The sequence below is a fragment of the Varroa destructor genome, unplaced genomic scaffold (genome assembly GCF_002443255.2).
Source record: "Varroa destructor unplaced genomic scaffold, Vdes_3.0 BEIS01000003.1, whole genome shotgun sequence".
Lineage (NCBI taxonomy): Eukaryota > Metazoa > Arthropoda > Arachnida > Mesostigmata > Varroidae > Varroa > Varroa destructor.
In genome coordinates this window covers 5092769-5162114 of record NW_019211456.1, presented here as the reverse complement: position 1 = coordinate 5162114, position 69346 = coordinate 5092769, and the positions used below count along the sequence as shown (strand labels likewise).

The following is a 69346-nucleotide window of genomic DNA, read 5'->3' as shown; positions in this document are numbered from 1 at the left end:
TATATATGAGTTACCGGATGCCCTTCACATTGAAGACCATTGAGCGATAATCTTCCGCATGACAAGCTGTCATTTCATTGTCAGATGATGTTGGCACGACAAAAGGGTAGAAAAAGGAGAAACTCATAATAGTTTGAATGTTTCAACACAACTATTCACCGGGCATCATTTAGATGACGTGCACGACATAATACAATGACGTGCTTTTTAACAAATACAAAATGTAGTTAGACCATAATACGTAAGGTGGATAGACCATCTTATGCGTCCACAATGCCGAGCAAGTAAGAACATTCTGATCAATCACATGATACAACTAATCTTTATCAGTCTAATAAATTACTCTAGAGCGTCAACACAAAGACAAGTACAATCGTCGGTCGTTTTTCGATGACACTTACAATAAGTGGAGGCTCTGACAAAAGTGTTGAGAACTTCTAAGCCTGAAATGAACGAAGAATCTAGTCGAGAAAGTGATAGAATAGAGATACATGAAATAGTACAGCGTATATGATATTAAATAAATTACATGCAGAAAAACAGCCCACATTACGCACAGAGAAACACAGAAAGCTGACTGTACCGTAAAGAACAGACATGCAGATAGATCCCGTAATGAATGGGAATAGGATCCCTTAAAGTTTTGTTATCATCATTATTTCCTAGAACAGAGTCTAATAGAAAAATAAAAATCTACCGTATGGAAGGTTGAAATTGTATAAGATTGTGTCTTTATTGAATCTCGAATCTTGCTATCGGGTTTCGGATCGGAATAATTAGCAATATATGTTAGTAATTCTAAACGACTACGGACCAAATTTACCCAAACATCTCCCAATATGACTAATCGATTTGCCGAATGTGTTGTTCCATTGCTTTGTGACTCGTTCATTGGGCTAGCAATAAAAAAGCCTATCACCCTCCTGTCGTTTATTGAAGTCCTAAATAACAACTTCCTTTCAGTTGCTATGCCGCACATTTGTTCATAAGTAATATCCTTGAGCGCCTTTATTAACACTCCACTAATCATTGAGAATTCGGTGGTCGGTGCCATTTTCGGTGTCGTAGTGCAGTAGACCATTAAAGTTGCATTTCGAATTACCAAAGATGTTCTTATAGTAGTACATGAGTGCCTGCACTAGACAGTCGATGGCAACGTTGACAACTATACCAACAACGTTTTGTCAAGACCCGAGGCATACAACATAAAGTATCATTTCATCCCACTCTATTATAATGTTTACTTTAAAAAGAGAAACATTTGTCTTTTTTATTACATGGTTCAAAGAAGCCGTATTACTTGTTGTATAATGGACAGGAAAGATGCTTAATTCCCTATCCTCATATCAGCTCCATTTCGTAAGTGTACTTAAGATACCCTGTGTTCTCTCCGCTCGATCATAGCTCTTTACGTTTTCGCGGACACCAAACCCTCGTTGGCCTCAGCGGAGAACTGTTAACGCACGAGGGTCTTTATAGCCTGTAAAATCAGTGATGACCTTTACTTTTTTTTTATTACTAGTGGTTTATAAGGGAAAAAGTAAATATTTAGCTAATATTTTGTTCTGTTATTACCCAACAACGTATTTCGCTTATACATACACATACATAGTTACTGAAGATCAGATTTTTTCGGTGCGTAATTTCTTCAGGGCTATCGTAGTTTTGTTATAGGCATTTAGAAATAGCTCAAATGTCTTGTTATATACCACGACCGCGCAATCTTTCAATTTGTTTGCGAAGGTTGTCTGAAATCGGTGTGTTATTCTGCGCAGAGGCCTAAGATTTGACCGCTGCTAATCCTGATATAACTAACAAAATCGCTAATGTGGCGTTAACTGAAATAACATTTGGCAGTGGCGTTTCATGATTAAACATAAACGTGCAGACAAGTGTTAAGAAATACATGATACCGTGAAGTGTATGAGGACTCATTCAAAGCAAGACTTGAATCTAAGTATACTAGTAGTTCAAGTTCCAAAAGTTCTTTTCGTGTACAAGTGAAGGTGATAGTAGTTGCGTTTCTCGATGCTTGCTACCACATTAGAGGGCGCGAAAATTTGAACGACTGGTTGCAGCCGAAGGCATCTCATATTAACGGGAGATTTGTCTATGAACTTTCAAATTGAACTCAGTGGTCTTAGTAAAAGAGAATTACCATTTCGAGTGGGGCGTAATTTACATAAAATAAATCTATTTTCTAGAAAATAGACAAAATGATTTCTAGATTTTCTCAAACATTCACATACATTACTAATTGTATATAGTATTAATAGTAGAAACATGATAACGAATTGGGCCGATATATATTGACTTGAGGCACTCAGATATAAGCTATTGCTATCATAGTTGTTACCGAACGCCAAACATGCGCTGGCTTTTTGTCGTTTTCCGTTGCGCTTGCCTGTATAGGATGCGTGTTATTTTACTGAATGTTTTGCCGAGTTTATACACAGAACACGTGCTCAGTAGACACGAAAGAAAATTCCCTAATTATCCAACAACACGGGCTCTCACTTGTTTTGGGCAGCATTCTTAGAAATACTGCAGTTGATCATGCTCATGTGACTGTGGAATATCTGTTTTTTCATATAACAACCCAAGTGTATCTAATAATATATTGTTTGAGTTGAGAACCTGCTTTCTGTATATTATTTTTTCGATTTACATCACTTGTTAACAATGCCACCATGCGTTATAAAATATTGTTTGGAATTTTTTTGATGCTCAAATTTAACAGAGGTATCGCGCATGTTCAGATGCCGATGTCGAACGTGTGTCTTAATTTTCGTGTGTTTTAATGTGCAGTAATTTGGTTCCGAGCATTTCCTTCAAAATTTTCAGTGTATGACATGGTCACAGTGTTTCGTACAAAAAAAACATCGAGCTATACGAATCACTGCTGATAGCATCCATTGCAAGAACGAGTTATTCACGGCAGCGCAAACTGAACGACGATAAGACTCGTGTAATGCACGCTCAAAATAAACTAATTCTAGACAATTCTCTTTTCTCTTGTTATACTTAAGGTTAAATTTTATGACATGGGTTTTGAGGAATCTCATGATCTCGAACTTACAAAAAGCGTACTATCTGTGCTCTGTTTCGTTCAGAACATTACGTGGCTACAGCAACGCGTTTTTCTTTTTCCCACATCTTTTATGCTTTGGGATTCTTAATGCCCATCCTTAAAACGATTACAACTACTGCTTTTTTGCTGAAGGCCTCCCTGCCCATTGTTTTTATCACCCTTCGATGAATTCTATCAGTGGCCTCACTTTTGAGAAGAGACAGAACTTGACCACTGAGTGTTGATGTTCAGCACTAGATGACTATGAAACTCAATCAATTTGTAGTCGTAAATATACAACAACTTGATGACTTTTAGTGCCAATTTTACCTTAGAAATTATTCGAATTTTTACGATCTTTTCTGATCAGAAGCATACGCTAAATATTTTACTGTTCTACACAGAATGTAATTTAATTAAGAAGAAAAGAAATTATAATAACTGTAAGTTATGATTCTGACTAGAGTGCGACCCTACGGGGCGCAGGATATCGCCACAGAAACGATAATCAACATTTTTAGTTCTGAATAATCAGAGTCCATTTTACGTACAGATTAGGCTGTTGAGATCAGATTGGTAAACGCTCTAGCGCACGTAGAAGGACTGGTACGTTTGCTGCCAAAGTGAAAGTTTTCTTGCTATTTATTCAGAGTAGCGGCTGCTGTGGCTCGAACAATCATCACCGTGTGGTTATGACATGATGTATGCAAGGGTGAAACTGTTTCTGGACAAAAAATTAAAATAACTTACCGTATACATGAATTAGCATGACAGAGGACATATGATCGTTTGGATTTTTGCGCGCTCCAGTATTTAAAAATACTAAGGCTTTAACCTATTTCTCTTTATCGTAAAGATACCATTATACACTTATGATTTGTTTCATATTTCTTATCAAACAATGAGAAGCAAACGTTTTGATTAGCGTTTTCTAAAAAGAAACATCTTCGAACTGGAAATATACGTTTGAGATTTTTTTCACTTTCCGAAGGTGGTATTCTTACGCGTACAGACCGTTGCACTTATGCCCAAAGAACCACCAAACAATATCCTTCCTTCTAAATTTTCGGTAACCCGTTATCCGATCCCATTGGCCGTAAATGGAACTCAGTTCTATCGTTAAAATAGAAGCTCGTCATTGATAACACTTCTATGTGTTTCACATATTCATATCCAATCGGGCACTTAAGTTGTTTGCTCAAGGTTACCGTACTCGAATCTCATCCCCAAAAATAATTAAGGAGGGTTTATAATTATTTTCAATATAGGCTTATTTAAATCAAAGGGTCAGGCTTCATTTACCACACCTGTCTAATACTAAGGGACGCTTCAAATCCAGTTTCTTGATTAACATTAAGATAGGTGGGGATGGCGGCGGAAATGCAAGAACTTACAGGGCAATTAGGGCAGCGACGATGCCCCCAACGCCAACATCCCATCCGGATTCTCCGAAGCCCCAACCGCCGAAGGTTCCGGCAAAGGCAACTGCCACGAGAGCGATAACTTACTTTTTCCTAATAAAATGAAAATTGCTGATATAATAAAAGAAATACAATAGAAGAGTGTTCTAGATTCGCTTTAATATAGGCATAAGTATAAAGATTTGATACTCTGCCTACATGTGCTTCTAATGAGTTTTCGAACACGAATCTTAATAAACGTTTTAGAAGACGTTTATCAACTTTTTAGTCTGTGACACAAAAATAATTTGAGAGTTGGAGAATCCCTAGTCTACTTCTTTATAAGTCTTACTTCTACTATCTTCTACTATCCTTCTGTTCTAACAAGTGTAAGATAAGCAATGTCAAATGGTTTTTTTTTTCTCAAACAACGCATTTTAGTCCCAGCCTGCATGTTGTCATTTAAGGCGGAACATGGTCAATATATTTAAATAAGAAGCGGAAGCCAGGCGACTGCAATGAAAGATTGCTAGAACTTGCTGTTACGCTTGTTGATTATCTGGAGGTTGAAATAGATATTTTCTAAACGCTCATTTTACACTTTATATCAACCTTCGTTAGGCAACAGGGAGGCCGCGACGCCAAAGTCATGCAAAAATCTTTGCATGAAACAGTAACGTAGCTTTTTTTTTGTTTACTATCATAATTAAAACAACCTGTCGTCGTTACAGAAAATATAGGTGATAATTCGGCTCTCTGATGGAAGCCCGATGTTGTAGGCGTATATTTTTACATCCTCACAGTGGTGATAATAGTGATATTTTCATTTCGTTACATAGTTGCATACATACGATAATACGTTTTGACGGAAGCCACTGGCTTGAACCATTTGGGGCAGGCGGGGGGAGTGGTAGGCCCCCCACGGTTAGTACGGTGTATTGTCTCTAGCCCTCAACATTGCGCATTATTTTGTCTGTGTAAAAATTGCATCAGACGCTTCTAGATGCCGTTGATACTATTCGACCAACAGATACTATAGAACAGCGGATGGCCGTGCACAAACGGATTTTCGTTAAAGAACCTTCGTTAAAAATGCACTATATATGATATATGTATACATATCAGACCGATAATGCTCGGATGGTGGCTAGTTGTTCTATAGTTAAATATGTAATATTATTATGGGGTCTGGGTACGCCAGTGGAATTCTGAATATCTCAGAATAATCTAATGTCGTTGTTAGCAGAGGCTGAGTCAGTTCTTCGTGCGTAGTGCTCAATACCAGACCGAAAAATGATAGAGTAAATTAACGTTGAAGCTTAGAATGAAGCGGTTATACTATAAATTAGCCAATCATATACAAGATGATTTTTTTTGTTGTTGAGAGAGTACAAAACTTAGCAAATATTGCCAAATAAGTCATGTATGAGTGAACAAATTGCCGAAAAAAAAATCACTGGAAAACCACGGAGCAGCACAGGAAGATCTTCCACGCGTCATGTCTATCTGTTATACAAAAAAATAACTCGTCTTGTGAAAGTCTTCTACACTCGGTATTCTAACATAGATCGTTCGAATGAACAATTGCATTGATCGATAATAATCAATATCATCGCTCCGACTGAATTTCTCGTGCGCAGCGAATATTTTGTGGTACGCGTTTAAATTTGAAGGGTGACAGCATCGTTAAATTTTGTCCTAGAAAGTGATTAATTCCTGACAGTGCTAAGGATTTGCCAAGGTCGCCCGGGACCTAATATCAACGCAGATCAACTTTTCTGGCTCAACCAAAAATTGACGATGTTGGAGGTTCTCTTAAATAAGATATCCGTTCTTGATTGAATGTAGTTTCTAACTACTCTGCCAAACTACCGCTACGACGATTGTTTATATACTAAATCCGTTACAACGATCATTTTTATTGGCGCATTGCGTAGAAGTGAGCTATCGAAACATGGACTTGGAATGCGTTAAACAAAATGTCAGGTGCTAAAACACACAGATACTGTCGCCAGTCAATTATATATGAATTCTCAACTAGCAAATATACAGCCACTAAGTTGTCCTTGTTTTCAGAAATTACGTTTAAGCCAACATGTAGGATAATCTTACCTAGAAATAAGGGCCTCCGAAGTCGGTTGAAAATGAAGACCCTAACTATAAGGTGACAAAGATTAGGAGAGTAACATTTCCTTTTCAATTCACCGTCTTAATCAATATAGACGTATAGTTCATTTGAAAACAACTTTTCTAAGGCAAGAACAACATTTTTATTCTTTCCAATTCCCTCTCTATAGATTTGTAACACTCAGAGACAATAAAGGATGTGTGAAATTTCATAGGCTATCGTCTATGTTGCATCATACGAGTCGGACTACTCGATCAGTTAGTTTTCCCGCTATGGCTTTCAGCCGTTCCGGTCACTGACGTGTATCGTTAGTGGCCCGTGCTTTTTCTTGGCCCGGTTTTGTCCGGCGTTTGTCGGTTTCAGGTCTCTGTTCGACCAGCAGTTGTCTTGCCAGCGATGTCACGGAAACTAACCGTTTGTTGCTCTTTCCAAGTTAAGTTGCTTTTAAATTAAATAGTTGTAAGTTTTTACCGTTGGTAAAAAAACTGTTAATTAACAATACTACAACGAAAAATGGAGTCGGAGTGAATTTCTGCCAATGATTGGACTCTTCGCGGCAAATGAAATCAACACTTGGATTATACAACGCACCATATTGATCTCTAACTTGGAGGCGAATTCGTCTGCAAACGTGGATCTGTGTGTATTTGTGTGTGTATAGGAGTTCACGTTTGTTGGCTTTTGTCGGATCTAAATGTATGGATCGACCTGATACAGTTAAGTATTTGGGTCGAGATTTTCTGTGGCTAGAATATTCTTAGTTTGGCTATATAGGCGATGTCAACAGACGTAAAGAATTGTTCCGGGTCGAATCAGTCAGAATTCTGCTACGAATGCAAATATGTTGTTTTAAAGAAGGTCGTAATAATAACTAATACGGATCGACAAAAGAGGATTATCGCTATAATAAATCTAGCTCACCTATAATGTTACTATTCTGTACAATTCTAGTGACGAGAACCCTAGATGCAGCTTAGAACTGGGTGCTAGAACTGGGATGACCAACGAGCTCACAGAAGTTGAGTCGTTTCTAATAGTAAATCAATATATAGGCCGAGGAGAACATCAACTACAATGATAAGAGCGAAACGTTAGCTTTGCCAGCATCGAGCTGTGACTGATAGCGTTGGTCTGATGAGCCCTAGACTTGCGCCGGCCCAGGAACAACGCGGTAACCTCAGCAACGGACACAACACGGGTGCCGGCTAATGGAGCGGAGACAGTTGCGGGGCCAACGGCGGTAAGGCTAGCACCAAGAGGCTCGTATCTACCCAAAGCATCAGCACCAGCCACAAGAGTCAAGACGATAATTACTAGCTGTAACCCAAAACGCACCTAGAATATAGATAATAAGTCGTATATTGTTAAAGCATTTGTCCTTAGATAACTAGTCTAAGATTATTTTGGCCTTATATTTTCGTATTAAAATACCTACTCCTGCAATATTCACCCGTCTATAGAGTGTAGTTCCTTCAAGTGTTTGCACGTGTTAAATATGATCGCTTAAACAGCTGATGTAATCCTAATCATAATATATATATATATATATATATAATAATAAGGGAAAAGAAGTCTATGAGATAATTTTTCAGCCGATTCAGCCACATCCCTTACCTCCTAAGGTGTGTCCTAAAAGAGTAACAACAGTGTATGCGGTAGCTACTGACGTACGGGTACAGTGCAGTGTGATAGAATGTCAACAAGTTTTCCTGTGATGTGACGGCTAAAGTACTTAAATAGGGAAATTGATCACTGCCTTCGAAAAGAAGGCATATCATACAAGTTCTGTCGAGGAACGATCCGCATATTTCGCTTTTAATAATCGCGATTTCATTGAAGAGTTCCCATGCATGCTTTACCCAATGCTGTGTTTACATGTTATCGCTTTTTCCATATTGGATTTTGGATATATGGCGGTGCGCTGGTATTATTTATTCATTCGCAATCTTATCGCAAAAAAATACTACAAATCGAACAAGGTATTAACTAAATGTGGGAATAAATTATTCAAAACTATTACGTAATTTTTCCAATAATAGTTTATGCCGCGCTATTGACCGGTCGTGGTCTTGATAAGCGTCGTAATACACTTTGTACATTCAAGCATTTTTCGATTTACTCGTATCTGCAGAGATATTGTGTTACGCTTTTCGAATTTGCATTGGGTCACTCAAATGACTTAGACGCTAGTCACTTTGTCTGGTGTCGAAAAGTGTGAAGACAAAGGCCTTTCGGGAAGAGATTTTAGACAAATCTCTTCCCAAAATCTTCTTCTCTTTCTTAGACGGAAACAGTTCGATTAGTGAATGCTTGACTCATGCTGACAAACGTAATTGTTTCGGCCTCCGTTACGCGATTCAAATACGATACCCTTCCACAACGGCACGAAAAAACAGAACAGACATGTTTCAACATAAGACTACTATTGTTGGTTACGTAGAAAGTGTAATTAAAAAATTTCAGTGTAGAGGGAAAAAGATGCGGCTATATAGGACAGAAACTGTACGGGTTTTTTAGCAAGGGAAAATTTATTGTAGCTTTGCAGTTTCATCCATTTGATGCAATTTGCGTTAATGGACTGTTCACCAAATGTCAAAAGTTGTTATATGAAACAACTGAAAATTTCCTTTGTGTTCCATCGAAGTTCCGTTGAAGAAGCACGAAAAGCCACTTGTTTTTTTATTTGTTACTTTTTGTTTTAAATCATGGTCTCGCCTATCCCAAAATTACATTTTCGAAGACGAACTAAAGATAAGTTAACATTTGTAAAAGTAAAAGGACAGGATGAGTTGGAACTGTGCAGATTATTGTATTTCGAGCGTAAATGAAACCGAGCGCCGTCGATGCTGATTCTACATAGAAGCTGAAAGAAATAAAAGGCTCCAAGGTATAAGTTAGCTAAGTAGGAATGTGTATATCTGTCGAGTTACGTTGTACCACTTCGGGTTGTTGCCCAATAATGTATCGATATGTCGTTTCCTTCTCGAGATATATTGACGATCGTATAGGCGTTGTCTGGACAAGGCAATATTGTCAACATACGCACCACATTGCCAGTAATCACTACCATCAATGGATAATTATTTACTCCAGAATTACGCATAATCGAGATAGCTATATGGGCTTCAGTACAGTCAGTTTGGGGTGCAGTTCGGAGAACGGTGCGCACGCTATCATTCTTCCCACTTACTTCCAGAATAAAAATGCAATTCGTAGATGTATCACGATTAGACCATTCAAAATCCTGAAGAACTACATGAACATTCGTGGTAGACGACCTCATAACCTATGATCTGTCTAACTCGGCAGTACACGATTATAAAGCATGATCTTTCCTAGCTGAAATCAAAATCCTAGCTATAAAGAAAAGCATTCTTTTCTCAGATCTTTTAAACGATTGACTCGAAATATCATTATTTTAGGCCCGTATAGCCCCATTTAGAATGCTATATCGGGCGACAATACAGAAGCGTTCAATCGGCCTTTATTCGAAAATTAATGAAAGTGAGTTACTATGGGCTACATATTGGAAGAGCCGTCCATGGGTATAATTTTTTCTCTTTCGTGACAATGGGTGTTTTCAGTAATGACCTTAGATATATATATATTGACCCATGTATATGTATGTGCCGAACATGGTGACTAGCCCGTTTCACTAAAATATGTTAGATGCACTTATTATTTGATAAGTTATAAATATTATTGGTCTTGACAATCTGTAAGTTTTATTTGCAGTCAACAGATGATTTTCAGACAGCCTATTTATGAGGCCTTGCCATAGCCAAGACCAGCTTCGTATGTAAGATCAGTTTCATTTCTAACACTAGCGGGGCGGCGGATGGCGACAATCTTTCCAACGATAGTTTCGTGGTTAATTTTAATGGCGGACGAACTGGAGCGGAGTGCGCCCACTTGCACGAGCACTAGGGCAAGATCGGAGGTAATCTCAGCAAGCAGAACGAGGGGTATGGCAGCAGTGTTCCCGCCCAGAGCAAAACCACTTTTATATCCTCCCTAAGCTCTAACACGAAGCTACAGTCATAACCGCTGAAAGCGAGACCACTTCCGTAATCTTCCAGAGCGCCAGCAGAGGCGGAGGCGCCGGGGAAATGACCAGCGCCATTATGTAAACTAGGGCGTTAATGCCGCTATGTGTGTTTGTTAGAAAGTACTTTTTTTTGCATACAAATGGTTTCGTGAATAGATTGAAATAAAGTTAAGAAAAGTGCTATGCAATGCTTTGCACTCATGTTAATGCTTTCACTAAAATACGCCAATTCTACATGATTGGTGCATTTTCTGTTCATGCTTAGTGAGTCCAATTATCGTTAAATACAATCGAGTGGTCCATAGTGAAGTGTCATGTGGAGTACTACCTACGCACTGGGAAGGGTTTGTAGATATGTACTGAGTCCACATGAAACGTCTAGAGGATAGAACCCACTTCAACATGATTGAAGCGTGTATCATGATAAATAGTTATTGTTGTAGATTGAAGGCGTCGGGGTATTTTTTACAATGGGGCGCTGAGGCGTGTCGCCGCTCTAAAACCAACTACAGTCTACCAATGATCTCATGTAAATCTATGATTATTCGCCACTATATCGTAAATGTTGTACGTCCTAAATGCCTATAACGTGATCTAATAATTGTTTAAAATAGTTTGAATTTTTCTCCTTAAAAATTCTTACAAAACATCATATGCTAAAGAAAGACAACTATACGAAATTTCTGCTTCTACCCATTAATTCATGAAGGAAATTGTCAACGCAATTTTCTCTAAATGGCATCGGCCAGGACTGCCCCATAGAGTTAGGCTGATTGCTATCGGTGATGATGTTTTTCTATAAATGTTTTCCTTGTATTTTCCGTGAAATTGTGTTCATTTTAATATAGCACTCGTTTTATTATCTCTTCAAGTTATAGTGCTGTAATTTATTGAAACGCACATAGGTATTCACATTATTATTTCTTGCCATAATCCAGTTTTTTACTTCCTACTTTACAATGTATACGGTGTTTGCAAAGCTACGTAGCTCTATGGGTGTCTAATCAAATTTACCACTTGGAAACACATACATATTCTTTTTGACGCAGTGGTCCTCTGAGGGCGCAGCTGTTAGTATAATCACAAAATTATGTTTGTCAATTTGTTTCGGCAAGCAGACGCTTCGAAATTATGCTGCTATTTAGGTAGCAGTGAAGATTTATGCTTACCTGCCCGTATTTCAGTGTGGCAATTATATAGAGTCAATATACGGATTCAGCGTTTTTCAGCTATTCAGTATCGGTCCGTAAGCCGGTATTTGTTGAGCGTCGCACTTACTAGTCACTTTCAACAGATACGGGCCTGTGCAAGCGATTCATACGTAGGCCTAATTTAGAAACATTAACCGTAGTCGCCTCTAGAAACAGCGATTATGAGAGTTCCACATAGCAGAATAATAAATGAGCCATTCTAAGCGAGTGCTGGCTTATTTATATGTGTTTATAGTGCCATATTGAGCTTTGGATGTCTTAATCGATGACTGAGTTCGATAACCGATTGATAGCAAAGCAATATTTCAACTAGGGTATATGTATTTTCAACTTTCCGTATATAACATGAAATGCCTGTAGCGTTAATATTTCCAGGTAGCAACTACAGCGGAAGACAATGTATTGCAATATATATTGAATACGACAACTGCTTTTATCATTATCAAAGTGTCACAGTGACTTACAAATTTTCAGTATTGCACACTGGTTATTAGGTATGGCAATTTACTATCAGTATGCTATATTCATTAACTTACTAACCTGGACATCGTCAATCTCCTACGACTTGATTAATTTCTTCATAATTTTAATATATTGAACCTCGACACTAAAACAGCAACGATTTAAGAACAAATCTTGTCTTAAGAAGAGCGTGTTGACCATCGAACAGGTAGCTCTCATCTACTGATAATTTACAAAAAAAAAATTCTGATGAATTTCGCTGCTTGATAGCCGTAAAAGAGAGAAGACCTATTTAATAAACTAGCGGGTGCAGTATTTATTTTTTGCTATTATAACTGAATGTGTCGTGTATCCCTTACTTAGTGACGACGTCAGTCAAAGTCGCTTATTTCAAACTGCGCACGACAAATCTACTAGGTCCAATATTGTTTTAATAAAAATCGAATCAATGCTGTATCTATCGCTGGGCGGTCAAGAACATGGTATGTACTATGTTTTACCCGAATCTATAAGATCTACTAATATGATAAGTGACAAGTTTTGTTAGCCTTGTCAGTCTGTAAATTTTATTCACGACTGGCGGGTTATTTCTAAACAGTCTGTTTACCAGGTTTTACCATATCCAAGACCAGCTCCGTATCTTAGATCGGCTGGGACGGCAGCAATGGCGGCAGGGGCGGCAAAGACAATGGGGGCGGCAATGCCAGTCTTTCCAACAACGGTTCCGTGGTTAATTTTAGTGGAATACGAAGTGGTACGGAGAGCGCCTACCTGCACGGGGACTGGGGCAAGAACGGGAACGGCCTTGGCGATCGGGACGACGGGGGCAGCAGCGATGGCTGCTCCATAATTTCCGACAGTGGGGCCACTTCCGTAACCTCCTAGCACGCCAGCAGAGCAAACAGCGATTACGGCGGAGAAAACGATCAGCTGTAACGCATGTAAATAAGAACTACGATGTGATAATGCAAATTCAGTGATTCTTTAATGCGGTCGTGATCTTCAGAATTTAAGCTAGCAAACAGAAGTCGGAATGCATAGGTACAACTTAAGAATACCGTTCGTAACCCAAACACTTACGGCGTGCATGACTGGTTTGCGTGGCAACTAAAAATAATCGTCAGCTTATGGTACGCTGGTTAAATACGTTTCACCTCGTAAACAGAATAACTGGATGTGAAGGCGAGAGGTCTTTGGGAAACAGGCCCGCTGTAACCACAATGTCAATTGAATAGACTGACGTTCAGAAGATACGGCTCACTGCATGAGGGGCCGTAACTATCTATACGGGCTTATTAGCGAACAGCTGTACACAGACGTTTACGCAGTAAATTATCATGGTCTGAACACTTAAATTCGCTATACAGTGAACTAAAGTGTTCTTTTATTTTATACAAAGTACTAGTAATCTGTGTCTTCTTCGATCAGTTACGGCTTTTGGTGACAACCCTTTATTTCGTGAGAAAATTAACAACAATATATCCATGATGGTATTTCATGTTGGCTAATAAAAAGCGCAATATACTATTCACATGATTTTTTTTTCTTCGTCTATTATTTAATAGGCTACTACAGAGGAATACTTAACCCAGTTTTGCGATATAATTTCATTATTCCCTGCTGGAGGATCTGTCAGTTGGGGAACGAAGAGTAGGCCCTTTAAATGGCCCCGACAATCGTGCAGGATGCAGACAAAGTTCCAAAATTCTACGAACATTATGGCATTCAGCTGTTTCAAGTTAAACGAACGAGCGTCCACTGAAACTGCTGTCGGTAATCTTATATGAAAGAGCCTACGAGATTGAGCCAGACGAAACGAAATTACCAGCCAGGTTATTCTGAACGACTCTTTGAATAAATGAGGGTGTGTACGGTTCGAACGTCTATAGTTGTTTCGGTTGCACACTGGCACAGTCTGGGTACAGCAGACTGGACGTTGGCGTCAATCAGAAATTGATCACTAGTGCGTTTTGAATGGCTAAAGGATCATTGATTAAGCTTGCTTGCGCTCTATACGTGCTGCAGTTTCTGTGCTGTCTCTAATTAGCACCATGGTGCGCGATCGGCAAGGCCCGCAGAACAAGCCGACAACAGCCATCGAAGTAAAGGAACAGGTGCCGGCAACGATGACGGTAGCCTCCTATTCGAACTGAAAAGGATCGGGCATCTACCGAATTGTCTCGTGAACGTCAGCTAGCTCGAGCGTTGCAGGAAGGCTCGATGAGTAGTCTTTCAAAGAACATCTTTTCTCTACCACATTTGCAAGCTAGTTTGCTAAATGAAATCGAATGTTTTTATCTCGGTGGTTAGTCGTGCACAGATAGACCATTCATTGTTGTTGCCGCTGTAACAAGCAAACTCTATGGATGCACAATCGGTTTACACTTGGGATTGTTGTACGAAAAATAGCGGTCTTTTTGATTTATGTTATTTATTTAACGACAATTTAATTGAACTTTGTCAGTAAAAGAAGATCTAACACTTCAGATTGCCAGCTGAATCTGAATTCTAGATCAAGCGTTTAGCGGTTTACGCCACACAAAAGATGCAAGCGTACTAGAGCAGCAGGGGTCTGTGAGACATATATCAATCGTTGCCATGGTGCTTATATGGGAAAGGGCTTAAGTTATATTGTTTACATTTTTTTGATGTCCTCGATAGCTTGAAAAACATGTCTGGGAAAATTCATAACATGAGCTTTCCAAAGGCTGGCTAAAATTTAAAAAACGATCGATATCTTTGGATTTTGTTAACGACATTATTTGGAAACGGGTTAAAAACACAAAATAATAACACAGTTGTTGTTACCATCATCATCAAAAGACATCGGCAGAACTTCATCATGTGTATCGTGACCTTTTAGTGGAGCACTGAAAAATTTATTGAAAATTAGAGGCTTAGATGAGGCGCTCAAATAAAGCTTCAAAACAAATAAGGAAAACCGAAGAGTAAAAAGCAAAGAAATCTGAGTCCTTAGAAGGACCACATACTTCGGAGAATTTAAATCGTTATTGCTTTGAGGGACGCCGTTCAACTGAAACTTAAGAGACTTATAAAGGAATCATATTTATCCTCTAAAATATCTCGAGATTCATAGGATATATTCAATCTGAGAGTGACGCATCTCATTCAATGTAAGATATCGGAATTGCGCACTAAGTGTCTTTCTTCTATTATATTATGTTTCGCCTGTTTCTATATTATATCCCACGTACCCTATAGGTAAATTATGACGCGCTGTAACGCTGTCAAAGATCAACAACTCGATAAAAACAAGCTAAGGTTCGGCCGTTTAAGATCTGAGACTTAGAGCAGGCCAAAAGAGACGAGTCTTACATAGAAAAGCAATGCTCAGCATCGTATTGAAAACAAGGCTCCTATCGTACGCTCTCTAATCTACATTTTCAATATATCTAAACTGATTTCCCGCTTACAGATCGCCATTTACGGGTCAATGCTGTACGATGAGATAAGCAAACTACGTGCTAATTATTTGCTTCTCAGGCTCATGGTAATATATTAGTTCGCTTTCTAAAGCTCGTTTAATCTCATCGAATTCTTCTCTAAAGTAAAATTTCCAAAACAAATATAACGTTAGTGCTGGCAAGAGCCTTGCAGCTGGTCGAAAGTGGCCGGATCTGCGAAAAATCGTATTTTGCGTAAATCAAGGACAATTGGAATTTATGTAGTTTATGAGGGCGCGCGAACATATCAGTCCTTGAATATAAAATCTATATTTAATAAGAAAACAAACGTTTCGTTTATGATGGAAGCAGCATTGAAGAAAACGACACCTATAATAAAAATGGGCTAAGAGCGGACAGAACGTTACGCATCGAACTTATGTTGTATAATATTCGGTATTGTGCTGCAAAAGATCTGAAAACATGAAATTTAAAGATCTAGCTCATTGTTTCATTTTGACTAGAGGTAGAAAAACATAGTACAAATCGCACTTACTGACGCAGTACTTCTAGTCACCTTATGTACTACGCAGCACGATAAGCCCATTTTTGCAAGGATCAGTTGTTCCGACTGGTGCACGTAGACCGTCATACCTTTCATGCTAACTGCACAGTGTAATGCTAAACAGATAGACGTTTCCTGTAATAACTTCATGTGTGACGCATCGGCCTGCTGATCCTGTTGTCATGTTGTGGTGCAGGCTTGAACCCGAACATAGGTTCATATAGAAATATAGTCTGCAGACGAAAAATACATAGAAATGTTCCTTGTATGCTGCTGTATTAGAAAATGTATATTTTTAAAAAAATAGTTTAGCTGACCACCGTGGCCCTGATGTTCCATATATCGTCATCAGCAGCAGCAATATACGACTTAATTCAACCCTGCTATAACAAGGATGCGGGCGAGCATAGTTTACCTGTTCTGTCATCATCACCCCAGACAAAAACGGAAATCATCTTTACTCTATCGATAAGGTCTGTATTTGACACAGCTTTCGGCACTGAACAGTAAAAGGAGCTCACGAAATCGGGAGTACTTTTGCAAAACCAATCGACGTTAGATTTTACCTCAATTGTGTACGTAATAAACGGCCAATTAGAACTAGGTGAGACTTTTTTTTTTTTTTCGTAATTAGCGCTCTAGATACATATATTAGCTACAAACGTGTCCGTCATAGCGTAAATTCACATAAATACGACGCAAAATTACCCTGACAAATACGTATATCTATAAAAACAGATAGTCTTGGTGGCCCAATAACTATCAAGAAGTCAAAATTTACTAACATGTAAAAATCATTTTACTGAGCGACCTTTAGCGGGACGGGAAATGTAAGGAATCTACCAGTTCATGACGAGACCAAGTCCAATTTCGTTGCCGAGCCCAAGTTTAACAGGGGTGGCAACAGCCAGAGGCGCACCCGCGATGCCGCCGTAGCTGCTACCAAGACCAAGAGAGCCGGCCGAAACCGCAGCCACGAAGGCAAAGAAGACGACGACCTGCAGGACGGAATGAACTCACAAACATAGTGTTGAATCAGTTAGTGGTAAGAAGGTTCGAGCGAGTGAAGTGTCGATACATAGATTGAATTGTATACATTATTGGTCAATAACTGACTACGTTGCTGCTGCTAGTGTTATAGCTATGACGAACTGTGCATTTTATATTTCGGAACCGGAATAAGCCACCCTAACAAAACTGTGCAGATTATTCATAACTAACAGAAAGTGCATAGTTAAAGACGAAGTGAGCAGAGCATAAAGTGATGGCCTATGCTTGCCAGAATGAATTTTTCTTTCTGCCCTGAAGGCAGAGACGCATAATATACTTCTGATACCATATCAACTACGAACGGATTCTTACGCTCTAGCAGAGACAAATTCGCTGACGAAATCGAGATACGAAGTCGCTGCAGTGACAGCTGTTACGAGAAGGCTGTGAAGAGAGAGCGAAGGAGGGCTTAAAAACGGAAGCTTGCAACCAAAGTCATAAATCATATCTTCATATCTCGCTCTCAGACGATTTTTGCTTATGCCCTTTGACCTTGATATGAAACTGGCATTTTTTGTAATTGATATTAATCGTTTATCTAAAAGGTTATACGTATAGGTTATACGTTAGAAATTGTTCTAATAAATGTAATTTATAAACTTTTAAGTATGAATCGAACAGATACCTCATAACTTGAAACCGGATGAATATTAGAAACTAAGTTTTTACGGTTATGGAGAAACAGTTCCTCGTTGTTTGAATGTACGTATTATATACGTTTAGCCATCTCTACTAACGCTTTTAGCTTTAGTTATATAATTCGATAAACATGGGGCTTATAGCCAACTTAAGAACCTTGAAGCTTTCCGCTTTCTAGAAAGGAATACAGAACGATTCCCTCGGTTGATCTATTAAGGTTAGAAGCATTATTATAATTGCTTTTCGTTTTATCAAATAGAGGTTATTTTGAGTTAAATTACTCTATCTTATATGGAATATTAAACGTGTACAACAACCTTTTTATCGGTCGCACTTCGTCCGATCTTGTTAAACTTTTGATTTGGCTCAAGAACTTCGTATATCGGCATGACGCATAAATTTGCTTTACTTACTATGAATGGCGTGAACTACAGCTTATTTGTCCTACACACCGATTGATTCAATCTTCGACTCAAACGCTTATTTCAAATGGCCTCTTTTGGTACTATCGTCATGGAATTATGACTTTTATAAACTAGGTCTGTTACTCGCAATGTCATCTAACGGTAATGAAGTAATCATGCAAATTTCTACAAAGCATTTAATGTCTGTTTGTTGTTAACGAGAGACGAAACACATCCAGGAGATAACTATACTGTTAGAATGCTTACCTTCTTTTGGCCTATTTTATCAGTGGTCTTTGGTATAAATTCTAAAACCGATAGCACAAAAATGTTCAGCTTGTGTGGATCTGGGAATGGACGGTGGTCTGACGAACACAATAAAGGACGGAAAGTGAGTCAATATGAATACCACGTTATGCATTTATTTATCTGCAGCATCCAGTACTGCTTTAGCTATCTACCAGCCTTTCCCGTATGCAGGTCCAAGACCAGCTCCGTAAGCGAGACCGGCTCCGTATCCGAGCCCGATAGGAGCGGCAGCGATGGTGGGGGCGGCCACAGCGATTTTAGAAATAACGGGGGCGGCAACAGCGATCGGAGCAGGAGCTTGAATCGATCCAGAAACAACGGTCTCCTTAGTCACGAAGGGTCCAGCGGCAACAGCAATGGGGGCAGCAACAGCCAGAGAGGGGACAGCAAGCCTGCATCCTCCCAGAGTGCATCCTCCAAGATGGCCAGCAAAGGCGGCGGCGATGACAGCGGCAAAAACAACGAGCTGGAAATGACGGGATAATTACGACAACAAGGGATTATGATAACATCTAAAAAAAAAATTAGCTCTTTGTGGTTGTACGGTATTAGAAAATGAATATGCTATGTGGCTTAGCTTTCTAGATTGATCAGCTACAAAACCATCGACGACACTTTGTAACAGTCTACTAACGGTCTGCATGTTAATTACTGTAGTTGTAAGCAACTATTACAACTTTAGCTCTTCAGAAATGGCCTTATATATATTCGCAACATAAGGCAGCTCAAGCAAAGTCCTAATGACTGGGAGAGATTATATATGAGACATCCAAGGTGATTATGCGAAATGGGGTGGAAGCAGAAATACAGAAGCAGAAAATGTGTTTATATCAACTCAGCAGTTTATTTCCACGTAACAGCGACAATTAATAGTGCCTATTGAAAATTTTCGCTTCGAAGAAGTCGGCTTTGGGCGGTGACGCGGTCGATGCTGGAGCAAGCAGCGGTAACCCTCTCTTAAACAAAATCGAAGGAGAACGCATCATGTGGTACAAAGCGAAGCTGCCGATTATGGCAGTAATTCGGTGGGGCCTTGACAGCTTTAGTTTCAGTTATAGAATTCATACGTTGAAATAACCTTTATAATAATAATATCTAAAAACGGTAGAAGGGCATTATGTTAGTCGCAAGTGAACATGCCAAACGGAATACGTCTCAGCGTCTGCTTGTTCAGCAAGGATCTGAAAGTCTGAGGTTACAGTATTGAAATCTGACTTTGTTTCTGTCTTCGCTGCTACAAACCTCATAACACCTTTCTAAACTCAATTAAGCCTGTTAGCTTTCTTAAGTGTGTTTGTTAGTTTAAGTAAAGGCATTGAAAAAAGTACCTGAAAAAGACACACCAAATATACCATTCAGTGGGGAACAAGTGGCTTTTTTCGATGATACACATATCACACAGCAGTGCTCAAACTAGTAGTTCTCGACTTCTCTACTCGAAGTATTTAAAAGTTTACTGTGAATCACTATAGAATAAGGGTATCTGATATGATTCTTATATACCTCTACGATAACGCCCACTTCCTTGGAAGACACATATAAAGCCAGCCCCTCTTGCCTAATGAAAATGTCTGTTATGGGTCATCAGCACAATGTTGGGTTTCATTGGAGAGAAGCTTTGACTAAGGGATTGAGTGGAGTAAATACAGTATTTCGTTACCTATCCCTAATATAGTTTCATTAAGCTAACAGACTATGAAATTGATTTAAATCGCCTTTTATCGTAGCTTTAGACATAAGGTGGATCGATTTTTACGCTTCCAAAACGGAAAACGAAGGCGAATTTGCGTGCGTGTCTGCACTTTATATTTGTCTAGAGGGTCTAATTTTCATTAGACATGGAAAACGATATCAGCGCAGTGTCCTGCGAAGGACTTCTTGCAGAACTTGATTTAAATAGTTTCGTATCCGCTTCACAAATACAATATTTCAGATTGCTTTCGGCGTTGTTTGATACCCTTTATTTTTTAACACAGCCCTACAGGAGAAAAATTGAGGGAAGTCCAACGAGAGGTCCAGGGCGGTCACTTGATGCACCAGGATCAGCCGGCCTGGGAAAATGCATCGAAGTAGATTGGTTGGTTTCGGCGCGATGTGTCAAGTTGCTGCATCTTCCTTTTTGAAACTAAAAGCTGTTTGCATAAGTGCCCTCAGTTCGGTTCACAGCTTTTACCTGAAGGGTTTGCAAGATCTCGCAAGAGCGTTCACCATTGACCGTCATTGCCATTATATAGCCATTATCGACGTAGAGAAACCCAGTGATACGTTCTCTTCAAAAGCCGTATTACACACGGCGACTTTTGCTGAGTGAAGCGGTCGCTCGATACACATCCCTGGGTTCTTTAAAGCTTAAGCTTTGTTTCGTTTGTTTCTTACCCACTGAGCTAAGAATAAGCTGTATGGAAAAGATGACGTGATCAAAGAGGTCGCTAGCAAAATGCTCAGCGCTTTAGATTAGCGAATGATGGTCTTAAATCTCTAACTGCTTGACCGTTTGTAGTTGCAAACCGCTCCTTAGTAGGCCTATTCGTTAAGCATGACATCGCATTCGATCCATATCCGCACGCCCCTATTTTGTGCCTCGAATGTCTGGCTCGTGCTTTCGGTGGCCTTCTTATTCTCGCGGGTGAGCCAATATTTCTGTATTTCATGATCAATTGCTGCCGCAGCATGACCCTCGTCGAAAGAAAGGTGTCGTCCGTGTGTCCGTGTCCACTATCATTGACTCACTGGTTCAGTTACAAGTTTCTACGAAAACCAAATGCGACTATACATTTTGATTTTTCAGCACTGCAATTTGCTAACGTTGCTAGGTTTTTTCCATGGTTTGCTAGCCTGCTGGCTCGGGTTTGCAAACTCAGAGGGAAACAATTATTCCTTATAGAACAGACTTTTGAGCGAAACTCAAAACTTCGACAATAATATGTCAAGTTATATAACACCCGATTTATTCTCATGGATGTGTTAACACCGATTTTTATATTCTACTATTACTATTACTATTTAGGTAACTTTTTTCTTTGTTTTGATAAAACGAAATCTATTTTACCAAATCGAATAGTCCCTATACTTATACAATAATATAGACAAGTGCATGAAAACACGGAAGCATATATTCAAGTATTGCCGACCAAATGTTATTTCTGCACAAATCAGCAAAAGGATCTGGTTACTTAGTTTAGTTATTAATTGGGTTGAGGTATTAGCATACACGAACGGTTTGTGTTTTATTGGAATGGGAGTAAGGTTAAGATTCAATTTTTTTATTTGAGTTTCCGCGCCATCTTCGTTGCGTCAACCTGTATCCTTGACGTCAACCAGGGGGCGCAACCTATATGGAGTCCTTACCCTGTTCGAGGAGGAGGGAGTTGAGCACGCGAGCAGCCCTTTTGGCGCCGCACTGTACGGGCAAAGTACGTACAGCATGTACTGCGGGTCGCTATCGAAAGATCTGAAAGCTCTGTGCCCCCGGCGGTGCACAGAAGGGACGTATAACCAGCCTACTCTGGAAAGCTGGAATATTTGATGTTCGATTGTGATTAGTGTTTTCGCCGGCAAGTGCTGGATACTGTGTGTGAGATGTTATGGGTGCAGTGAGATACTGTATCATGCCATTGGATTAAAGCAGACGTTTACTGTTTTGCAGCGCATAACGACTTAGTGAGGTTTGGGGAGTGCCTGTTCCGCATTGGAATGGTGATAGTCTACATCTACGGAGCTATGCGGCAGGAGGCGACAAGGTACGCGTTTCATTGAGAAGCCTCACGTTTGAATGATACCTGCAAAGGTCTGTATTGGGCTTCCGGGGTGTCTGGGAGCAGAATACCGTCGAAATTGATTGCAGCTCGTCTTGGTAAAATGTCTTATGCACAGCACTGCGAGGCGGTTGATAAGAGACGCGACCACGAGTTCTTGAAGGGGGATGTGGGATGCCTTTACTGAAGCGGAAGAGCGCGTGTTCTTTCGCCAAAGTCCAATAAGCCAAACTCTGCCGAGTCGGACGTTTAAATCAATTAATAATGAGACACGACGAATAAATATGGCTTGCTCCAGCTCCTGTTGCCGGCTCTGTTTTCGCTGCTGCGTCACCAAATCGCCTATCACTCCTACAAACTGTTAAGGAATCGGAGCGACATAGCCCTTACACATATACTGATATGCATATGGATACTTTTTGGAGGGCACTTTGCCACTCCTATTCTTTACTCTTCAAGCGTTGTTCGAATAGAAATCCGTACGAGTAAAACGCGTTCATTTGCCTGCTACGACTATAGACGTAATCGTATATTGTAACGACGCAGTTGGTTCTAGCTAGTACTTTATGGCGTTTCTTTCTTTTGTGCAACATTTACATCAAACCCAATAGCAAAGCAGAATTTGAGTTCGACGCAAAAAATCTCGTGACAATTAACGTAGATTTTGTGCAACGAGATCGGGACAAAGGGTTGATGTAAGGCTTCTTTAGTAGTCTAATCAAACGAGTAGGAATTGGCCTTGTCGAAAACTGTCACACAGTCCTGTCAATTAGTATCCAGCTGAAGTGGCTAGACAGGCAAGAAATCTCTCTCTACTTCGTCACGTGTCAGTCTTTTCCTTTGCTTGAATGAGGTCAACACTTCCGCGTGTCGCATTTACTCGACTAGACGTCTTTTAATGACTACTAGCCAGGGCGCATGAGTTCATTACACGATTTTTTTTATACATCTTTGATGAACTGGCTAAAACCCATTTAACCGGCAGTGTCAGAACTCTGTTCAGTAAAACGTTCCCGTTTCGCCTTGCTTAACTGTTATTGGTACACCCCCACGATCTCGTGTTCGACTCGTACAAGATTCCCTTTGAATCTGCAAACGCAAAAATATTCAAAACTGTGTTAATTAGTCTGCTATCAGTTGAAATAACCTCTGCTAGAAACTGTTGACCTATGTCGTTTAATGAAGTGTTTATCTCTGGATTTCAATGCATAGGTTTAATAGGTCATTTTCCATTAGATTACTAAAAGCTAAATTAGCGGACAGCTATTATACATATGTTCTACCGTCGTGATTCCTCGGGGATTAAGGAATGTTTTCATCTATTTAGTCGTCTGTTTGTTTATTAATAAATTATCATCGGGGATATTTAATGTGCGTAGTGACATTACATTGGTTACGGTTGAGTGTTCATGCAGCCGTTTACGTATGAGAGTGTACCTTTATACAATCATACATATATATATATATATAGATATAAAACATTAATCTAATAGATATGATCATCGCAAACCCAAAATATAAACTAAGATCGAGTTATATAATTCATTCAGTCTAGCCAGAACATAATCGATAACCGGTCAAAGGGTAATCTTATTGGCAATACTGGAAAAAGAAGTTTATGTCAACTGTATCAAGGTGTGCACCCTAACCCAGGTAGTGGTTGACCAATACGTAATTCTAGGTTTAAGCGCTTTGAATTAAATTAAAGAGGAGCTATGTTATGTCGGCCGCTCCCTGAGAGACGAGTCTAAGCTGGCAGATTTACATCTCGTAAACAAGGTGTCTTCGATCAATTGCACTTTTCTCATGTATAGAAGCTCACGTATAGCACATATGACTGATTGGATTACATGAGCATAGCTAGAACATGAGTCTGGACATGAGTCCCGGCCAAATTATATATGTAGCAATGACAACGACTAATTGTATAACTAATACAGTGGCATAGACGGTAGTATCTCTAATCGATGATCGTCCTAAACCGACTCAAAGTTCCCTTATATATATATATACAGCACTATATATATACAGCGGATATACAGCACGATTGGTAATGGTCGTCTTGAGTAAGTTGTGTATCAACTTCTTCGAAATAATGCATATTATACAGAACTTATTAGAAGTGAGTTCTGGTTGCCGACCAAGCGAATCTGTGCGAGTTTTGAGCTGATGGCAAAGTGAAACTGTTCTGTATAGGTGAATGCATGGAATAGGACCATCACGGGTAATGTCGTGAATCTTCCCCCGGATAAACGGCCTGAATTGGTCGTATAACTGTTTTCTATTCCAAGTGAATTCGATGGTACACCTCGCTATTTCTCTATGCGAAACGTCGTTACAACAGGATGCTCGCTATGATAATCTGTGACTGTTTATTCTGTCAATGTAAGGCTGTTCATTATACGAGTACATTATTGGTAAGACAACCTTACGACTGATCCACATGTACATCACAATTGGCTTGAATTTAGCCCCCATAGCCCCATTCGCACAAGTCGTATTTTAGCACAAACTCTGAACTCATTATCCCGATGGCTGAATATCTCAAAAAACGCCCCTAGTTCAATGACAGACAAAATTATTTGAAAGGCAAATCGGAATTTTGCTCCAACCTGACATAGCTACCTATGCTGGAAGTCGCACGGGTCAGTGGTCTTTAAAACTGCTATTACAGGACACAGGACTTGATCGCTCTATTCCCTTTTGGATAGACAAGTTGATCTTTTTAACGTATTCGTCTAATGAAAGTAGACAATAAGAATTCAGAAGATCTCGATCTAGACATTAGTAGATTATACGCTAAGTTTATTAGCGGGTAGGTATATCAGCGATGATGACAGGACTCAGTTAACAGGACGATGTTGGATGGACGACACGTGATCGAGTCGCTAAAATGGGCTTTTTCAGCGATCTTACGGCTGGCTTATCACCCTTATGAAACATATTATTTATGTTTATGTTAAATACACGCTTATGTGGAGAGGGAGAGACATACGCTGTGCTGTGCATTTATTTGGCGTCCAACCAAATAGCCTATGCCTGTGTACAGTGACTCGGCCATCCGCTTTGTCAGACTCTAGCGCCATCGTCGACCTTAGCACAGACTTTGTCCTCAGCCCCATTCGCATTAGCGATACAGTCAGCCCACATATCCTAGTCACACACAAAGGCTCACCTATGCTTAAGCAGATATTATGCTTGCTAGAAGTCTAGATGATTTCGTGTCTCCGACGTACACGAATCATTTCTGTCGTCACATTTAACCTGGGCTACCTTCACCGAAAGCAGCAATGGCAGCGGTAGAAGCAGCAGCGCAAAAAGGGCGATTGTGGGCCCCGCCCTCTGTTACTTACCTATTTTGCTCACCGACAGATTAAGCCGTAGTCGAGAGAAAAACGACAGATACTTAAATTTTGTCCTATTTTACCCAAACAGTCCACAAGTCCAGATATGGTACCAGATGCCTACCACAGATGCCAGCGAAAGAGAAAATGAATATTATCTTTTGAGCAGAAAGTCTCGACGCGGATGCATAATAATATCTAAACATAACGAAGAACTCACATTTAGTTACGAAACATTAAAAAACAGAGAGGTTAGACATTACAGAATCGTTGTGTGTGATAACGAGATCTCTTCCTCTCTCGAACGTCGTATTAAGTCAAATGCGGTTTATTACGCCATTGTACGGTAGTAGCATTTTCGAATGCAGAAGATTCCCACTTTTATGCGATAAAACGGTTACTATACATTATGAAATTGTCTAGCAGATGTGTATGCTGATTGTAGACACTGACTAGTTACATACTATAGAAACTGTTGACGAAAAAAGCATGTATAATTGCCCCACCGGTTAATCCGGCTGATCCTTGCCAGTTTACCATTCGAACCGGCGATGATGATGATGATGATCGTGTAGCTAGTGGTGGGTGCCGGCTTCACTCTTTCGGCAGCGGCTATTCAAGTTCGCTGGCATTTAGACTCGCAGTACGGCCGTACCCCACACAGAGAAAATAAACATAATACGTAGGCAGCCGTCACGGGACTATGGTGTGATAATTTCGCTTTTTCAGGTAGAATAGCTTGAACGAATAGTGCTACTCTTAATCTGTTTATCCATGTTATGTACGCACCTATGCAATGGCCTGGGGGACGTAAAGAGGCCGAAGCACTGTTGGTTCTCGGCTTACTTTTACCGAAAACGTCCTAACGAAAAAAAGATTCTTTAAAAAAAAAACACAATACACTCGCAGAAGGCAGAACATAAATCAACCGGACTGACGCAAGGCCCAAGACAAGTTTTTTTTAAATCAGAATGGTAACCATAATGTCAGGTCAGAACTGTCGTGCGAGCTACATGTATACACAGTTTACGTCGCATTGCAAGTGCCCTACAGCTTCCCTATGGCTTCATTGTTTAATTATCTAGCATAGCCCCTGCACTAGACAATGATGGCGGACATTATTGATGGGATCCAACTGGAGTATTCTGAACGTCTCAAAGCAGCGTAATATTATTTTGTTTAGGAGCTTATTGCATTATTCAGCGGTGACATTGCATAAAAAGCGCTAAACTTCGGGAAGGGTTATTCCAGGGGCATTGATCGCGCATGGCTTGTTATTCCTTTATCCTTTTCTATGAGTTAATTACTTTGCGGTTACTTGAAAACATTCAGTTTGAAGCTTGCAAAATCAGTTGAAGGACTGGCAAATTTTCCTCACGACGTACACTTTTCCCAGTCTACCCCTACGCATATTGTACGCCGCCGTAGTTGGCCTACTTCTAAGGACATTTCAGTCAATCGAACAGGAGACACTGACCCTCTCCTTCTGGCCGTCGTCTGCTTCCACGTTGAATCCATGAATTGCCGAACGTGCTTGATTGTTTTTGCATCGGGAACAAATTCTAAATACGGTATTCCACGAACTTCACCAGTATGCCTGGTGGTATCTACTGTATGTCAGTGTCAGCGACCAATGACCTATACTCCATGTGCAAGTGCGATTTCACGTTGCAACGAAAAGGTTTATTCAGTTGCGTCCAGAGAAAAAATATAGAATAAACGAGTGAACATGGTCTCCAAAATAACAACACCAAACCTATTTTAGATTAAATTCGCTGGTGATTTTCAGGTCCATAACCGACTGAAATCAGATCTCGTTTCACAACACCCACTTCCTATGATGAAAAGCCGTAGCTTAAGCTGTTCAGAATGTTTTTTCTCGTGTTGCTAATGGCAGTAACAAGAAAAGTGGAAGATCCTTCAGCAGCGAAAAAGTCTACAATCGACATGATCAACCCGAGCCCTAATCTAGTCGACTGCCACAAATCTGAAGACATTTCAAAAGCTTTTCTATGGGTGCACACACACACACACACACACACACACATACACATATGTCCTAATCAAGTATCTAAATCGCAAGTATCGATGGATATGTAGCGCTCCGAAGCGGGTATAATGTTTGATTCCTTCATTTTTGGTAGTTAGATATGAATTAGCGCTACTTTTCTTTTTTTTTTCCATTTACTTGCTTCCGCAGTCGTCGACTTTTGACGCAAGTGAAGCTCATTCAAAGATCCTGTTCTGCTGATCAGTCCTTATGCCGCTAAGCATTTACCGCACGTGTCGTATCAGTGATGTAGGAAAGCTATAATTAGTGCAAAAAATAAGGTAACTACTTAGTCCATTGTCCAGGGTACATAGAACATTCTTGTTCGAGTCTGAATGTTTCTGTTACATTTATATCATTTTTGCAGAAATGAACGGAAGGGAAAAGCGAGGTGTTAATGGTAAATGTATTGTTTTGGTTTTGCAACGCAATTTCTTATATTGTACCTGATAGATCTATACGATTACCATTATCTGCAATACACTATTGTAGTGAGCTCTATTGTAGAGTTCTATTAGAAGCTGAGGTATCACAGTTCCGAGGCACCTTAACAGTCTTTCTGGAGTGTATTCTGAGCTCAATTCCTGGGGATCCTGTGCTTATACACATAAACAAAATTCAATAGTTGAACATACGAAAATATCTCTAATGGTATATATCCCTGGGCATATTTTTTTGCAAAAAATTGAACAGACGTAGACACAGAGACACTAGAAATGCGCCGCTGTATTCGTTTGATTCCATATAACCATGGTATCTGTATCGTATCTAACAATCTAACACTGTTATCTGTGCCACCATAGCGGCATAAATATTTCCTGCATTGGCAGCAACGGGTGCCTACAGCGCAAAACTGTTAGCCACTGGCTGGATCTTTGCTTGTCTGGTAAACATTGGGTGCCAATCAGCAAGAACTTCGCTTCGTAACGAACGCTTCGCGTCTCATGGCGCACACCCACATCTAGTAATGTCATCTATAAACAGCAGATTAATTTTCTGATGAAACAGTGACCAGTTCGTATGCTAGATCACAGTTGACGTGGCTGATTATGCGCGTCTATTCATTCTGAGTCTCCCGATTGAACAAGATGGCCGCGAAAGAGTTCGGTACGAGAACCGGTAAAGATCGTTATAACAAATCTGTAAGCGGTTACCAGGAAAAGAAGAGAAGTAAGATCTTTTGTTTTTATTTTATCGCAAGCCTTCATTCGGAGCAGGTTTTCAGAGCAGTACTGAAATATGTACAACAATGCTTCGCTCCTAGCTAGCATTAGATGTCCTACTTAAGTATAGTACAGATTATACGAATTCCCGACCCCCTAAAGGATTGACGTTCTATATTCTTCAACATTCAGTAAGGTTTTCGTGCATACCTTGTTTTTCGATCGTTGGCTCATTCACGACCTAACCGGCACCTAGGTACGACCCGTTTAGCCCGCATTCAAGATTTTTTCCCCGATTGCTCGTACCTAGATCCGTTTTCGTACACATCGGAAGCATTCGTGGTAGTTAGAGGAAATTTAGATTCCCGAACTCCCAAACGGCTAAAATAACTATGCTAATTAAAAACATGCGAATTTAAAACAAGAGTCTTTCGAACGCTACCCAACAAGAAGGCGTCGCTCTGGCTTTTGTTGAGTGAAACCTGCTCGAAACTTTAGGGAATAGCAGTCGTGACACGCCGCCAAATAATACACAAGCGGATCATTCTATACATCGTACCCTGCCAAAGGGAAAGACTGGACAGGTCCAATAGCGACTGCATGAGCGGTATAAACGTCAATTGCATGCTCGAACGTAAGCTGCGCCTATTGATAAGCCTAATACCATAACGAAAAGCGATAACAAAAGATCTATCTTTCGTTCAATCGAGAAAAGCGGTCAGCGTTCAGACGAATGCGGAATCAGTACTTAATGGTTACTTAGAGTACCAATAAGAGGCGTTCCACAAGATCAGCTACAAATAATAGTCGATTCGAAAATCTTCGGCGGGTAACGTTAAATGACACTACATGCAGTAGCCACACCGAATCTTTATTGCATACAACAACCTTGTTAAAGGCATTCGTATGCTAGTTTCTTATCGGCTAGTTATTCTGTATCTAGTCTTGTCTGGCTGTATCAGATTTAGTTGTTTATTAACTGGCGGCGATGTTTCTGTCTTTGAAACCGGTACATGTACGTCAAACCAAACGGAACAACGATGCTATTGGATAATGATCGATCTACGACAGTATAAATTGTCCTCTGGCGGATCAGCATAAGCTTTACTATTATCTAATGGATTAGATTGATAGAAGTTGAACTATAATAGGGCTACATTGTTACCCGATTGAGTTGATCGGTCTAAGTATCCTAGAGCAAATAGCAACAACTTTTGACCTTCTTTTTCGGTCTTTTAAACGGCCTGAGTACTACTAATTACACATTACTCAAACTTTATAAGAAACATGATTAGATCCATCGAAATAGTTTTTTTAGTTGAAATATATCGGCGCTCGTTTGTAAACCCGGCAAATCCTAAGAGTGCGTCGATTGTTAATACAAACAAAGACGTCTCTTTTCCCGGTTGAGATTTTCGTCTTGAAAATAGCAGTTTCCGACATGACGAAAGCTAAGCGTATTTACTGCTAGGTGAAACGTATGCTAAAAGCCAAAATAGGTATTTAGACCATGGCATATCAGGGAGTTAGAAGTAGATTTTTAGAGAAAACTTGAAAATGATAGGGACACGGGATACAAGTGGAAAAGCGTGCTTTCTTTGTTGTCCACAAGTTTTAGAGTACAGATAACTTTATGAATAAAACGAGCCCCGAAGAAACAAGGTACGCGGAAAACGTAACTCGTGTTTTAGCTGAACAGGTTGGGCTAGAAATGAAGCTCTGCTGGGGATAGAACCTGACCGAATAGGTTAAACAGTTACCATAGTACTAATCTCAAAACGTTACTGAAGGTTCAACATGTGTTGAATGAAACGAGTTTAGTTAACATGTAAAGAATAACGTTTCTGGCCTCCGTTTACGTTAGCTAGTGTGCGAAATTGCAGGTCACTATTAGCTCATAGTCAACTATTCATCTGTTTAGCATCGTAAAATGTTAAGTTTATTTGACCCAGAGGCAACAGTTGGTAGTATTATTGAAAAGGTCGTTTGCCTAGGTGTAAAGGACAGATAAACTATCTTTCCATGTAAGTGTTCTCCATATACTCTTTGAAATCCGCAAAATATGTAATAAGTAAATTCTAGATCTACTATAGAGTTTATGCCCTCAATGCACTTTTCTGTCTCGGGCAACCTAGCTCGGCTAACAGCGCGAATTTATGTTTAAACGACGTATTCAATTAGATATTGGTTTCCTGTTCTCTTGGGAAGCTAAAGTCTACTCAAGCATTTTTACAATTGAAAACATTTTGTGTGTGCCGCTGCTGAACTATTACGTAATAATCGATATAAAATGTATTATATAGTTGTTTGCAAGATCTTAAGCTCGTATTATCGTTGCTTCAGTGAATACTAGACGAATGGCCTAGCAGTTAGGGTTGTTGTAAATCTTTGGCACTCATAAAGCAGGCTCATCACTAACTTTAGTGTTGGATAAAACAAAACTTTGACAAATAATTTTCTTCCGTTCGTTCCGTAACAGAGTCACTAATTGTTATTTGACTTTATCTAGCTTGTCTAGATCCATAAGGAATACAATTTATAGACATGATTTTTTAAAGCTTACCAGGACAAAGACAGGAAAAGAAATAACTCGATCCAATTGTCCGTTAATAGAACTTAACATTTTAATTTAGCCGACTTAACGCGGAAGTTTCGCTTCTTGATTGAAGACGCTGCTCGATTCACTGCAAGAGGATAATTTGCTAACGTCTGTCCAGTGGGTTGGGAAGTAATTCGAGAAGTACCATCCTATATCCTGGCGGAGTTTAGGAAGCTTTCGAAAATTGGTAGCGGTGCGCGTGTGCAGCTCACGTACCGTAATGGCGGTTGGCAGTTGGATCCGATCAATTTGCTTAGGAAGTGAGGATCCTCCAAGGCTAGCACCGGTACAATGGCACGTGTTTCTGCCGTTGCTTGATTTCTAGATGTAATACCCGCTTTTACATTAGTATGATAGGGAAAGTTGGCGATGTTGCGTCAGTAGAAGATGGCCAGACGGGACAAGGTTTACGTCTTTGCTCAACTAAACAATGCATGTGTCTTCTGGACAGTTGAAAACGGACGGGCGAACACCCAATGAGAATGCTCCGTTTCGAAACGTGCAAATAAATACTTTTATCATGGTATGTCTTACCATTTAAATGCAAGTATATATCGTATGACTGATATAACAAAAATAAAGGGTAGTAAAGAAAGCTTTCGTTAGTCTCCTTTACTGACCACGCGCGCTGTACGCGTACCTCGGACTTGCACGTAAAATCGAAAGCGTTTAATATACGCATCGGGTTCTACCATATTTCGCATGGCGATAACATTGTTGAGCATTAGGGTTATGACTAGAAACAGCACGTAGCGTTTTGCGATAGCTTAACCAGAGGAACACGTAGCTATAAAAGGATTTAGTATACAGTTATAATGGCCCCATTACCTTATTGAACCATTACGAACGAATTCAAAGGATACTTGATACAGATACCTTTTGCTACCCATATGCATAATTCAATGTCAGGTCTATTGAGAGCTTGTTTGCCTGGCGAATCCATAGATTTTTACAGCAAGCTTTTAAAATAGCCTAGCATTTACAATAACCGGTTTGCCCTTCTTAAACGTTCAGTAAAAGTATGTACAGATCGTCGTGCTAGATGTTACCTGCAGCCCACTAAGTACCAGTTCGTTTACTCAACTCGCACGTACATTAGAAACTAACGTGCTTCGCGTGTGCATTTTTTATAAGCTCGCAAAAAAGTTTCAATTGCTTATATCTGTAACACAGCTGTTTTACCCGTTAATCAGAGTGTGCGGGTGTGCATAGAAGAACCAAGGTACAATTGAATCGAACACATCGTTTTTCTTCGACGCGTTTTTGACGTGATCTAGCTCGGACAAGCAATTATTTCATTTCTTTAAAACCATTCTACCTCGATAGAGGTATCAGGATATGTCGATCTGAAAAACCCTTTTACTACGGTACCACCGATATAGCACAACCCCATCTGTCCTGCTCTGTACCTTTCCACTCATCCAATTTAGGATCGTGTTTACTCGTGAAGTATACGGGCCCACAAAAGGTAAAGAAGAAAAAATATATTTGTTTCTAACTTATTTACTTAATCTAATATATTAATTAGCGTTTCGTAACAATTCTTGGTTACGATTGGTGCGTCCAGTTAGAATATGCGTTACGCTATACGATTTTACTCGGAGCTAGAAAGGTATGTAGACCGCGTTCATGGTCACTCGGCCCTTCGTTTCGCACAAGTCTTCAAACACGGTAGATAAATAGCGTCATTAAAGCGTTTTCATTACTACATTTTGTCCTAAATCGCACTTACTTAAAATGCTGTAACAAAGCGCTGTAACCTAATTTATTTAAAAAACGCCCGTATTAAGCCTATCACAAGCAAAATATGCAAGGTATTTTCTACCACGTTTCCATTTGGCTGGCCTGTTCCACAGGACGACTGGGGAAATACATGTATTTCGATTTGCGATACTCGTATCTCGTTGAGTTTCACGCCTATATGACGGCCTGACGCCGATAGTGTGAACTACTGAACGTTTGCCCTAAAACCTCTCAGCGAATGACTTTCATGTTAAAGATGTCGGTAGATCACGTGGCCGTAATCCTACAACATATAAAAAATAAAAACATTTCAGAGCGAAAAACGGCGGCGGTTGATTTTGCTTATTTATGGATCTACCTTCTAGGTACGGAACTAGAACGGCTTCGTTCGAACCTATTCTTGGATACACAAGATTATAGCCACTGAGTCGTAGATCTGTTGTTACGGAAAACGTATTGTTTACGGCGTCTGCTACAATAAGACACTATGCAGCTGCTGTATAGAGGCAGTACATTAGACACGGCCCCCATTCCTTTCGGCGTTCACTCCATTTGCGGTCCCGCGTGGCATCGTGTGATGAACATGATTAGTCGTCCAATCGTTTCTGTTTTGTTGCGAGAATTAACTGGCCCAGCATCATTTACAGGCAGTCAGCAGCCATTGAGAGAAATTCGCCATTTTCGACCGTTACTCAGTCGGCAGTGATGCCGATCGGCTCCGAGCACTGTCACATGACAGGACCCCTGTTTAGCAGCGCATGCTAAGGGGGAGCTGCACCGGCCGAGTGGTCGAGAAATAAAGCAGGCCCAGCAGCAGTAGCCTAAGGGTAGCGTTCGCGTACAACGAAATAACAGGGGCGACTAGGAAATAACGGGAGCAGCCACGGCGTGGAAGGCGGGAGCAGCGAAAGCGGCCTTTACGCTGATTAAGCCATTGGCTGCAAATTTGGCCACCCTGAATGGGCACAGCCACCTGAGCAATGACGATCTTGGCAACGAAGGTGACAACAGCAACAGGGACAGATGAGGCCACAGGGATGGCTACAACAAGAGGCCGACCTGCGGTGGCAGCTTCGTGTGACTGACCTGTCTTCAGTTTTGTATGCTCAATCAAATATCATTACATTTAGCCCATATCTTCCTGATTGTCATATTGGCGCGAGCAATGTTGTAACTGTTTGGCTTAAAGTGATTCACTAGAAATCGTTCCGATACACCCACAGAGATAGCGGCTAATTGTCCGTCTCAATAAACCGGCGATCTGACAGCTTCCCATTGAACATCGTGTGGGCTTTTAGGTTCGCCCTGCTATCATTTACCGATACACTTAATCATTGGACTTGCCGACCGCTTTCTTTGGTATCAATTATTGCTATGTTATCCATTTCAAGTAATACATATATAGATATCATTTGATGGGGAAACAAAGGCGAGGTTCATTCAACATCTTCCATTTAAAAATTGTCCGAGGTGGTAATTTGATGGATTTTAGTACCGTATAAGCTTTGCAAAGGTCTGCGTACCTCTTAAAGAACTATCAATATTTTCCCTGTATTGCGAGATATCTGTGCACAATTACCCTAGCGTTCATGCCTGATTACAACCTTTCCCCGTTAATACGAAGCACAACAAAGAACGTCTGTAAAAAAAAACCACATCCTACCTATTTCTGACTTACCCTTCAGTGCGATTGATTTGTCTGATGAGTGAAGCAATACGTGGCAAAGAATTATTTCATAGATCTCTCCCTTTCGTCGTCGTCGTATCTTGTGTGTACATACAAATGGCAACAAGTACTTCTTAGTGTCATTCTCTATAGGCGGTTGCGTCCCTCACTGCATCTGTAAACGCCTTTGATTCATTCTCTAATGGAACAGATTTGTCTACATATATAGAGTGGTAAAAACGACGCGTTTAGGGGCATGCGTCCATCTACCGTGCTACCAAGTTAACTCACTACAAAGCAAAACCACAAACTAATCGTGACGAAGGAACGATTTATACGCAGACTTACGGTAGGAATTAGGTTGAAAGGGTTGAAGATTCATTCATAAAAGGCGCGAGTAGGCCAAGAATTGCAGTATTTTTATTAACTATTAGCCCGTTTTCGGCCATTTTTACCGTTTCAAGCTTCAGGCCAAAATTGAAACTTACTTAATGGAGCTGCTTTTCAGGTAACTTCGCAGCCACCATAGGATTTTGCGGTGATAATTTTTTAGGTCAATAGGTCGCACTGAGGATGTTTAGAAAACGAAAACAAAAAATTCACAGAAAATGAACACTACACGTACAACTTTGACTCGTCTTCATAACAAACATTTACAGAAATGTAAACGAACGGCCGTTGACTGTTCGCGGACGAATAAGTTGAACTTAAGAGAATTATTAAACAACAAAATTTAATCCTGAGTGCAGGGCGTGTGTGAAGAGAAAGTATGCTTCGTTTGGCAAAAAAAAAACAAAACTATTACATACACAAATGATCATCAAATGCTGCGATACGCTTTACGGAAATAAGACTTAAGCGCTTTATACGGTAAAAATGTTTTAACACATTTAATTTACATTAGCGTTTTACATTTTAGTTTCCAACAATGGCACGCTTCCTACGTTTCATCCTAATTTATTTTTGCTCATATATTTCTGTTTCGCTCGCATCATCTGCCTACGATTTGTAACGCAGCGAGAAAGACAGATACGCAGATCCCTCATAGTCTTCACATCCTCGAAGTATTGAAATAACGCTGGAACAGAAACATTTTAACCCTAATAAAATGAAAACTATTCATTATTGCTGGGCGAATAGTTTAGCTGTTTGTTTAATTCATCCGAAATCTTATCAAGTAAGAAGTTACTAGTTTTTTATGTAAACGAAAGCTTGTATTTATATGTTGCGAACTACCATGTAAAACAATGTCAGCTCCGCTTTCCGTGTAGTGAAACTCGGTCAACGTTTGAATGGAATTTGATCGTCGCTCACTTCGACATGTCCGACTCTACGATTTGCTCGTCTCCTTACGAATTGACTAAATTTTGTATTGATTCAATATAAATGATGTTCTCTAGTTTATTTCATCCGATTTTAGCTCGAAGAGAGATCCGTCCAATAGCCAGGGTATGATGTTAACGATTTGAAAAGGTATACCGCTAATTTATAGCCGAACCCTCTTTTGAGCCCCAGACTTGATATAGTCCTGAAATGACGAAAGCAGATGTGCGCATTAACATAAGGGAGCACCTATGTGCATCAAATTTTGAAAATTAAAAATAGCTTTTATTGCTAATCGCTAAAGGACAATCTCCAAGCAACGGGTCCTAGCCAGCGAGCTCTTGCTGTTGTTGCTGTTCGTCTATGGAGCTGTGTGAGACAATAAAAATAGCTTATAGTTACTCGTGCTTATTTGAATTTCTGTGTCATGGGTAGATTCCCCGTAGTGGAACCGTAGTCAATCACGATAGCCTATACGGGTCCGCTGGATGTTGACCTTGTCGATCACTCGTCTTCGCTTCCCGATTGTTTTACACAGAAGTTGTAGAATGAATCGCAGAAATTATTGCCTGCCTCGATGGGGTTGGCAGCGCGGCAAACGGCCAGCCGGACAGAGATAGATAGCAGGGTTGGGTGACAAAACCCAGTTTTAAAGAAGGCATCAATACTGTAAGCTTCTGCGTCGTAGACGAGACTCGAGGATTAATAAACTTTCCAGTACCATATGGCTCCGCTTAATTAAAGCTAAAAGAAAATCATTGACGTTCGACAGTAGGGCTTTCGGCGCTCTTCGAATCTGTTCTGTAAAATCAAAGAAGAGTATTTTCGCTTTCATGGGACAATGGCATTGTTCTAATCGATCTACAATTATATTACGTTTGACGTACTTGTTCGTTGTCTGGAGTGTTGGCGGGTATTATTCGAGTGTCCTCGTATAGTTGGAATATCAGTTTCTGATGAACTTAGAACTTAATTCAGCTAAAGCATTAGCTTCGCCTTGACCGTGACGACGCTGGGCATGCTGTCTTGAGCCATTGTTAGTTTCTAATATTGGTAGCAATAGTAGAAAAGGAGACAATAAACACGTACTATGACTAGAAGTCTAACAGACTCAGAACCATTCGTTCAATTAGAGATTTACGATACACATATATCTTGGTGGTGTTTGCATCTGAGACAGATATTGCCATCTTCCACAAGAAATTACACCTTGCTTTGTAAGTAGCTGATCAATTTACAAACATTTATTTCGAATAGCTGGAAATCCTGAATGGAAAGAATGAGTGCGACAAAGTGAACTAGAGTGATCTTTTTAGCAAAAAATTTGAGCGTGACAAAGCCGCGAAGTAATTAAACGATCGAAATGAAAAACTGATTCAGCCTTAACCTTTCGTAGCGTGACGAGTGCTTTTTTTTATCAACTAACCAGGTAGTTAGAGAAAACGAAACTTCCATTGGTCACGAAACGGTTCTATGCAATGCACGCTTAGGGTCATCACCGAAGAAAAATCGACTACGCGAATGACGGACGGGCTCGATCTGTGCGTACCTTCGTTGACGCACGAACTTAAATCTGGGAACGTTCCAGTCGATGTTCTACATAGTTATCCTACTGAACACGCGCAGGAGAATGATCTGCGGAAACCCTAAATTCAAGTGAATATCAAGTGAACCTAAACTATTATACTCGCCGCACATCTTTCTCTTATTTTATATCTACCTATTTAGAGAAAGAGAGGATAACCTGTTAGCTCATTTGGGCGGGCTAGAATAAGGCAGAAGTGAGAATAGGCCAACAATATGTACTTCTTACGACTTGCTGATAGGTCGTCAGTCGAACCACTTTCTTGGCGGTGAATATTTCTATCTATTAAATGTCGATAGAAGATCCTCTATATTGATTTTGGCCCGTCTACTAGACGCAATTCAATAGATCCTGAAACCGGTCGCACCGATAGTCTGCCCGTAGCTCGTGGATCATTTCGATGCAAAGACCTACGATCAGAGTTGGAAATTTTGCCGAATGCTGGGTTCATTTCCGGACATCAAATCATTGCTTAGAATGGTTAGACGGTGTCTCTTGGACCGAGGCGCAAAATGGCTTTCGGTTGAAACCATTGTTTCTTGGCTAGGATAAAGTCCTGCACTTGAAAATGTTCTCCAAAACATTACTCAGTAAAAGCCTAGCTACTTACTATGCTTACGCCGTTATCTTCTATCAGTATGCTTGCTTTCAGCACTGCCAAACCTATGTAGCGCTGGCTCAAGGCTTTGCGAACTTCAACTAATTGGAACGTGACCTCTAGTCCTTCTAGCAAGGCTAATATCCGAAAGACAGTAAAAGTACGGATACGTGACACCACATAATACACAATTGAAATGTATATATTTTTGTTACTTCGATAATGCATTACTTTAACTTCCGTGCCTAAAGTAATACATATGCTGTACTCAGGTATAAACTATCTGCAACAGTATTAGTAAAATGATGTTAGTTCCGGATAACTCTACGATCTCTACCCTGTGATCTAACTATGATGGGCAATGTTGCTGCTGAACAGATTGCGAATTAGGTATCCACTTGTCTCAGGGAATCAACGATAGATGCTTATATATTATTCGTTTTGCCGATCTTGGCGGTCCAAGTAACTCCAGGCCTACCTATCAACTAGGGGTCCTATCTTAATTCTTAAACTACAAAAAATAAGTGATTTTGAAGGGGCGGATTCGGGCGATGTCTCAATACGCATCAAACTATAACAGCTTTGTTATATCAAACTAACACGTTCATTAAATGCGTGCACCATGTATGCACGTAGCTAATTTATACGCATAATGTATGCGCTATAGCGACTCGAGAAGAACCATCTGGGGATTTGTTTCAAACTGAATTGTATATAAGGATAAAACGCACGAGTCTCTTGGTGAATTCAATAACACCTCTTAAAGGCTACAGTTAATTTGTCTCAGCTTGCACTTGTCATTGAGGGGGTTAGCTCTTAAATTTAGTAGAAACTCTCACGATGTGTTAAGATCTTTGGCGGCGTTGTGCCGTCTACAATCAAACGGCTTCTGAAAGAAAAGGCAGTAGAATACCCCATGGAGCCCCGTGGAGGTCGCATAGTCTGAATAGCTAAATCCGTATTTTCACTGCATCTATATAATAATTACAAACAACTATGGCTGTTGGAAAAGGAAAAATGGAAAACAACCGGGAAAAAAGTACTAGCTACCGGGTGTGCTGATGTGGCTATACTGCCTCCCATCAATTGGCTAGGGGAATCCAAAATACTAAAGCAATACCAAAGATGTGGCCACCAGCAGAATCACACAGCGGTTCTTCACTTCTATTCAACTCTTTCAAAATGTCTAATAGTTACCACTTCGTGACTCTTCGACCTTGGTTCAAACTTGGCCAAGATTATTTTTTCATCCAGACCTTTCCACCGAGAAAATCCAGACCCCTCTATTCATAGAGCCGCATGAAGGAAAAACGAATATCCACTCATTTTAATTCATGCACTTAATATCTATAAATTAAAAACTATGGCTATTATTAGGTTCCGCATTCAACTTTATACTTTACCTACCTAAGTGCAATTTCATTTCGTAGGCTCATAGGGGGCTTGCTGTAAAGGCGCACGTTTAGTTCTGGTTCAACATACTAAACGTGTGAAACAGTCGACAGTTTTCGAGCGCTGCTATTCTAAATTAAGTACGCGTCCACATACAAGGTGTCCACGCTGCTTCACAGCTAAATGCTTCAAGAACCCCTTAGGTTTACGTGGACAGTTTCAGACATAGAACACATTAGCATATTATACTATGGTATATGATCCTTTCTATACAAGCATATATAGATAAAGGTGACACTATGAACCTTAATATTCCGTAATGTAGGTTTGAAGATTCGATAGACTATGTACACGACAAACTAGCGTTTCATTTATTTGTTCAGCCATCCATTTGGTGTATGACATACACGCTAGCGTGCCAGGACTAGGTCAGAAAACCTCAGTATTACTTCAAGTGGCTAGGATATAGGCCGCAGTTAATTTCCCTGCATATATGAATAAATTTGGGCCAGATTATTGGCCTGATCTGCTAACGAATCAAATACGGCCGCGTTTGTTGACGGCGTGTGTAAGAATCCTACAAGTGGCGCTTGGGTTAGTATATTAAAATTAAGTTGCAAACGATCCAACGCGATATTAGACATTCAGATAGAGCTCAGAATTCGTCATAATATCGGAACTGCATTGTCGAGTTTGCATAAGTAGTCAAACACCTGTTACTCGGGTTCTAAGCGGGATTAGTACACGTATCATTGCGTTAGCTAACTATAAAGACATATTTGAGGTGGTCATGTTTCTTTTTATACCTCGCCGCTGATAGTTTTTGCGATTTCCTGATACGGACATATAGCTTAGGCAATCATAAATAAATAACTTTGATTTAAGAAAAATACTCACTCTCATTCGCGTTTATAAATACTTTAAGCTTAGCATTAGGAAAATTACGATGTCCTATTTTTACTTGGTAAGCTGTGGTGACGACTCGGTCTTCCGCTTCAGGTTTCCGGACCGCTTTTAGTGCAAAACCTATTTAGGACCGATTTATTCACAGCAAGCAAAAGTGGCCTTAGATAATAGAAATTGTTAAAGGCATTTCGATGGTCGCACGATTTGAAAAGACAAAAACCGCGAAGAACCTTTTGCCACACTTATTAAGGGACAAAGGGAGCTGGATAATCTGTCTTGTCGTTTTTTCTCCTGCAGGAAAAGATCGATTAGAAATTTCGACACTATCAAATATTCACAATTTTCAGATCAGAAATTCTACGACTTTTTTTCCTTTCAAGGATTAGGCCTATATGGGACGCCTAAGTATTTTTTTTTTTTTCGCAATATGCTTTTTGATGAAGGCTAAAGAAGCAAACTGACCAGTTTATTATTCAATATTAGTTTCGCCTGGCCCAAAGTTATATTGCTTGACGGCAAATTAAACAAACGGTACGTTTTACAGAAGGCACCATATTGCACGTTTACGATAAGGGCTATGAGATAGACGACGAGCTAGCTAAATATATAGGCCATTGTATTTCGAGCATATATGACTAATGTTAATTCTAAGAGCTAAACGGCCTCAGAGTACAGTTGAGCCTAATAGGAATCAGTATAGATCTATATAAAACGAACGTGCCATATCTTTCGTATTCATTGTACCGCATGCCATCGTTGTCAACAACGCATTATACGTGGTTACTTTTAAGAGAAATTTAATCAACTCATTGGCACAACCTATATTATCACGGTCACGGATAATCGTGAATAATTATTTAAGCGGTCACGTTAGCTTTGCATATGCTTATCGTTACTGTTCCTCCTCATTTGAATAAACTGCAATTTTCGGATGTGCCGGTAGCCGTACCATTCAAAGCCCGGCGTCACACTACGAACTTCACGTAAACTTATAATAAAACAGTTATAACTTTTTATCAGCTTAGGCTGTGAGAAATTATTGAAGAAACATCATCTTTTATAACCAAAGTCGCGTTTTTTGTTCTATGAAGAAACGCTTTTTCCCATTACTTCTTTTAAATGGCTCATTTAGTCTTGACGACTCGGGCATAATTGAGTGGGTCTATATGGGCCGACGACATTGGTGTATTCAATTGGTACTTTTTCTGAAGTGAATGTGGGTTAGTTAGTCCGTTTAAAGTAAATAGTAGAAGAATCTTTGTCAAATCTACTGGTATTCTTCTTCTTCATTAACACCGATCGTTTTCAACGATAGCGGTAAGTAAAGGTTGGCTTAGTTCCATTTTCCCATATATATATTCGAATACACATCAACTGCGCCACGCTCAAAGATAAAAGCTACTTCACAGCGATGAAAACGGATTATCGAATTGAGCCATAAAGATGGGGTGGTCAGAAAAAGGCATTTGGATGTATTTGCGAGTTCTAAAACAAGCCTCAAGACCGAACGCATCGAGTATAGGAAACAGCTACGAAAAGAAAGACAGTAAGAAAGCTAGTATCTGCTGTTAGCGTCGCCTGCGAACGTAAGGCCAATAGAAATAGCTCCAATAGAGGCAAGGACAACCACAGTCTAAAATAGACGATTGACGATTAGTATATGCAGCGCAAACGTAGAAGCAGAAGGCTTTGAAATTCTTCTGCTTATGTGTCACGCGCTAGTAATTCTAGCTCGATTATATGGATCTTCAGATCATAGACGGGATAAATATCAGGTCTCTACGACACCAAAGAAGGAAAAAAGAGAAACCGACGCGTCTACAAGGGCCCTCCGAAGGTCAATATTTTTGTTTCACGACACCTTTTACTTAATACGTCTTGTAGCCAGATGTGAAAGTTAAGTGAACAGGGTAAAAGAAATGAAAGACTTCCTGCAAATTGCTACGATTTAGGCGCGGCCAGCGAAACTCTTTAATTTAATTTAAAAATCTTTAATTTATGATTGTTATGAACGACTGGTTTAACCAGTACAGCTTAAGGCGCCGTAACGTTTTCCAGATCATATCTGGCTTTGCACAGTAAAATATTCAGACTTTTTAATAGCTCCGTAATGTAAATACCTAAACGTCACTCCTTGTGCTCAGTCGTATGACGGAACGTCTAACAGCGGAATCCGACGTAAAACCTGAATTGGTGAGCCAGCTGGAACCCAAAAGTTGCAATGTTTTTGTTACTGGAATTCAAGCATCAAATAACGACATACTTCTACCTAATAAGCGATTTCTTAATCGCAGATATCGAGGATAAAGGGGAAATATACGAAATCATATCACTGCCCTCAACTTATTGAATCTATATTAAAAATGCTATGCTTCTATGGTAGGCGTTATATTTCTGCATTGCACAAACTTACAAGAATGGGTCACTTTTGTTCGCGCCAATGGACTGGCAGATTCCAGGAAGTATACAAATTAGCCAAATCATATGACAAGTTCTTATTATCCCTTTACTCCATTTATTACTAACGGCTAGCAGTCATTCATTTGATAAAACCAGGGCCAGTCAATTCAAAGTAGGAGGCGCTTTGAGATACTGGTTGCACAGTGAATCATGTATATGTGACGACCTTTTTACGATGTGGCAGCCTGTAGTATAGTTAAACGAAGTATATCGTATAAAGTTTTAAGATCTGTATGCTCAACGATACATACAGAGTATTTATGCTCGCACAATAAAAATACACAGAGCTATTCCAAAGTCCCGCTTTTTTGTTTTGGTAAGATTTATGAATGCACAAACGACTCCGCTCATTGACTTGTGGCTGAATTGAACGAAACACACAAGTGACCTTTACATGTCCACAATTTATTCTTTGGTTCGTTGACGGACAACAGTAACGGCTCATGGCACGAAGGTAAGGCATACAACATTACGCCTTTAGTTCGTTACGAGTTTACCAGAGCTTAGCTCCGTATCCGAATCCGCCGTACCCGTGAGCAAGGCCGATTCCGTGGCCGTAAGAAGCAAGGGGAGCTGCGTAGGCGAGAGCATGAACGGTCTTTCCAACGATGGCTCCGTGGTTAATGGCCGACGAGTAGCTGTGAGCACGCGCATAACCGGCGTGAACAGCGACGGGTGCAACGATGGGGGCGGTCTGCACAGCCAGGGGGGCGATGGGAGCAAATCCGTGTCCCGCATAGCCGAAGCCGTGTCCGGCCAAAAGACCTCCAGCAGAGGCAGCGGCAACGAGGCCGAAGAGAGCGACGAACGCCTGGAAGCAGGAAAAGTTGGCAATATATCCTCTGATGGCCGTTAATAACTGACTACAATTTTCAAAAATATATGCATTTTTGCGTCTGATCATCCCGAGGATAGACCATAAGCAACGAAATTCAATCAAACTCACTGTTAAAACAACTATAAGGAACATCTTCACTTACGAAGGAATGGGGCATGTTGATTAAGTGGCTGACTCTCGATTCTCTTGCCACGGTGTCTCGACGCTTATATACATTGCTGGGGAGAGGGCCATTGGGTGAGGCCCTGGAATTTATAGTAACAGTTATTGTACACAGATACGATGGGGCAGAGATATTATACGATTGCATTGTAATTATTTCATGAGATAATTTATATGGATGTATCGAACATGTACGAATATATTGCGCCGATAACAGTAGTAAAGTACGCATGCCACAGGTAATTTCTGTTGTGAATGTTACCGTTTGGAACCAGGTGAATGTCTGAACGGAGCTCAAACGAGATGGGCTTTGTCGCATCTCCTAGTTACATATAAAAGATACAACAAAGACGATAGAACGTCATGAAATCCTAACACAGAACGGAAGCTCAACCAGGAAGCAAAGCTGTATGCCACTTACTTTTTTAGTCTCTAAACCCAATTTGGCCAAACTTTCTTGAGGTAAAAGGAATTGCATTCGATATTAAACAGAATCGTGTTTTGAGATACAAATCGAGAAAAAATATGGCTCTAAAGATGACTCAACATATTTTCAAGATAATTTTGTGTCTGAGGGTACGGTAGAAAGATAGAATTTCTAATTACAAGGCGTTTTTCACCATGAATACGCCTAAATTTATAAAAAAAAAACGGTTTATGCCAGACGTATACTCAACTCTGTGAAATTCGAATATGCATAGAAACCGAGAGTATTAAACCTATAACAAAAGCTTACTATATTTTCAATTGCTTCAGTTACTAACAGTAAACAGAGGGTTTCTGGTTATCCATTACAGAACCGGTAATGATTGAAGTACTATTCAACGCGAGCTCACATTTTGATATTAGTAGATTAAGAGGACCTCAGATGACCTCAGGAACTTAAGTATCTTATTCTATACCTCGAATAAATGTCCTATGTTCTACGGTATGTATAAATACAGTTGTGGTCGATGGTGTCTTCATGACGAAAAAGGCAAGCGAGGTCCCCGCTCCCCGTTTTTTTTTTACAGTTGGAGAGATCTTAATCTACCTACAAACATTTCACTACGACATAGAGAAAAAAAACACGATCGAAAATAGACGTACAGAGATTTCTCGTCGCAGGGAAGGCAAGTTAATCGATTATTTTTATTGAGTTAGATGAAAAGATCAGCTGTAGTTATATGATTATCGATAGGCATATTTAGTCCTCTAAATATACTTCCCAGTGTCAAGTAACATGCTGCCCCAGTGACAGCTCGCTACTTAGGGTCGGCACTGATAACGAAAGTTGGCGTCTCCTTATGGACGTTACCCGGAGGAAAAAATGGGCAACTCTAAAAGGTACGCATAAGTCCATAGTTGAACCAGATCTTCATCTGGAACAGACCGTGATTTACGTTTGGTAGGAGTGAAAAGGGCTTTACAAACGTAATTGAAGACCACAACGATCCGTAATTATCTCAACAAAGGCCCGTTCGTATGGAATGAACAAGGCTGTCCAACAGAACGTACGCAATAGGCGAGGCTAATACTTATATCATTGCGCTTACAGACTACTAGTCCTTCGGATTACTGGCAAGTAAACGTAGGAATCGTGCATACAATAGTGAAGCGGCTGGCTCAAAACCTGGCTAACAAAAACAAATTATTCAATATCGGATCAGAAGATTCTTAGCGAGAATATGGTTGAAAAATAGGAGAAGATAAAGTCCTACAACCTAAAATTACTTAATTAAGCATTAATTGAAAATAAACGGAAGTTCTCTAAGCGAGAAAATCTCGAAGACAAAGTATTACAGATTCAGAAAAAAAAAGATAAAATACCTACAAAAAAATGCATAGCATGCTATCTTCAACTGAGTATTTGATTGAAACATGGTTTGCCTTTACTGATGTGAACGACTACTTTTATTTTACATCTTATTGATCTCTTTGGCTAGTCTCAGTCAGTAACCTATAACATGACGTGGACGACGACGATATAATAGACGACCTTAAGATTCTAATCCGAATCCATCGTGCCCGCGAACCAAGCCAATTCCGTGGATGTAAGTGGGCAGCGTGGACAACAGGGTGTACGACGATTGTTATCAACGAGGGCTCAGTCTAAAGGCTTACAAACAGCTGTGCCAGTGGGGACAGTTAACGTGAACAGCTATAGGGGCAATTACAAGAGCAACCTCGTGACCAGTCACGGTGAGACCGCGTCTGCCATAGTCGACGCTGGCCTAAACACCTCCAGGGGAAGCGGCCGCGGAGGGAATGAGGCTGGAGAGGGCCACAACAGCCTGAAAAAAAAGATGGAAAATCTAAAAGATAAAACTTATGTCAATAATTAATAGGAAATCTAAAATAGCCATACATACTCATCGTCATCCGAAGCTTAATGGCTAAAATATAAAGTTTATTCATCTCAGTCAGATTCGTACTTAACAATGCCGTAGATTAGATTAATATCTGCACATCTGATGACTATTTGTCACAATGGAATCAAAAACAATTATGCAAATCACTACGGTAATTTAAATATAATAATATAACTTTAAATACGTAGCCTATTGTGGGGATTCGTTACAGGTGACTTAGTAAAACTGCTATCCGTCTATGGAAAACTCCATAGAATGCTCGCAACCGACTGATCTATCCTATCTAGTCTTACTCTAATTTAACCTTGCTAATGGATCAAGGGGATTGTATCAGAGAACAGCAGTTCAACATAAAACAACATTAGAAGCGAAGCTGATTTAAACCGTTTCTAGTTTTATTGACTAACAGACGAAAAATTGCGTAGACCCTATAGATGTAGCCTTTCAAGTAGAATCAGATTTCTAGCCCTTCCTTGTACATTGAGTTCCGCAATTAAAGGCCCTTGCTTCATATCTTTGTCTAATTTCCGTTATTTTTGAAACGATCACCGGAAACTCGTTTGTTTCTTATTTCCTGATGGCAGTAGCGGCAGCAGCTGCCCTATCGGCTCCATTCGCCGCAGAACAACTCGGTATAAGGAAAAGTTCCACACAGGAACTTCTGATATTTGTTAAGAATCAAGTTATTGCGCTGCGCCGTTTTTCAATTACCGTAACGTGTCTCTCTTGCCATCTTGGTCTACAAACAGAACCGATACAACACAAAAATAAGAACAATCCTGTTTCATTGTAGTACATGGATTTTTTTCGATCGACTTTAATTTACAACCGTCAAAGCGTCATTTCTTCATCTTAATAGCTCACAGTGTTTTTTAGTAAATATTCTATGACTGCTACTGTAGCAGGCAGATCTTAGCATTGTAGCGCAAACTGAATAATATCTTCTTTGTATTCGGAAAGGACGGGTTCAGTTACACAAATCATTGTTCAAGACTAAACAAAATTAATTGAAGAAGAACATAGAATTATAGCAATCGACTATTTTAAAAAGGCAACATATACAATAACGCTTTACACTCCTTTTGTTTGCAGGTCGAGGTGAGTCGACAGTTGTTATCAGATCATTCAGACGCATAATCACACTCAGGATGCCACGTCGATTGCTGGACACTGCGGATATCCTTGGAGTACAAGCAATACAAGAAAAAACCAACAATCCGCGCAGGTCATATTTGTAGCCAATAGAGGGGAAAAAGTCAGCGGGTAAATGTGGCTTACGTTAGCTAGTCTAGTGTATAGAATAATCTGGATCAATTAAGATAGAGTTGATGTCGTTTGCTTGTAACCTGCATGAAAGCCAAAACACATTTGGATAAAATTTTTTGCAAATGTAGACAGAGATACCTTTCCCAAGGTGCTCGTCCAATAAAATATGCAATCACCTCTCTTTGCGCCTTCTTGATACACCTTCTAGCCCGTTCAATCCAATTGCGTCTATCGCGCTTTTGCCTTATAGAAATGTTCTTTGTATTCCTCGAAAAACTCATACAGGCTAGAAAACAGTTTTGACAATCGATTTCATGTAACTTGATAATTTTGAGGAGGGGCTCGTTCGGCGTGAAAATGTCAAGTGGCCTTCGTTGCGTAGGGGGACAAGCCTTTTGCTTTCTCCGGAACTGGTGATTTTAGAAGGAACTGAGCTTCTTCCAGTGCAACTAATGGAAAATGAATAAAGGTCCGGTACGGTAAACAATATGGCAACACCTGTGCCTATTTATCACGAACACCCTGTATAGTTTCTAAAATGACATTTTATCTTTCCATTCGAGCGAATGACAGGCCTGCCTTAGTCTGATATTTGTCAGAAACCCCTTATCTTTGGAGGGGTTTAGCAGATTTAGTTGGCGCCATTGTGGTGACAACGAAGACAACGGTACCTTTAATTCGTCCGGTTCGAGCGGTAAATGTGTGGCAAACAAATGACTGGCGACACTCCCAATGTTCGCGGCGTTTTTTATTCCTTTTTTTGGCCTACAAGGTGATGATCTGACGGTGCTGGGTCGGGGAGAAATCGGGAGGAATATGAGAGGTGGATGGTCTTTCGCTGCGTATGTTAGCCATAAACGTTGTGTATTTGCGCGCATGGATATGTCACCTTTATGACCCAATAAACCCTTTCATCTCTTGCCTCTTAGGTGACAGCCACGAAAGATGTGCGTCGGGATGTATCGCGAACGGAGAATTGGGAAGAACGAGGAAGATAGCTTTGATAACTCGAATAAAATAGAGCCGGCAGCTACGAAAGGGCAATGCCGTGCGATCTGCTGTGAGCAAGTACTCCGTGCATATATGCACTGTGTACAGGTGTGCGCACAACGATGACGTCCTCGTGTCGAAGCCGTGTCATGACTTTCCACCCCCTCAATAATTCTTCTGTGGGAAGGGCTACCTCCAACCCCGTTTACGGTCGTGAGGAGTCCGTCGTCCGCTTCTATTGGTCATACTGCTCCAAGAATGAAACTTCTTACTCTGAGGTTTTCTCGCCTGCTATAACTTCCTTCTTAGCTTAATGGCCAAACGTTGCCTCGGGGCAGGCGACAGGAAGCAGCCGCTTCCCAGGTAGGATCGGTTGGTCGGACAGACAACCGGATAAGGTACCCACACGTGGCCTCATACCGGTGGCAGCAGCAGGCTCAACGACTAGGCAACGCATGGCTGCCGGTAACCGAGTCCTGATTGTGACGAGCGGCAGCGCATGAAGCGGACTCCAATCATGAGCACTGCAGCAAACAGTTTTTGAGTAGTATTGGGCAACGATAGAGCAGAGGTGTCTGTTTCGAGTGTTCGACTACTACCTACTTTGAGCGCCAGTTAGCTATAGCTGAGTTTGCCCCACAGCCAACACTCGGGGCTGTCGCCCATCCACTAGAGAGGGGTCATAGAAAGTACGACAGCAACCGCAACGAGCAAGACGAATCGAACTACGTCTAATAACAGAACCGCTTGTAACCTCCCGTTTTGGGCGACGGTCATCGTGAAAGTCGGCTTTGCGCTCGTTACTTTCGTAATGATTGCAGCTTCGTCATGCCTCATGAGTCCCCATGTTTCAGCTTCGGTTTTTCTTTTGTTTTTTGCTTGGTTTAGAGTACGAAGAATGGCGTCGTACATGACAGTGACTTAGATGACCATTCTTCTGGTCAAAACTTAGCGGACGTCCATTCTATAACGCATTTTACATGCTAGCGTTATGCTCAGACGTATATCGTATACTTGTTTACACTATAGACAGCCATTCAGTAATCGAGTCGATCTATCTTCGCAGTGGATGGCCGCACCGCATAGATTGTAAACAATGCTTGCTCTGTTGAAGCTATTTTCACGTTGATGTTTTTGGTCACAAACAACTTAAACACGCTTGACAGTATGGTATCACGATGCATGGTAATCGATCCGTAAACTGGTATTAATTATATGAAAATACTGCGTTGGAGACATAGGTATTTTTTATATTATGACCTACGTATCAATGCGGTATATAACTTTAGATAGAATATAACGATGTGAGACTCATTGACAATAGACGAATTAATAAGCGTAGATTTTTGCTGATTTAGATTCTCTTATTACCACCGGGACAGAATAAACACCCTGTTAACGATACGATTCCGTTTACGCTACGCTAACGTACTGACGTCGGTTAAAAGTGTAGCAGCGTAGATATGTAAATGTACTTAGCTCGGCACATGTTTTTGGCTTTCGCTTGGATACCGAAATTGTTAATTTCATCGAACTGGTTAATTTAGTTAGTGCAGAAATCTATAGGTGGCCTATTTTCTTTAAGCAAACGGCGTACCTTTTTTTCCCACCAACCGAATTATCAATAAGTCTGTTAGAAAGCGATAACTTCATTTGCCTTGTCTATCCTTGGCTTTCAAAAAAACTTTTAAAAATTTCAGAGAAGACGAACTTTCAAAAAAACCGCACAGACGAGGCTGGCGGGTTAGGAAAATGATACAGATGAATTCACAGAAAAATAGAACACGGCCTGATGATATAGCAAATTTTACTGATCGTTAAAGAAAAAAAAAACCGTAGAAATTACATCTTTTTGTCGCTTACAATAACATAATGTTTTATTGCAAATAACAGATGGGGGTACATTCAGTCGTTGCTATGTCTAATCTAAAATTACGTAAGAGAGGCTAAGTGTTTTAATATCAGTTTTTGGATGCACAGTATCTCTCTCTCTCTCTATCTATGTATCTACGTCTCTCTCTCTCTCTCTCTCTCTCTCTCTCACACACACACACACACACATAGACACTCATATACACATATACACAAACACACACACACACACACTAGATACACATACGCATACACACACACACACATACACATACATACAGCTATTACTATAACAGCAAAATGGTTAATTATTGGCGACACGGGGACAAGTAAATGGTCTACAGTTTCGAATGTCAACCATGTTAAAAAAAGGAAAACGAGACAACTAAGTATAATAACAATAATAATAACAATACATGGTTTTCAGTTGCAAGTTCTGTGCGTCAAATAAATGCATCGTTGATAGATACGTTTTTTTTTTTAAATGCCGTTTCAACTGATCCTAGATAATTATGAAATAATGATAATGGGCCTGGGCGAGCATACATTTGATTCTAATTTTTGGCTAAAACACTAAAAATAGCAACATCATAGATCGTCATAAAGTTGCCGTAACAACAACAACAATGATAACAGTATCATCAGCATAGTAACAACAACAAAAAACTTACCATCATTGTTAAATTATTCAGTGCCAGTTATAGTTGGCACGGTGGCCAATGGCAGCTTCAGCTAGCGGCTGTAATAGAAACAAGATTGTAGCATTTGCCGGCCTTGGGGTGAGCTTCCAGTTTCGTTTCTGTCTGTCGCCTGTTGCTATTCCCGTCGTTATTGCTACCACTGATATCAGTGCGTTATAGCGTTGTTGACGCCACTGTTGAAACGATCACTACGGTTACTAGTATTATCTGTGTGGAGCGCCGACTTGTATTAAACGTGCGCCCCTAATATTGGCTAAGTAAGCAAGGTTGACATATATCCGTAGTCAGATTTCAACCAGGATTTATTAGGACATAGAATTGGATAGGCTTCCTTCCAGGGCGACTACCTTCGCATAGGCAGCGTTCTGGTGAGCTCAATTAGGCCGTGAGTACGATTCACAACTCAGAAACACCCCGTCCTATAGACGATATTCGTTGTAAGCATAGTCGCAAGCACTGTTCCCAATTGACAAGCCTCCTTATCCCACTATTCATTTATAACGGCGTGTATGGTGCCAACTAACTGCCCGATAACGTTTATCAATTATATCTTCGCAGTTACATACAATACGATACAAACCACAGGTATCGCCATAGTCATAGCCAATGCGGTCTTTGTACGATTTTCTAACAAAAAGATTACTCATTTTTGTTATGTGACACATTAATTTTTTGTCGGATTTCAGTCAATTGTTACCAGGAATTGTAAAAGGTAATAGACAGCCAAACGTTGGATGCCCCTTGGTGGCTGGTATCACTCGCCTGTTTGTTGCTGCTATTGTTGTTATATCACCGTAGCAATTATAATGCCATCGGCAATTATCATTGTTATGATATTTGTCTGAAATTCTAATCGGTATAAGTGAAAAGGCCGGACGAGAAGGCATGAATGGTATACGATATGAGCGCTTCGTTACATGCAGACACGAGCACACATAGAGAGAATATCATACCTACCGTATGTGTTGGAGTCAATGAATAAAATAAGCTGCCAGTGAATAAGTAAGGCTTTACTTGTCTCAATGAATTTTTTTCCAAAAATGCCCCTTAAATCAGCAAATGTCATCGTCGACTTATCACGTTCTGTCAGCTGTAAAACGCTCTAGGTTTGAGACTGCTGTGCTATGACAACTGGCAGAACTGAGCACACGTTGCAGGGCCTGCGTTATCCTGCGATGTTACATGCCGTACCGCGCAAGCTTAACAAGTGTCTCTGATAGAAATCGTAGCCGCAGTAATCAATAAATAGTATGAGATAAATGAGGCAGAAAAAAGAACAGGCTGCACAGTGTATACAACCGTCCTTGTAACGACCGTCAGATACAAATAATTACCTATTTTTAAAAAAGGAAGCATACAATTTAAAGCATGTACCATTTTTTTTTGGAAAAATTCCTCATTGACAAACCTGCAAGCTTTCCTACTACTCATAGCACGTGTTCAAATGAAAAGGAAATAGCATATTTTAGCAAAGGGAACCCACCAGCCACACACCGTTTATATGTGGCTTAAGATTTAACTGTAAATAATAGCAAAGTGGACTTCTATTGAATATACGTTGACTTTACTATATACCCCAGCTTTGCCCTTGGTAAAGACCGCCTTTTGAAGAATGACCACTTTGTAAATAAGTCGACAAGGAGTCGAACTATTTAGTATAACGTAAAGGTCTTCTGGGGTAAAGGTACAGCTTCTGATAGCTCCTAGAGGTCATGTTCTGGTCTTATAGTGCATCTTAAAATTAAAAAGACCGTGTCACAATATATGGAGTGTAAATTCTATACTTATAATCCTGCTCTTTATAGTCATGCAAGCATTCGAATGCAGAATACTCCTACGGAACATAATAAAAACACGGGGTCTCTCAATGGTGTTCAATGCTTATATCAATAAATCGTCTAAATATCGTTCAATTTCCTGTCAAGAGTTTGTCAATTACGACTACTAAATCAGAATTCAGAAAAATCAAAGATACACAATGGTACTTACAAAAACGTTCTTTCACCCATATGTATTCAATGTCATGAGGCCTGTTTACCTTATTCAGAACACATGTTGATCCTATTAAAAAAAATTTAATTGCCTACATTTACCCAGAATCATTGTCTGATATCGAACTCGCATCAAGCGGACCACTTTGTAAGGGGCCTATCTAAATCTATATTTGCAAAGAAGGTTAGAGATCACACGTAAGGATTTATCCACACCATTTAGAACGATGTGGTCGTGATCTACAATACCGTTAGTGTTTCTACCAGTTAGACGCTTGCTTTAGAATCTGTTTTTATAAAGCTCTTAATTCCGTTAGTTGCTAACGACAAAACGCAGCAAAACCTATTTAGCCTAATCTCTTGATCTCACAATTGCTCCCCCCTCCCCCCCTCCCCGCTCCATTTGCCTCGTATTATGCCCTTTCCACAAACTTACCTTGCCACCACACCAATGACATATCCTGTGAAACCGAGGCCGGGCCAGAAATCCGAGCCTGCACGTGACAGGGGCCACTGACTAAAAACGTCCGTCCGTTTGCTCCATGACATCGACAGGGTATGCACATACACGTACGTTCAATTTAATTGACAGCTTTAGTATGACCTTTGGATTCAAGGAAAAAGATCTACAAGAGAAGACTTTTTCATACCCGATGCTGTGAACTTTTCCGCCACCCGCCGACTTCATCGTGCCGCTTTTTTTGTTTGCGCGTTCATTTCAGTCCCGAAGTCACACATTATTCCTACTGCTTTCAGTTACTGAGCTGCTATTCAGTTTCAGGATGTTTCTACTGTTATCCTGTGTAACGTCGTTCGTTAATTGCCCTGCTGCGGGAGTTGCCCTTCTGTATGATACCCAAGGGAGGAAGGGATACGTAGACAGCAGTGATAGTAGAATTGTGCGTTTGACAACGCTGGTTTCTCTCGTGCCAAACGATTCTCGGACGGCTTGTGAAAGCCGAGAAGCTGTCGCACAACATTGTTAATGTTAAGGCCAAAAAAGAGCGGATCCATCTCTTGCCCTTAAGCACCCTGTGGACACTGTAACAGAGCATTATCTTTGGAGACTTACAAACGGAATGTCTTGAGAGCAGTACAGGCCGATTAACTGGCGAGAGCGCAAGAATGAAAATAAGGAAAAATGAGAGAAAAAGAAGACGAGCAAACGTACGTAGAACAGGCTGGGTTGTTGCACGTACGACATTGTCGTAGAGCTTCGGAAAGGAAAGGCTACAACAGCTGTCCAAAATTAGGAAACTTGGCACAGCTCAATTGGTGCCTGTGCGATTGGAGATCACTATCGCAGCGTTAGCCAAAAAGCAGAGGCCGTGGAGGACGAAGGGTATTAGAGAGAGAGCGAGAGAGAGAGAGAGAGAGAGAGGGCGTGGAAGCAAAACGAGATAAAAAGAACAGGAAAAGCAACCGGCCAGGCCTTGACTTCTATTGCTGCGAAGGTTGTCTGTAAGTAATTATGATGTATTATCTTGTGCGACGTAGGCTTATTCACATCAGAAAGTTACTCGTAGCCAATGTATACGGGTTGTCAGACTAGCAATAGCTGAACGACGCTTCTTCTAGATAGACAAACGATGTAATTCTCGGCTGACCGGCCGAGTGCTGCCCGCCGAAGTCGAGCAACCCAACCTGTAAAGACAGGCATTCTAACTGAGGGCGGGAGCTTGCCGCAGTTCAACAAGATAGAGACGAAATTGTCAGAACATTGAGAAATCCTGCGTAATATTCCGATCCTTGAAGTGAAATTGCTAAGAGAAAATTCCGAACCCGAAACAGCATCGTACCGTTTGCGTACGCGAAGTTGTTAAGTGACGAGCCCCTCAATTCAGAACAAAAGCTTCTTAAATTGAACCAATAGTTTTGGACAGTGTAGCTATTAAACCATCTTGGCGTGGACATTATAAGCGCGAGGGAAATGTTTAGGTAATGCCTAGACGTTTTTGGCAAACAGCACTGCTTTAAGATAGAGTGATCAACTCAGAAGCAGGAAGTTCCTGGTTCGGGACGTCACTGAAGCACATTCACTTCTCCACATATTTCTTTTTGCTGGATAATTACGTTTGAAGAGCCTGAACAGCGATCTTATTTAACCCTCGTATAGGAGTAGATTGCCTTGATTAGGGGGTGCGGAGGGCTCTGAGCACCTAGAACTAATATATTTGAGAGTTGAATTTTTACTTCTCCAAGAAGCCAATATCTACCCTTCGTTATTCGCGTTCGTATTTAAGAAATGACCGTTTTAATTTGACCACACACCGTCCACTCACGGGGTGAATTAATTAGAGCTTATTTAACAAATTTAAAATTAAAGCTACACTATTCGTATATTGTGTCTACGAGACCATATTTTGTATGTTTAGTATGAATAGTAATGGCTCCTGTTTGTACTAATGAAATGATTATTACTTAAATCGTGACTGGATAGTTCTGAAGATAATCTACTTAGTTGGGCGGGACTCAATTTATTTTATGGTTATTAGCCTGAATTTAGGCTATGAGCATAGCGAGCTACCGCCATTAGCCCGAGGCTTACGGAACAGTTTCATTATACGAGCATAGCATAACTTCACGTTGTAAAACACACAACTTCTGTGACCTCAAATACACCTAAGCCACTGCGTATGCTCTTTCTTCAGCGTTTTGCTCATCTTATTTTGCCATTATGTTGCGGTTGTCAGTGGATTCAGCAAGAGCTAACGCCGACAATTCGATCGGAGCATGCTACCTAACTCCCAAATCCGTTCTTGAGTGCTATAGTTACGCTTGTTACTGCTGTTGTTACAGCTGGGTATATTTTTTGCCATTTCTGTCCCTTCCTTAGCTTATAGGGTTATATGGGTAGTTGCCATGCAGCTGGCCTTGACTCGTTTCAGCTGTTGTTTGAGCTGCTGAAACCGAGGTGGATATCGACTGCTGCATTCAAGCTGCACCATCTGATAAAAAGTGCGGTCACAGGCAGTAGTTCCAACGAGTGGTTGTGCAGTGGCTTCCTGACACTATCCTTCCTACATCCACTTTCGCGTTGTCCCTTCGACGCGCATCTCCTTCGACGTATTCGCATTTTCAGAGGGTTCGCTGTTCATTGGTCTCGACTCATCGGATGTCCTTCAAGGGAACCCAAGAAGAGTCTGCAAGTGAAGGCGTCCGCCTTTTTCCAGCCGAACACCGATTAGACCGCAAGAACAGCGCTATCTTCCATGAATAGAGGAAAGCTCTATATCCATGTCAAGTCGTTCACTAAGGACATCCTGCAAAGTCGAATGAAGCAGCCTCCAAACCCGGATCGCTCTCTGTATATAATAAGCTTCTCTTTTCATTACAAATATCACATGACTTATCGTCTTCTATTTTTCTTATACTATATAGGTTCGTAACGAATTAGTATAACTGCAGTGATACCTTTATCGTTAAGTAGTACCGGATTCATCACTGGCATTAGGTCAAGGACTATCTCACAGACACCTAATCAGTAAAGCTGTTTGCAGATATGCATACGCAGTGCACTTCCTCGTTTTGGGCGACGAATGGGTTTCATTTTTGGCAACTTTGACTATGCAAGTGGCTCACTGAATGAAACTGGCTTACAACCGGTACAGATCGATATCGTCAATTCTCGACCTCGCCTCTTCCTTTACCTTGAAAGGACTGCCGATCAGAATAGAAGATAGCAGCAGCTGAATGTGGAATGTTTCTCCTTCTCCTGCACCTTCGAAGGACTAGAGTTTGTGATGTATGGCAGAACTGGAGCTATCCTTCACTCAGTGCTTAAGGGCAAATTTAAACCCTTTTCCAGCTTCTGCTAAACGCGAGAGTTGCCAGTATAATATACAATAGATAGACCCATAATCCCCTCCCTAATAATATATATCAAAAGGAATTATGTTAAAATACACTATATGGCATAAACGATACTGGCTTCCGAAACTAAAAAGTGTTCTTGTAGCTGATAGTACATAAATCCTGCTTGTGATCCCTAGGGGCCGTCCTTCTGCATCAAATTATTGGTCCTGTTGCTATAGGTAATTTTTCTGGATTTTAATGATAACAAATAGCTACTTAAGCAATCGCAATTGGAACAATTTGATTAGGAGCAATGTTTGCCCTTTAAAGTTGTCTTCCCCCTTTCTATACTGCCATCTTCTGTTGAACTCGTATATGAAGTTAGCGGCTGCTTAATGAACGGATCGGGTACGTCGCTTCGATATGAGGACAACTGAAAGCCATTGTACTTGCAGCGTTTTCATACGACATATACGAAACTCGTTGACTGGCGGGCGGCACAGAACTTCGTCTATAAACGTTAGTGCGAAAGGAACGATATCCTAGAGATATTCGGGGGTTGAGTTCCGTATGTAAGAGAGTGAAAGAGCGACAGAAAGAGAGGGCCACTTGTGTCAGCTTGATGTGGAGGTGGTGGAATCGAAAATGTCGCTTGTAGTTCGTCCATTAAGCCCAGGAGAAGAGTACTGATTTTTCTGGGCGTGTCACGAGCGGCTGCGGGACTCTGTTAATCTGCGACATTAGGACACTAGAGATGTCTTGTACGGAGGCGCATTAGTCGACGTAATGGACCTGAAGAGACACAGCTGCACTCTAAATGGAAGAGAAAGCATGCAATGATACATTTAATTCACACACACACACGAAAAATGCTTATAAGGAAACGCCACACCGAGCATATGTTCGTTTGGCGCACATTTGCATGTACCGGTTTAACACTACAATACAGTGCTTATTACAAACTGTTAATTGTAAAGGTACGTACAGCCAGATCGCCACGACATAGCCTAGATGTCTAATTTAGGTCCAAGTTCAACCTTGTGCAACCTAAATATAGGCTTAGCTAGTCTTATTAGCAGATGAATCACGCGACTAATGGTTTTCATAGCCTAATTTCATTTTGTTGCGATAGTGGATTACGACATTAGCGGTTAAGATAGGACATGACATGAAGAGGAGAAGTAGCGACTATATTTCGAGCTCTTTTTTTTTTTTTCAAGGATGTGTATGCGTGCACATGTATCGCTATCTTCATCGTAATAATGATCAAGTCGTGAGAAACAATAGCTGTTAGCCTTTTATACTATACATGTTTTACGTCTTGTTACGTTATAATTCGCAACAGAAGCGTCAGCTTCTACTGCGAATTAAAGATCGAGCTGAAAGTATCAGCTACGGTTCCTGCCTTCCCAATCTAATCCGACGTCCGTACTACTGGCTATGATCTATCATGACGTCCTGACATAAACTGGCGAGGCCGATCGTTTGCCAGCTCACGCGCTCGATCTCATGTACAAACTGAACCGGGCGCCCTGTCTAGCCGATCTACCACTCTACCAATCATTCTATCACTCTTGCGATAATTTTTCTGGACGGCCAGTCGGTCGGGTGTGGACAATTGCCTTCTTGGTTCCGTTTTGTCTGGTTAACCGGCACTACTACTACTACTGCTAAGCCAGTAGACTGGTTAGTCAATCGGCGATCGGAGAAACTCTCGCTCCCTATCTAAAACTTGCGTTTCATTTTTGGTTCCCCCGATTAGGCGCTGGTCTGTATAGTAGGTTCTTCTTCTACTTCTAAAAATATGTATATCGAAACTTCTTCTTCGCTTCTCTTCGCTCTAGTTCGTGAAACAGAGATGTCGAACTTCTGTTCTGCAGTATGTGCTTGTCGTACGACGTCTGCGAACCACCGCGTGTTAATGGTTGCGCCGCTTTGAATGCGGCGGAATTCAAAGAACTTTACCGCTGTGGGGCTGTGTCCCCCAAGGTCGTCATGCCACTCGATTCGAGCCAGGCGGCGACATCTTGCGGTGTCGCTGGCCAACATCTGGACCTAGCTTTTTGGCAGCACTATTCAGCCTAATGCTAATGAAAGTTGGCAAGGTTCGTCAGAGGTAGAGAGCGAAGTCGTGGAAGGCTTCGCGAGGGGCGGGGAGGGACAACTGAAAGCTGCCAAAAAAATAACACAGACTGTTTTGTCGATAACTATGGAACAAATAGGTGAAATATGCTTGTTTTGTCGTCCCTAGGCGGATCTCTGAGGTAACGTAGCATGATACAGATGCAAATCTATAGTTTCTTGTAAACGTTGAGTACATGTACTTCGTGGTGGGGAGATTGTTTCTGATGACACTAATTGAATGAAGATCGTGGTACAAAAACCCAGTGAACGTTAGGTAACTATTGAATCAACTTGCAATCATTTTATTTTTGCACTTACAAAACATATAAAAAAAAAAACCTGAAGAAGAACATAACTTCGCCAGTTCGCCGCGTTTCGCAGATGCCAGAACAACTTCGGTGAATTCACACTTCGTGAAGGGTGAATGATCTACTTGTGCCATTTCCGTCTTAAAGCGACAAATAAGACTCTGATAACCAACGGAAAATGTATTCTGATTTAAATTTAGTAGTCGATCGACGACTAATCTGATACAGCACAAAAACTGTAATATGAATAAATCCGGCGGCAAATCTGAAAATGCCTACCTGGGCCGCATTGATAACAACAAAGATTCCCAAGTACACGCTGTCGTCTAAATTGCGCCCAGCATTACACCCGTGAACGCCCTTCATGCGCTTTCCGATTACAGAAAAAAAAATGTGTTCATTTTCTATGGTGGATCCAAGAAAAACGCCGTCTTATAGGTTAATATAATATTTAATTTAGCTAATTTTTCCTGGCATTGTGTTCGTGCACTGTCTTTCCCATCGATTCGCGCACCCTCTCTGTTGAGAACGCAATAGGCCACCTCCTTGCAACTAACTATAAATATTGCTCGTGGCCAACGTGGCTGTACAGTTCTTTAGAATCGCACAACAACCAGCGAAATGCGTTCCGCTGTAAGTATTCTTGTATACTACAACTTACTCAAGGACGATTGATCTTGCTAGCCAGCTTGCTCGCCAAGCAGCTACCACACATATGGCCACCTATTATTATATAATAAAATTATCTCTACTGTTACATTATATTCAAGCTCGAATTAACCGCGCTTGCGTTTCCACTAATATGTATGGATAAATACTTTCCTGTAGACGATCGTCGCTCTGTTCGGCCTCGTTGTCGCTGCCTCTGCCGGAGGCCTTTTGGCCGGACACGGTCTTGGCTATGCCGGATACGGAATTGCTCCGATCGCCCCCGCAGCTGTGCACGCCGCCCCCATCGTTGCACCCATAGCTGTTCATGCCGGTTATGCGCGTGCTCACAGTTACTCGTCGGCCGTTAACCACGGAGTCATTGTTGGAAAGGCCGTTCATGCTCTCGCCCCCGCGGCTCCCCTTGCTGCTTACGGCCACGGGATCGGCCTTGCCCACGGATACGGTGGATTTGGATACGGAGCTAAGCTCTACTGAGCCAATTTGTAATGGAAAGCTTAATATTGATTGACATCGGACAGTCCACTGCTTATTTCGGTCGTACATAGCCATCCTCTTAATTACTGACCAAAGAATAAAAGTCTATGTGATAGTTGAACTGGCACATGATAACAACTTTAATTTCCGTTCTCGATTCCAACTTATATTTTAGTTAGTATTTTTCCCCTAGATTCACATATGTCGTTTACCGCGAATCTTTAAAACACGATGCAGTACGAAAGATAGACGTATTGCTGCCTATAATATACGATATATATATATATATATATATATATATACATGGATCGTATATTTTATGGGGACCTCCTTAGTCAACTTACTTGTTTGGAAGTTTTTCATCAGAAGATGCTTTTGCATCACGATAGTAGTGGAAATGCAAATTTGTCACTTTCGGCCAAATGTTTCCAAACAGATTCTATCAGATTTAGGTAACTGCTTGAAATCGCTTCCGCTAAATTTACATGGTGATTTTACATAACGTTACCGGTAAGTGCAATTGTGTCCGTTAACCGTACGATTTTATCTGAACAGCTCCAAATAACTTTCGTCCGCAGAACTGTTTTCTGCAGTTCTGATCATTCATAGCATGTACGGTTCCTGTAACGTAATTTTTTTATTAACAACATCTTAAAAGACGACGGATGCTTGATTTTCTGATGCCGAACTCAATCGTGACTTTCCAGTACCTTGTCTGGCTGTCGTTGATGCTCTTTGGGTTTCGGAATACTGTCTATGTACGTCCTGTACAGTTGTACCATTGCAGAATTAATACTTATCAAACTAATAGCTGGTAGCGTGGATACAGACAGATACTGCTTGTAATTTTGCTAGCCGTCTCATAGAATGCCTAACGGCTTAGAGTTCAACAGATCCACCATTACTATCCATGTTGAATCAGGTTCATATTATATTGGCCTTTTTATTGCTTATGTGTCTTTGAGAATATTGTTATTTAGATACGTAGTCTAAAACGCGAAATATAAGGACGTAGATCTGGGTGGAATCCTCTGCAATAATATCCTTGGACTTCTGACCCATATGTACACTATGAAAAGCATTTTCTTTGTCTAAAAGCTAATTTTGATTTCCTCGTAGTTAGTCAGAATTGTCATACGTTAAACAGTACTAGTTTTTTGGGACACCCCTCTCGAAGGCAGTCCTCTTTATCGTACTTGTTAGTCGTTTGATATCGACTTCTTTGGGCCATTTAAAGGTGTACATCCAGACTGCCTGATATCATGCGTGTGTGGGGTCTACTTGATAGTGGCATTCCGAAAAGATAAGCAAAAACGTTCAATCTAGAAAGATTCATAGAGGCATATATTTAATATATTCTACTCGAGTACCCATTCAAGGTATATTACCGTGCCTCCTCCCCGTCTTGAACTGACGTGGTAACGGCTTTGACTGTCATTGCAGAAGCCCCGGCGCTGCTGCCCCTCGTCGTTTGGGTTTTCTCTGCGTTGATGCTATGCTGATTTATCCATCTGACAAAATGATCTATGAAACGAAAGACGACATTGTAGAGTGGAACAATATGTGCTATACTGAGTTGTAATTTGGCCAGAGGTTTGGCTTGGCCCAAGAGGCAACCCCAACAAGAAGAAGAAGGAGGATTACTCTGAAGTCGACGCTTATTCGGGAGGTGCTCAAGCGTACGAGCCATAAACATCTCGTAAACATGCGGAGCGAAGCCAAAATGTCTGAAACAATTCTACGTAGATCTGCCACATAGGCAGAGCGAATATCCACAGCAGGACGACGGTCTTCCGCATGAGAAGCGAAAAAACAGGCTTCTAGGCAACTTCGGACCATCTACTAGGCGCCCCTGAAAGAAAAAACAAGTTCAAAGTACGCTATTGACAAAATAGCAACCTGTGTATATTGAGCGGTCGGATGTACCGGCTAGTGCCGCTGAAATTTCGGTGGATATTTTGGTACTTTGCAAATATTACTATTCGTTATTTTCTATATTGTACGTCATTATAAGGACTGAGACGCAAGCGATAGCTTAGAACTCACAGAGTACACATGGAGAGGGTTTTCTATGTAAAACCCGTTACCTTTCGTAATGATTGCTCTTACCACATATTAACTTATGAACAGTCCGTGTTAACCAAAAAAGAACGAAGTAGTACTTCGAAAGTCGATATTCATCTATGATCATGCATTATTCGCTCTTGATAATAGGTCTTCTCGTCCCGGCAGATATTGCTAATCACAGATTATATGTATGACCTGTTTCACTATATATTATAGAGGGGATTACAGTTCAATTTTAGCACCATAATTATAAACGCTTCATTTATAGCTCATTTGGCCTTCTTCGTAGGATGCGTCGTCTAAAGCTAGCATATATGTATATACGTTAACGTAACGCGAATCAAATCCTCCGTGTATCTTCTTCTCTCTGTGAAGTCTAAAAGCACTATAAATACCACGTTGATCTTACCATTTATGAATCGGGTACTTCGCATATGTGTACGCCTTTTTATGTAGTAATCTTTTTGAAACTTATCTAAAGTTGTAAGTTTTGAAACGTGGAAATAAAATTAGGATTCGTACTGATTTATATGTATTATCGTTATTGAAATACTATAACTGTATTTTTTCGAAGCGCATTAGCAAGCGACTATGACAAGAAGGTTCGTTTTGTCAATCTGTTGCGGCGCGACAGATAACGCCTAGACGCTATCGTCCAACAATTCAAGACCAGTTAAATTTTTCGTACACTTATTTCTAAATTATATACTTCTGCATAAAATTTTCAAAAATAAAATAAGTGAAGTTATATTTTACTCCCAAAAGTATACTGCAAAGAGGTATAGATATGCGCACTTCTGTCTATTCGTTTGGCCATCACCTGATGTAAATAGATTATACAGTAAATATTCCAAGGCAGGAAAAATAACAGGTAGCGGCGGTAGTAGCTACAAAACGGTGATGGTACTCAGTTAGTGAAGTGAGCTTCCACAGCAGATCTGTAGTATCATTGTAAGGTTGTTCTTACATTGCTGCTCCATACCTGAGTAATACGTAAAAGTTGCCCTCGGAAACGAGTCACCTTTGCGGCCATCAGTGAATTGGTCGCCCGCTTTCCGACACGGCATTAACAACGTCTGTATCGTCAACGAACGACACTGCATTTCGATGTGTCCCTCTTTTTGTCTCGTTCTGTTTCCTCGTTCGCCTTCCGCATTCTCATGGTCATAGCAACTGCTGCTGATTCTCTTCAAAGCCACTCCAGCGAGTGTCGCTCGTCTTCTCGTCCTGCTGGCTCTTTTGTCAGAACCGTTTCGCTAATAGCGCATGTCCCGCCCTATTCGAGCGACTAGGGTAACGTTGAGCGGGGTGCAGGAGAACGCTTCGCGCTTTAGCGTTCGTCCAGCCGCTAAAACAAGAGTGATAACAACGAACAGATAGCGCAAGCCAGAGTCGCAATTTCCCCTGTTTCTTTCTCCCCCGTCTATCCGATCTCGTCATTAAGGAGATCATGTGGGAATATCGGGGCTGTGTGCTGCAGTCGGTAACAAACATAGTACAACAACAATGCGCTGTCGGCATCCATCAATGACCACCCTACATCGACCCCAGTTACGTTCCCACTTAAATCACCTTCATCTCATACCTTAGCTTATTTTTCTATCCCGGTATTGATCCTGCACTGTCCTGTTTCGTCTTGTCGGCACTCGCTTTAGCTTGCCAGTCTGTTGTGGTTGTGCACCTTTGGCCATGCCAACAATGCAGTATTCAATTTGTTCGATTTGTCAATCCAGACCGAAACGGTGCAAAAGTGATTCAGACTTCTGGGTTAGTTAATAAATTGTAAATAACTGAATCTGAACAACGATTTAACAAACTACGTAGTAACTTAAGATAGCAAGCTAGTAATCGAATTTGTTTGAACTTCGTAAAAGTAAGTAACAAGCCAGAAGGTAACTAGCTAATAAATGAATGATGATGTGAATTTTCCTGCTTACGCTGTAAATATATTTTTACTGTTCTGTTACCATGACAGTAGTTAAATATTTAAAAAAGCCTTTAATGACAACATCTGATTTTAGATTGGAGCACTTCTAATTAGAATGTCGCATTAAAATAGCTAAGTTCATATGTGACCTATGAGTAAAGAAAATAACGGAGCAGCTAAAAAAGCGTATGTAGCTGACTGTTTACGGTTGACGGTTACGCTTTACGACGAGTCCTAATGCGGGCGACCTCTACGAAAGGACTGATAGTGCCGTGGTTTACAGATAAAATATTTCGGGATAGATCCGGGTCCTTATCTACAAGCTTACCTAAACTCTGCTATAGTAAAGAACGGAGTGTCCGTAGCGGCTACTTTATTGTCAGCAAACATATATTCAGACAGACAGTCAGAGAGGGGCAATTCTGGTTGTTGCTGTCGCTATACGCGACTCAGGTTTAATGTCATCATTCATTCTACTTTATTTTTCTACTCTGTCCCATCGGGGACGATTTGTCACAGTCTAGCAGTCGTTCTCCGGAAGTTTCCATCTTCAAGCGGCTCCAGGTGTCCAACGGGAGTGAGGCACGTACAGCACGGCTCGCTCTTCCTGGACAAGCTTCTACTGTATATTCTACGTAAAACGAGCAAAGAGAACTAAGTCGACATAGACCGAGAAGTTCACCACTGCTTTGGCGTGGGTAGAACTTACTTTCTTTAGACTATTGGTTAAATCACGAGTGTTGATAATGTTTCAACATCAAAACATGTCTATAGCCCTTTATTGACCTTTTTAAATGCGCTTACAAGATCAAATCTAAATCTGCCCTGCGAAAATCATTGTGCTCGATCTATCCTTTGGCTAATGCCTACTATGGCTGTTGTTACCATATATTGTAGAGTGAAATATGTTGTATAACGGATGTATTTAAAGAATGAAAAGTGTTGTCAGGGAGTGCCGACGCCGATGTTGGTTTCCGCAGAGAGTAGTCCAAGCTACCAAAGAACCCTTTCCCAGCTGCTCAGCTCCAATCCCGGGCTTCCAGGCCATGCGCAGCGCCACCCCACCACCCCCAGAACAACGCAGGACGATTCAGAAAGGAGGAGGGAAAAAAACCACCATTCGTATTAGTTACGAATTCGCCAGTAGTGGCGATTCTGGTCTAATGCCGTTATTTCCTTCTCGTGGCACCACGTTGCTGAACAGCAGAGCTTAGGACAGCCACCACGACGGCAGGACAGAGTTGGACAGTGAATGAAGGACGAAACATTGATTAAGCAAAGCTTGGTAGATTTGCGGCGCGTGCCAATTCCCACGATAGCACTTCCTTCGATGGTGGGGCGCAAGAGCGGACCAGGGAGGACGATCACCTCGCCTCAGGATTCTCAGGCGTTTGGGCTTTTCCGCAAGAACGCAAACTGAAGAGGTCGTTACCCTTCGTGCCGGCCCCAGCCAACCACTGCTGTGGAGCCAGAGAAATTGAATTAGTTTTTCCCTAATGCACAACAGTCGCTGGCGTCTCATTCAATATATATCTATGTAAAATCCAATAAGAGTACAATATTTAATAGCCAATTTTTTTTCAATGTTGCAACAAAGATAAGACAAGTCGCTGTGGCGATATGAATCCAGCTTTCTCGGCGAGCAATTCGACGTACGGCCGACAAAGACGCATGCAATAATTTGCGTAACTTTATTTAAAAGAAACTCAAATTCGTTTTCCATACATAATGGTCCAATTAGTAATTATTAGGAATTTAAGTTTGCGCCTGGAATGCAGAAGGATCGGAGCAGGACATATGGATATAGGCAATTAAATTTACGCCATTGTATAGTCCACAATAGCTCTATACTAAACAAGTACGGTAGATTGAAGGTCATCATTCTAATGCATTATATACTCTATCATTTCAATGAGTTTTGCGGTTCTTGAAAAGACTATGTAATAGAGTCGTTATCATTTAACAATTCTCCATTCAAATCTACCTTAATTAGGGCATCATCGTCGCTTTTCTAGCTCAGAGCGAGTCGCATTTTTGAAGGGTAACTGACGCAAATTCATGCGCCACGAATCAGCGTTGGCGGACGCAGACAAAGTCGTGTTTTGTCTCATAGACTTCCTACAGGTAACGACCGTTTGCACGATGCGTATTTCGGTAGTCTTTTCATTTGGAACATCGTTCAAGAACAAGAAGTGCTCAATAGCATAGATCGAACATGTCTCGTCTGTGACTAAACATTGACCGGTAACAAATTACGGATTATTTAAGTTTTAACGCCGACCGTTTTACAATACAAGTTTCGAACGAGAGTGCGCTGCATTGGCTGATATCTGAACTGTGTAACAATCGGTGACAGATTGCAAGCGGATAGCGTTGTAGCAGTACTCTATCTATCCCGTGTTATTATTTTATGGGATGAAACGTACAAATTTTAATACATTGAAAAAAGTAGGTGTGCATCTGATACTGTCACTTAGTTTTGAATAAATTCAACAATCCACATCGTGAAAAAGGTTTTCCTCGAAAGAAACAACCTTATAAATGCGCCGGGCAAGGTACGTCTTGTAGAACAGTGATCATTTTCGGCGTACGGGACTACCTGACCTCGAAGAGTCGATTGCAAACGTTCGAAAAGTAAGATATTGCTTTTGTCTTTATTGCACTTGTGGTACGCCGGTGTCAAAATAAAATCGGTAATTATAAAGAAAGTAAATATCTATCTTTTGGTATTTACAAAAATGCAACGTCAAATTACTCTACGCAAGGTTCTAATGTTATACTCCTGTTTACGCGTCGTATCCACTTTTTTCGAAATAAAACAGAATATACAGCGTTAATTTCAAGAATATCACGTCACCCCCAGGACCTCAGCGCGTACTGTTTTTCTAATCGGAACCCCAAGTGGTAGACACTTAAGGCAGCTAGTAAGACAAACTAATTTCGTTAGCATCATCGGCAAGCAAAGTGAAAATAGTTCTTATCAAAAAACAGCTGTCATAACCGTAAACCAACGACCATTAAATTATGGTTTTTTAAACATTGTGTAGAACAGGGCTATTGGAGCCACCTTATTGATAGCGGTGCATCGCTGAAGGAAGATCGTCTAGACAATTTCATTTCCTAACTTGACAAAGTGGCAGATTCAGAGTCAGGATGTTCCTTGCTCATCGTTGAATAGAATAATCAAATTCTGATCCCACATAACCAGTGGTTGCCTATTTCTCGTTAAGTATAACAGCATTTTATTGGACCGGTTATATTTACTATTTATATGGGACAGCATTATATTTACTGGAAATACGAACAGATTATACATGACCAGCTATCGCAGGTTCTGTAACACGAATTGACTAAGACCGATGTATCTGTTATGGTACGAGGACGTGAGGAGTTCTACACTACGGAACGAAACATTTACATCTCTTTTTGACTGTCGCCGTTGCTGCCGCCGCCGGCCACGATACGACACGCGTCTATACGTCTTTGTATACCTACACGCGTCATTCGTTCGAAGCCAAGTAGAGGAAACGTCCGTTTCGTCACAAACCTACATAATGGGCGCTTTAGTTGAATTCACGTAACATCTTTCTTCAACGTGCGTCATGTTAGCAAGAAACGGCCACGCTTACCGGATCATTGTGTCTGCTGCTGCTGCTGCTGCTGCTGCTGTGACTTGTATGATGACAACGGCGGCGATGATGATAATCATTAGTACAACCATAAACGAAAGGGGCACACGCCGATCATTAAGACGGATGCGACGCGTTTATTACCGATGGGTTGACGAATCGAGCAAAAATCACAAGTTAGTAGTGGCGTTGCAATAGGTGTAGTAATGCTTCCCAGTTTGCAATGACCCGGGTGGTTATCGATCCCGCCCATCAACATTCCACTGCTCGTGTAACCTATATTCGTTATATGTCAGAGAGCGATTGATGTGTTCGATAAGGCTTCTAGTTTTTCCGTGGAAACAAACGTCAATATGTTCAGCTCGTATGCTAGCTACATACGGTCTAAGGGCCGATTCCTTAGGATAGGACAAATACACAATTATATTTCTACTGGCTGTGGTCTGCGTACGATGATAGACAATGACGAGGTGCTCATAATAAGAGTAAATAATATGCGATGCCATGCCAATTAGTTACATTATACACGCGGCGGTAACATACCTCACCCACCCCTGTACAATAGCAGATAGTTTATGAGCATTATGAGAAACGGGGAAAAATATCTAGTGCGCAAATTCTCAATAGGACGAATAGGGATATGAGGAAGAGTACCACGCTCATCGTATAAGGGCACATAATTAACACTTCGTTGAGCTATACAGCGTTATGGAAACGGTGAAAATATCGCGGACAATTAAAAACGTGGATTTCAGAACTGCAGCATCTATTTCAATTAATTCTGCTTGTTTTTGAACGTGCGTAGAGTAAAATCTTTTTTGAAGCAAATCTGTGTAGGGAAACTACAGCAAAAAAAAGGTTTACAAAGAGTGCATTGAAAAGTGACGGTGGGGAATGCATAAATA

At 40.7% G+C, this 69346-nt stretch overlaps 6 protein-coding genes and 1 long non-coding RNA gene across 8 annotated transcripts in view; 3 read left to right on the top strand and 4 right to left on the bottom strand.

Annotated features, from left to right (window-relative positions):
- Positions 1–12610: 12610 nt before the first annotated feature.
- Positions 12611–13537, bottom strand: LOC111247658 (uncharacterized). Its single transcript, XM_086983749.1, has 2 exons — positions 13400–13537; positions 12611–13249 (listed from the first exon to the last, which is right to left on the bottom strand). Exons 1-2 carry the CDS (start codon positions 13406–13408, stop codon positions 12923–12925), a joined length of 336 nt encoding a protein of 111 aa, XP_086839875.1. The 5' UTR covers positions 13409–13537; the 3' UTR covers positions 12611–12922.
- A 146-nt stretch (positions 13538–13683) lies between these two features.
- LOC147756424 (uncharacterized) lies at positions 13684–19085 on the top strand. The gene is made up of 2 exons (XM_086983748.1): positions 13684–16761; positions 17106–19085. Exons 1-2 carry the CDS (start codon positions 16619–16621, stop codon positions 17314–17316), a joined length of 354 nt encoding a protein of 117 aa, XP_086839874.1. The 5' UTR covers positions 13684–16618; the 3' UTR covers positions 17317–19085.
- On the bottom strand, positions 18774–19481 carry LOC111247657 (uncharacterized). Its single transcript, XM_022798860.2, has 2 exons — positions 19325–19481; positions 18774–19156 (listed from the first exon to the last, which is right to left on the bottom strand). Exons 1-2 carry the CDS (start codon positions 19331–19333, stop codon positions 18839–18841), a joined length of 327 nt encoding a protein of 108 aa, XP_022654595.1. The 5' UTR covers positions 19334–19481; the 3' UTR covers positions 18774–18838.
- Positions 19482–43658: 24177 nt separating this feature from the next.
- LOC111247691 (uncharacterized) lies at positions 43659–44357 on the bottom strand. Its single transcript, XM_022798953.2, has 2 exons — positions 44255–44357; positions 43659–44085 (listed from the first exon to the last, which is right to left on the bottom strand). Exons 1-2 carry the CDS (start codon positions 44267–44269, stop codon positions 43768–43770), a joined length of 333 nt encoding a protein of 110 aa, XP_022654688.1. The 5' UTR covers positions 44270–44357; the 3' UTR covers positions 43659–43767.
- Positions 44358–46135: 1778 nt separating this feature from the next.
- On the bottom strand, positions 46136–54015 carry LOC147756423 (uncharacterized). The gene is made up of 2 exons (XR_015325040.1): positions 53882–54015; positions 46136–46547 (listed from the first exon to the last, which is right to left on the bottom strand). It is a non-coding gene; the product is annotated as an uncharacterized LOC147756423 (long non-coding RNA).
- Positions 54016–54362: 347 nt separating this feature from the next.
- Positions 54363–69346, top strand: part of LOC111247688 (guanine nucleotide exchange factor DBS-like) — a 185127-nt gene continuing 170143 nt past the window's right edge. Inside the window, exon 1 of one of the 2 annotated variants that reach the window (XM_022798948.2) lies at positions 54363–54906. The gene's annotated coding sequence lies outside the window, so the exon portion shown is untranslated. Of the gene's footprint in view, positions 54907–67324; positions 67447–69346 lie in introns of those variants that run through there. The other variant, XM_086985413.1, reaches the window with a different exon arrangement.
- Positions 60146–60962, top strand: LOC111247692 (uncharacterized). Its single transcript, XM_022798955.2, has 2 exons — positions 60146–60305; positions 60501–60962. Exons 1-2 carry the CDS (start codon positions 60294–60296, stop codon positions 60816–60818), a joined length of 330 nt encoding a protein of 109 aa, XP_022654690.1. The 5' UTR covers positions 60146–60293; the 3' UTR covers positions 60819–60962.

Coding starts and splice junctions, on each gene's coding strand:
- LOC147756424 (XM_086983748.1), top strand. CDS start 16,619: ATGTTCCATATATCGTCATCAGCAGCAGCAATATACGACTTAATTCAA. Junction 16,762..17,105: donor ATCTTTACTCTATCGATAAG/GTCTGTATTTGA, acceptor AGCGACCTTTAG/CGGGACGGGAAATGTAAGGA.